Raw genomic sequence first — 72,089 nt, 5'->3', positions numbered from 1 at the left:
CTGATGTCACCACTGAACAAGTGCTTAATGAGAGTAGAATGTATATGAGGGTCTTGGGTTACAAAAGAAAGAAAAGAGATGGCATCCTGTTCTACAAAGACAGAACATAATATACACTGTGTCTGATCACAGAGGGACATAACTCATGATGTTATCCTGGCCAGTCCTTAGAGCCATTCAAATGGTCCACAAAATTCACAATGGCCTGGCACCCACCAGTGCATGCTCACATTGCTACTTTCTGCAAAATTTATGTGTGAAGTCAAAGACAGAGCAGTGATTCCACACAATTTCCTGAACCCCCAATACTCAAATGTCCCCAAGACCCTGTGCCATTAGGCTCCACTTCAGATCTGAAGCGATTCCATTTACAGTAGAGGATCCTATCATGCAAAACTAAAGCTATAAAGCTAAACAAGAAAGCACATTCAGTCCCTGTTCTGCCAATGATGTGCTGGGTCTGGCTTATTCCAGCTTGTCAGAACCAAATGTCAAATTGTCAGAAATTGTGTGAGCCAGTTGACATCACACTGTAGCTTAAAATCAGCCATCTTGGGAATATTTACTTCACAAACATCATCAAATACTACAAATCAGGATCTTTCTTTTTCCAGAGAGCTGGGTTATACCCATTCAGCAGAACACCACTAACCCTGTTCCTGCCCTCCCGCACCAGCTGAATGTCCTTAGTTTTTAATCAGATATTCTTCTGCATCTTGATTGCCAAGTTCCAACTCTCATTGCTTCCCATTTTGGAACCTACCTGTTTATCATCCTCTTTCTGTCACAGAACAACAAAGAAACAAGGGAAATCAGCTGTTCTATCTCCCACCAACAACAACTCTGGTCCATCACTCACGACACTGCTGTTAACACCAACATCATTCTCCAACCCAACCCTACCACCTACAAAGGAAAAAATGCTTCTTAAGAGTTTAAATGTAAAAGTGGGCATTTGAAAATATTTAGTGATAAGAATTTGAATTCCAGACTAAGTCAAAGGGAGCACATTCCCCATCAGAAATACAAAGTAAGGCTCATTCCTCAGACCAGCTGCCTCTGCAAAGTCAGGAACAGCTGTGATTGTTGGCTTCAGTCCAGCTTGATCGGTTAGGGATGGTCTGCTGCAGTTTATGGAAATTTTAATGTTCACAACTCCACTCCTGAAGATCTATAACAGGGATTGTTTATCCCTTGTGGTTTTCAATTGATTCCTCTCCCACAAAAAGGGAAATAAGCCTTTCTAGACTACAATTATAACATAAAAGGATGAATCCTATGTTTTCATTATTTTTTAACTGTACTCTTCTTGCTCCCTCCCCATTTTCTTTTTTGCTTAATGAAATAGATAGAAATGCTGATATAAAAGTGCTGATTTATCAATAGGTTTTTCCTGAAACTTACACATAAATTGCTATTCTGACTAAAAAATCACTCTCATTAAGTTTCTACCTTTAGACATTCATTTCTTTGTTTTAAAAAAAAGTACTGTGTTAAATCATTCACATTTTAATATGAATCAAGTTATCCAAAGTGTTAAAAATTTACATTATTCTTTGCATACTTAGAGCTAATGAGGTCCTAAACTACATTAAAGTAATACATCTATGAAGCTTAGACTTGAACAGGAGAGATATTTATGAAAGATACATGGTTCCTTTGAATTATCACTGAAGATGGTACCAGGACAAATTTATCTCCATATAACAAGGTAAAAGGTTAGGTCATATGCCCAAGATAACACAACTAGTAAATAGTAGAGCTAAGAGTTGAGGCAAGGTCTAATTTAAAACTTAAGTCTTTACCCTATATTGTGTTGCTTAGGGGAATAGAAATGAGGAATTAATCTTTGGTGATATTCAACAATCCCAGGAATGATGGCATATTTTTGTTCTAAATGATAGCTACTCCAGACTATGAAAGTGCTAGCTGGTGTTCTACAAAAATCATTGGGAAGACAAAGCACAATCTAAGGAAACCTATGCATTAGGGATTGACAGGAAGGTGATAATGATAGTTTGCAATTAATAATGCTGGTAGTAGGCCCTGGCCAGGGCGCTCAGTGGTTAGAGCATTGTTCAGTAACCAAATGGTTGTGGGTTTGATTCTTAGGGCACATACATAGGTTGTGGGTTCCCCTATCCTGGTGCCAATCCCTGGCCTGGCTGTTCGGGAAGGCAACCAATTGATGCTTCTCTCTCATTCATGTTTTTCTCTCTCCCTATCTCAAAAAACAAACAAACAAACAAACAAACAAAAACAAATGAAAATATCCTCAGGTGAGGAATAATAATAATAATAATAATAATAATAATAATAATACCAGTATTAGTGTCCCAGGGCTGCTCTAATAGATTATCACAAACAATGTGGCAACAAAAATTTTAAAACAACAAAAATTTATTTCTTCACAGTTCTGAAGACAAAAGTCCAAAACCAAGGTGTCAGCAGGACCATGCTCTCTTTGGAGGTGCTAGAAGAGGATCCTTTCTTTGTCACTTCCAGCTTTTGGTGGCTGTCAGCATTCATTAGCTTGTAGCCTTGTCACTCTCTCCTGTCTTCATATAGCTTTCTCCTCTGTTTCTCTGCAATATCTCTTTTTGCCAATCTCTTATATGGATATTTGTGATTGAATTTAGAATCATCCAGGTAACCCAGGGTAACCTCCTCATTTCAAAATCCTTAATTTAATTGAATCTATATAAGTTACCATTTCCAAATTCCAAGGATTAAGACCCAACATCTTTCAGTGGTCCTTCGTCAATATATAATACTATCGTACTATCTTTGGTGAAATTGACTTTTCATTCAAATACAGAACTACATGTAATGGTAGATTATCAGTCTATTTTTGCTTCCTTGGAAAAAATGGACAGGAGGCAACTTTTAGCCTTTTTCTCTCCATATTCCTACCATCCTGCTTACTCCCTGTTATTTCCCACTCTACCTTCATTCGCTGCTAACTTGGGCCATTTTATGGGAAACTGTTTCTGGAGCACAGCTTAGGCCTAGGCGGTAAGTAAAGCTGTCCTTAGACATGGGCTACTAGTGCACCTGCCATGCGCCCTACACTCTGGCCTTATTACTGCTACACCTTCCCCATAAAACAGAGTCCATGGGTCAGAAGAAGTGCCTACTTAGAGCTCATGCTCTACCATGCCATTCAGAGCACATTCTGAGGACTTGCAATCCTGAAGTTCCCCACCCAAAGAGCCCTCAAGTCTTTCCTCCCAAAGATGGACTGCGTGGCCTGGCCAGTGTAGACACCTCTAGCCCTGAGAGATGCCCAGGATGAGGCTATATAAGGTATAGATTCACTTGGATGAAGAGATTGGGACATCTACCTGCATGCTTTCCAGGTCAGAGCTAGGTATGAAGAGTGGAGGTGGAGGCCTATGGGCTGAGATCTTTTATCCATTCTTTGACTCAGTGCCTTGTAAATGTCAGAGGTGGACCTGGCCCTCAGGACAGGGACTGAGGCAAAACCAGGCATGGCTGTGAGCTGACCTTTGGCTCCTTCATGAGATGGTTGGAGACAAGAGAACACCAGATATTTGGGAATAGCTAAGTAACTACTCTGCTGATTTAATGTCTTAAAAATGCTAAAGAATATAATGCTTGTCTTAATATGTTAGTAGTCATAACTAGGTTTACACTTTTTGATTCAATAATTTTGCTTCCTGGAATTTAGTCTGTGAAAATATTTCAAAACACAGAAAAGGCTTTAGATACAGATTTGCATCACCAAATTGTTTTAAGAAAATAAAACTGAAACATGTCAAACAGCCAGTGATAGGTACATTGCTAAATAAACTGTGGTACATTGAAACCAATATAATGGAGCTTATAACAATAACATATACAAATTTACTTAAAATTTTGAAAAAATCCCTATAATGTTGAATTAAAAAACTAAAATACAAAACTATAACTATAAAATGGTGTCAACTAGTTTCTTAAATAACTTCTATTTTAAAATTTCTAAAATAATTCTAGAAAAAAAATGACTGTAAGGAAATATGTTAATTACCCACAGAAGTAGGATTCTAGATTATCTGTATTACACTTAATTTAATTAACAAATAGTCTACAATAACTACATTATTTTTACAGCCAGATTTTAAAAGGCAACATTATAAAGAAAACACTAAGACCACTTAAACATGGTATTTATTATTTCCCTCCCAAAACCACACTGCATGACAATAGAGAGATTTTTATTTAAGGGCATAAACCCACAAAGAGAACAGGAAAGGTGACAACAGCAAATAGAATTTTGGAAAATAGAAATCTGGTGGATGAAAGGTAATTGATGACATAGAACTGAGAAAGGTGACCTGACTAACCAGCAGCAGAGGGAGCCAGGATGACCCACAGACAAATTCATGATCCTCAAGAATGGAAATGCAAATGGGCTATCAAAACAAGAGGATAGATTGAAAATCTGGAAAAACTGCATATAGAACCCCAGAAGTCTCTCCCAACCCAAGAGAAGACAGAGGTTTACTCTCTAAAAAGAGTGAACCAGAAAGATTCTGAGCTAAAATGCCTAGGCAGAATTAAGAGCTGGCATATTGTATTTAAAATATAGGTGTTAAGTGAATGGTAAAAGCTCTTTCAGCTTCCTCCAGAATGCTGGTAGAAAGGCTTCCATCCTTCAGACAGGAAACTGACCAAAGTGACTAAGAAATAAGCCATTCATTGTTAAGCCCTTTACCTACTTTCCAACCAACATTTTATTGCCTTATTCTTAAATGTAAGTGGAAGCCAAGGATCATGTCATGTGAGGAAATTCTTCAACATAAAAGAGAGAAATGAAGATACCTAAAAAGTAAAACATAATTCAGGAGAAACAGAAATATTGCAGAAAGTTAGAATAAACAATAACTGAAATCCCCGGAGAAGTAAGGTAGGATACTTAATCCACAAAATTGAAACACACGCTTCTAAATCTAAGAACATTGACAAAGAAAGATCTTTGCACTTTCAAAACATTATGATAGCAAAATGAAAATCTCAACGACAGTAAAGATTTGGAAGCAAAGTTAACCATTGCGAGATGACTGGTAGAGTTGATCCTCAAACCTAAAGGAGTTTTCAGTATTCCTCTCCCTGCCTTCCATCAATGCCTGTCCCCAGTGTGTTCTTATGAAAGGTAACTGTGGTTTAAAGAATTCATCCAGGGCATTGTAAATGTCTTTTTAGAACTGTATATAGAAGCACTCTAACTTCAATGAAACTTCACTGCTAGACTCTTCCATTTATCTGGAAATAGAATAGATTTTCACTCCCACCTATTTTCCCCCACATTCTTAAATGCATTCTATGTGATAATTTTATATCAACTGCTCATTGGGGTGTTATACTTTCTTTTTCCAGGCAGCACAAAATTGACTCTACTTTTATAGCCTTTGGAAGTAGCAAGTAGAATTAGAAATATTGGCATGCTCCTAAAGGTCATCCACGGAGCCAGCAGTAACTTTCACTAACACCATCCAGCTCCATCCACAGATGCAGCCCCATGCTGAACCATTTTTTCTCAGCCCTCCAATCTCTCCAAGATCATTAATTACCCACTCCTTCAGCGCATTCGTGCTGTTGCACTTGTAGGTGCTGTCAACACAAGCCTGCCTCCTTTCATGTGGTTATTTGAAACATTCACAGTAGCCAAAGCTCAGACTTAATCATTTAATTCAGATGCACTTTCTCTAACAACTTGTAACAGCATTTAAGTACAGTATGACAGATCTAGGACTACGACTACACTGTTGGTCAGTGTTATTCTCACAGTCAAAGGTCTATCTTTGTGAAAAGTTAAATTCCTGGTTTTATAAAAGCTTTTAGAATTTTAATTTTACTGTGCTGAAAGTTTAACTTGTTTTTATTGTCGCTTGATATCTACTGGAGTTCTAAAAGAACCAAACATACAATGATGAAACTGGTTTCTAGTGGCTTTGAATCAGAAGCATTATATAAGATAAAAGTTCATTAAAATAAATGTGCTTTAAAAAGAAAGCCAAGTGTGTCCTCCAATGAGGAACTTCAACACCTGAAGCCAAAAAACAAATGTGACAGAGGAAGTCATTCACATCACTAAGATGTCTAATCGATTAGGATTTGTGAAAAATAAAATGCTTTAGTTCACCTAAACCACTTCCACATACTTTGCAATTTATTAACTTTATACTTTGGAGCACAAAACTATATACTTTGTAGCTCTTACTTTTACAAGAGCTACAATGTTTATCAGATAGAGGTCCCAAAATAATTTTGTACATGTTATCTCATTTGATCTCATCTACAACCCTGTTAAATGTACAGAGCCGTTCTGAACACTAATTTATAGATGGTGAAATGACTTGTTATAAAGAGTGAAAAAGGCTTCCTTCAAAAAAAATGTTTAAATGTTTTTCCTTTGCCTATAGCAATGTTTCTAGGAGCACCTAAATCTGAAAGGAGCTCAACAAATGTTTATGGGAGGGAAAAACCTATATCTGAAGAAAATATTTACTTTCAAAGTTATATTTTCAGGAATTTAAAAGAGCAATGTTTGCAAGACTAGCACATGGTAAAATGCTGATGCAGCAAGGATTTGATTTTTTAGCTTCCTGGAAGAGACAAAAAGTCTCTTGACTCATTCTCTGAACCTACATCACCCCTTGGGTGAAATGTCCATCTAGCTTACTTTATTCTTTCTAGTATCTCTAGCTCTCAATAGGTATTGTAATCTGAAGTACTGAAAGCTATTAAATTTAGTTCTGCTATTTTTGAATTACACAAAGCAACTCAAACAATGCAGCAATATGACTTTGGTAGAGAAATCAGTAAAATATTATTAGCTCTGTGACTGAGGTGGTCACATTGTTTACTGATCATCTGTTTTCTTGTATAATCTTTTCCACTTCCCATCCCCAGAGTAGGATCTGGATCTTACTCATCTTGGTACTGCCAGAGCCTGTCTGGTCCATGTATTTATTATAGAGACTCAATAAATGTTTCATGAAGAAGTTAATTAATGAAGAAATAAGCTGCTACTGAATGGTTGTTGGATGTATCCTGGCAGAGAGTGTAACACAGGCTGGAGAGTCAGAAAAATTTGGATTCACTTTCCAGCTCAGCCAGGCAGTAGCTTCATGGTCTTAAACTTCTCAGCTTCTCTGAGTCCGCCTAGTCTCACCTGTAAAGGAAGGGCAACAGTGAGTAATAATCCCCGTCATAGAAGGCTGCTTTGACAAGGAAATGAGATGAACATTTTAACTGCTTTCCCTGACACTTTGTATGCACTATAAATTTACTGAACTATGAAATTTTATTTGACCAAACAAGATAAACTTTATCTCTCACAATAGCATAGCCCTGAATAATCAACTCCTGAAAGAGTAGAGGTCAACCAAATTCATTGTCCTTTTTTTCAATACACAAGATAGGAAACTCTTAATTAAAAGCGATGCCAGTGACAATTAATTAAAATTAAAAAATGAATTATGCATATGTTACCATCATTAAAACATCTCCGTGAATGTGGCTTTGATGTCAGTTTGATAGTTCATTTTATTAAATGGATATTCATGGGACTCCTTTAAGATGAATTACTTGGTTCCAGTAATTTGTTGAAATTTGGGTTCTGAGGTGATTTAATGACAGGAATTTCTACATGGGAAAAGTACGGTTCGTGAAATAGCTTGGAAACCAAGTATAAGGCCAAAAATAATTGAAACCTCTGTGGGAATTCCCTATTACCATCATTGCAGAGAATGGCAACCTGGCCTGGTGTGATTTCTAATTCCCTGCGAGTCTTTCTATGGGGAAAATGTCATGCTGAATATCTTGCCAATAGCTTTAGGGAAAGGTAAGCAACTCAGATTACTGGAAAATATTTTGATCTTTAAGTGACCCTTCCATTTTGTGTTTGAAGAAAAAAAAAAAGTCCCAATTAAACACAGAGCTTTCCTCTTATTTGCTCTTCTGACCTGGAAATAAAGACTGTGAAAAGTTGAATGTTACGCCTGCTGTAGGGACACAGCTGAATGCTCTGCGAGAGGAAACCAGATGGCTAACTTGCCTCCCAAGATGAAAGATGATGCAAATTGCTCGTTTTTATGAAGTTTATCACCATTTCCTCTACAGCACTGCTTCCTCCCTCCGGTGGCTGTGGCCCAGCAGAGGTGCTCACTTCAGCTGGTGGTGTGCAGGGAGGAGTCTAACGTTGGAAGGTTCTGCTCCTTGTTTTGCTACTAATTTATTGTGTAACATTGAGTAGGCCTCCTCATCCCTTAGAATCTCTGTTTTCTTAACCATTAAGTGAGGACTTTGTACCAGATAATTTCTGAGGTCCCTTTCAGCTCCACTATTCTGTGCTGTTTGCATTTGTGCTCAGGAATGAAGGAAGGAGAAGGCAGAGCTTGTGAAATGATGTGATGTCCACAATGCAGCCAACTGTCTCTCTGCCTCCAGTGGAAATGCAAGTGTCAGAATAGAATGATCAAAATGAGCCAAGGCTGGGGTGGCAGGCTCCATAGTTATTCAGCTTCAGAGTTCAGAAATTAGACACAGACCTGGGCAGGCTCTGGCAGTGTGGATGGAGCTTGATTTACAGACTCATTTGAAAAATACTGGAAAAAAGGCAATTCTAATTTACCTCTAGTGCTAATTAGAAGTCTTTTCCTTGCAGGTAATAGAAATAACAAAATAGCTTGAGGGAAAAGGCAGAAATGGTTATACAAATATAATCTGGAACTAAGAAGAAACTGGGACTATGAATCGTTCAAGAACTCAGGAAGTGCTCCCTTCCTTATCGTCTCTTGTCTCTCCTTCTTCTGACCTAGCTCCTCTTCATCCACACCCCTTCCATTCTGTCCTCCCAATAGACTTTCTCTACTCTCCATCCACATAAGGAAATATAAACCCACCACTGCTCTTCTTGACTGATGTTACAGTTTTACTCATATCTAGAGAACTGGGCTCTCTGAATCCATTTTCAATTAACCTGAAAAGAGATGCTCAATGGACCAGGTATCTGTGCCTTGTCCAACTGTGGCCAAAAAATGTTGGCAGGGGTGGGTGGGGCTCTACGGGAGCATGTGAATAGACAGTCATTCTGAAACTTCAACTGTAGGATCTAATCTTCTTCAGCTCTTCTCAAATATATCACTGACTTTCACTTGTCCATCCGAATTTGGTTATATAAAGCCTCACTCACTTCCATAATGTAGCTAATGGCCAAAATAATTTTTAAACTGTCGAAGCTGATATACTTCATAGTAGTGCTATGCAATTAAACATAATCACATTTAAAATGAGAAGTCTTTAAATGCCTTTCAAAATCTTACTTGATTTAGTTGCTGCCACTTGGCTGACATAATTCAGAATGCTGGACTCCAGAAATGATTTCCTCTGGAATTTCTTCCTGAAATAATTCACTCTTAATCAATATGAAACATTGTGCTTGAGTTCCCTAATAGGTTATGTTTATAGATTGAATTATATGAAGGTTCCAAATTGATGTCAGGACACTGAGGATAGCTTTAGGAATTAAAAGAGGGAAAGAAATGGCCAGAGATATTTAAACACTTTTTTCTTCAGGCCGCATCAAAGAAATAATTGTTCGTTTCTCTGAAAGATTTATAGAGCCTTTTCTTAGCTACCAAAGCATATCAATTTACTTCTAGTTCGTCATTTACTCATTCAGCAAGGACTTTGTTGAATACTCTGCAAAAATAATAACTAGGTAGATTCTTCACATGAGATTAAATTGGTCATTTGTTACCAAGAGAAGAATGTGCTCTACCCTACTCAATTATGAGTCACTTAAGATTCATTAAACATTTTCAGTTTTATAAATTTGTATTCCTTAATAAAGAAGCATGTATTGTGAAAATTCAAATGATAGAGATATAAATAAAGCAGAAGGTAAAAGTCTTCCCCAATCATATTTTTTTATCTCTTAACAGTTTGCTTATGAATCCTAATAGCTTTTTGCTATGCATATGTAGATGTAGATTACATCTGTATGTACTTCACAAATATAAAACTATATATTATATAAATATACAAATGCACATAAGGCACATATTTTTATAACAGAATCAAAATGTACCTATTATCTTTCAACTAGTTTTCATCACTTACCAATGTATTATAAATATTTGTTCTTGTCTACCTCATTGTTTTTGTAATTTACCTACTTTTTATTGAATGTATCGGTGACACTGGTTAATAAAATTATATAGGTCTCAGGTGTACAATTCTGTAATACATCATCTGTATATTGTATTGTATGTTCACCACCTCAACCACCATTTACCCCCCTTTTCCCTTTTCTACCTCCCCCAACCCCTTTTACTTTGATTGTCTGTGTCTATGAGTTTTTTTATTTGTTTATTTTGGGTTTTGTTTTGTTTGTTTGTTTTTTGCTTAATACCTTCACTTTTTTCCCCAGCCCCCCATCCCTCCCCTATAATGGCTGTCAGTCTGTTTTCAGTATCTGTGAGCGATTTCTATTTTGTTTGTTTGTCTTGTTCACTAGCTTTGACATGTAAGTGAAATCATATGGTATTTGTCTTTCTCTGACTGACTTATTCCACTTAGCAAAATATTCTTCAGGTCCATCCATGCTGTCACAAAAGGTAAAAGTTCCTTCTTTTTATGGCTGAGTAGTATTTCATTGTGTAAATGTATCACAGCTTTTAATCCACTCATCTACTGATGGGCACTTGGGCTGCTTCCAGATCTTGGCTATAGTAAATAACGCTGCAGTGAACATAGGGTGCATATATTCTTTTGAATTAGTTTTTTAGGTTTCTTCAGATATATTTCCAGAAGTGTAATCACTGGGTTACCTCAGTCTTTGAAAAAGCAACATTCTAGTCTATTATTTGAATATAACAGATGCCTTTCAATTTTCTAATTATACCTATTTTAGGTCATTTAAATTTTTTCTGTGCAAACAATGCTATTATGATCACTCTTATATGCATATCTTTGTTCACTTGAGTTAACAATTCTAAAGAATAAAATGGTAGAAATAGATTGCTAAATCAGAGGGTATATACTCTTATGATTTAAGTAATAACTACCAAATTGCTTTACAGAAAACTATTATTAAATTATAACCTCACCTAGAGTTCATGGCAATACCTGTTCCCTACTGTCTGGTCAACATTGAGTGTCTAATAAATCATTGCTACTTGTCAAGATGAAAAAAAGTTACCTCAGAGTTATAATTATGATTTGTACTCATTTGCAACACTGATTTACCTTTTGGGGGGTAGCGGGGGCTTCCTCTGGCACTGCCAACTTATTATTCTTTGCTCACTTTTCATTATTAGTCTTTTTATACTGAACTTAGTATGCTTTATGTATCACTGTTGTTATTCCTTTGCGTCTGGATGTACATTGCCTTTTGTATAACCTTTCTTGTTTTTCAATTTGTCGCTCACCAGGTTTATGATTTGGAACCAATACAAAAAGTTAAAAAACTTTGTGTAATCAAGAACATCCATTTTTCCCTTTGTTTTCTGCTGTCTATCTGTGGACACAAAAGGGGCCCCATACTAAAACTTACCAGCTTAGGGAAGGCCAGCAAAAGGGCCCTACAAACTGGGAGGCCAAATGCAACCACATAGAATGGTCTGAGCATAAAACTTGCTAACAAAAAATGAGCCACGCCAGATAGCCTTGTCCTAGGCCTGTAGCTTCCTTGACAAAGGTCAATCTTTACCTAAGTGAGCCTGTCTCTTGTCCTTTTGCATCTAAGATAACATACTTATGGAATGTCAGAGTGATCTGCATTTCCAGAGCCCTCAGGGCACATTCTCCACACCAGAGCAGGAGAGCACAGAACCCCTCATTGTTATCTGTTTCCTCAGACCAGCTGTCTGTGCTGTAAATGTTAATTACTAAATATCAAAAGAGGAGATAAAAGGAGAGTTACATAAAACCCACTGGTGGTAAATTCAGGAGGTTGGAGAAAGCAAAGTAGGGAAATCTCTGGGATTGGATAGAAAGTAAAATGGAGACACTTCTTTTACATTGGTGGGTACAGAATAGTTAATAATTGACATTTACAGCACATAGAGATAGAATACAGGAAACATATACTGTTAAAGCTTCTACCAAATTATTACCTCACCTAGAGGTCATGGCAATGCCCGTTCCTTATGCTCTGGCCAACACTAGATTTACTACCTGATTTAGTTGCTGTTTCAACCTCTCCTAGAAATATGATTTTTATTTATTTTTTATTTTCTAGAAATATAATTTTAATCAACCAGTCTGGAATTTTCTGGTCAACATTAAGAAGGTAATCTGTCACTTGGGCCCTGTTCATCCCCCATAGAAAGAATAGGCAATCTTCATGATAAATATTCTCACAGTTTCTTTCTCCAAAAAAACATGTCCTAGTCTAAAAAGAATCCTTTTTTTTTCTTTTGTTAATAACTCCTTTGCCCCACCATTCTACTAATAAAAACATTTCATTTTGCATAACCTCTGAGATCTTCCTTCTAGTTGCTAGATGAGGTGTTGCCTAATTCATGAATGGCTTAATAAAGCCAATTAAATGTTCAAATTTACTGGGTTTAATTTTAATTTTTGTTTTTACATTTTAACAGGCTTCAAGAACTAGGATATAGACATTTTTGAGGGGTTGTTATTCTGCCTACCATACTTTCAATCAAAAGATTATAAACATCATTTCCCATATTATCTTCTATATTGTAATTTCAATTTTTATAATTAGAAAAATATCAACTTTATTTCAGTATAGTCTATCATTTATTCAAACCTCATAAAAATACATAAATAAATTTACTCTTTTATATATCTAGTGTTTTTCTTTCCTCATTTCTCCCATTTAAACAATAAGCTTACTGGACTCTCACAAGTTAGATGGGATGGATAGATAGATAATAGATAAATAGATAGATATATAAATAGATAGTTGAAAAGTACACTTGACCTTGTAACTCTCTAAATACAGCCGTCCACACTCCTACCCATTTGCTTTCCAGTTAAGCTCCTCTGGGATCAGTCTGCATTCCTGGTAACACGACCTTATCTTTTACCACTCAGCTGTTGGAATCAAGCTTCTGTCACTGCACATCTTCACTGAATCTCCCAAGTGTCTTTCTGCCTCCAGTGTCCAGTCTCCAGTCTCATTCTCCATCCTAACTGCGGAAGCCAAAATGTTCTTCACAAAATTCTAATGGATCATGTCACTTCTTGGCTTTAAACCCATAAAAATGTCCCCATTGCCTGCAGGAAGCAATGCAAACTCCATGGTGAGGTGGACCTGACCCTGCAGGTTTGAGAGAGTGAGGACCTCTCTAGGTTTTCCTCTGCCTACCCATCCTGTGCTCTAAGCACACTGAGCAGTTTGTAGTAGTTCTGCAGAGTCCCAACGCCTTCCTTTACTTTAGGCTTCTGATCCTTGTTCCCCTAGGAAACCCACCCTTCCTCATATCTGCCAGGCAAAGGGCCACCGTATTCCAAGACTCAGCTCAAGTGTTGTCTCCTTTCTGGGCTCCTTCCTAACTAGTCTCCCTACCTCCCAACCCACATCTAATAGACCAGCCTTATTATTACTTTATCAGTACCTTTTTTATGGTAGTCTCCCTTATCTACAGTTTCACTTTTGACTGTTCTAGTTATCCATGGTCAATTATGGTCCAAAAATATTATATGGAAAATTCCAGAAACAAACAATTCATGTGTTTTTTTTAAAGTATATTTTATTATGTTGTTACAGTAGTCCCTTTTTTTCTCCCTTTGCTCCCCTCCACTCATTACCCCCCTTCCCTCCAGTAATCCCACCCCACTTAGTTCATGTCCATGGGTCGTCCATATAAGTTTTTTTGGTTTTACCCCTCGTATATTATTCTTAACTTTCCCCTGTCTATTTTGTACCAACCAATTATGCTTCTTAGTCCCTGCACCATTTCCCCATTTCTCCTCCTTTCCCTTCCCAGCTGACAACCCTCCAAATAATCCCCATACCTGTGATTTTGTTTCTATTATGGTTTGCTTAGTTGGATTTTGTTTTTATTTTTTTAATTCAGTTGTTGATACTTGTGAGTTTGTTGTCATTTTAATATTAATAGTTTTGATCTTATTTTTCTTAAATAAGTCCTTTAACATTTCATATAATAACGGCTTGGTGATGAGGAACTCCTTTAGCTTTATCTTGCCTGGGAAGCACTTTATCTGCCCTTTCATAAATGATAGCTTTGCTGGAGAGAGTAATCTTGGTTGTAAGTCCTTGCTTCTCATCACTTTGAATACTTCTTGCCAGTCCCTTCTTGCCTGCAAAGTTTCTTTCAAGAAATCAGCTGACAGTCTTATAGGCACCCTTTTGTAGGTAACTCTCTGCTTTTCTCTTGCTGCTTTTAAGATTCTCTCTTTATCTTCAACCTTTGGCATTTTAATTATGATGTTTTCTTGGTGTGGCCCTTTTTTGGTCTAGCTTGTTTGGGACTCTCTGTGCTTCCTGGACTTGTACGTCTATTTCCTTCACCAAATTTGGGGAGTTTTCCTTTATTATTTTTCACATAACTTTCAATTTCTTGCTGTTTCTCGTCTCCTTCTGACACCTCCATGATTCAGATATTGGCACGTTTAAAGTTGTCCCAGAGGTTGCTAAGCCTCTCCTCATTTTTTTCAATTCTTGTTTCCTCATTCTGTACTGGTCGATTATTTTTTTCTTCCTTATTTTCCAAATCATTGATTTGAACTCAGGTGTCCATACCTTCACCATTGGTTTTGTGTCAATTTTCCTTCATTTCATTTAGCATAGCCTTCACTTTTTTCCTTATGCGTTTGCCATATTTACGTATATCTGTCAAGTCTGTGAGCATCTTCATTACCAGTGTTTTGAATTCTATGTCTGTTAGGTTGGCTATCTCCTCCTCGCTTAGTTCCCCCACTGAAACCTTGATCCATTCCCTCTTTTGGGCCATACTTCTCTGTCTCCTCATCTTGACATGCTCCTGTGTTTGTTTGCCTCTGTATCTTATGTAGAGCTGTTGCTTCTGTTATGTTGTAAGAGGCAGAGCCTTAGGTTTTCATCAGTACAGGCAACCCGTTTCACCACGTTGTGTCGCTATATGTGGGGGAGGAGTCTGAGAGGAAACAATGCCACTTGCTTAGCACTCGCCCCTTTTCTAGGCACTTCTCCCACTTCTGTATGGGACTTGTGCCTCTCTAGTTGTTGCCCCAGCCATTGTTTCCAGAGCGGATGGGTTTGCGGATATCCTAGGACCATGGGGGCCCTTTAAACAAGTGGACTCTGCTGAGAGACCAGCAGTTTCTTTCTCCGCCCCAACCCCCACTGGTTTGCACAGTCAGAAGCAATGAGGCTTTATTTTCCCTGGTGCTGGGACCTCGAGCTTTGTGACTTGGTCTGGGGCTGGGAATGCTCCCCAGGTGTCCCTCTCCACTTTTTAAAATGTGTGACTGCTCTTTCTGCTGGCCTGCCATTGCTGCTGCCACCACACTACGTCCTCTCCATTCTGGCTCTGCTTTTCCTACTTGTCTGGATGAGTATTTCTTCTTTATATCTTTGTTTGCGGGACTTCCAGGCAGCTTGATTCTCTGGAATTTCTGGTTGTCTTTAGTTTTGAGGTAGTTGTATTCCTTCTTAGTTGTGGAGGGAGATGCAGCATGTCTGTCTAGGCCTCTATCTTGGCCAGACGTAAACAATTCATGTTTTAAATTGTGCAGAATTCTGAATACTGTGATGAAATATCACACCGTTCCTCTTCGTCCCACTGGGACATGAGTCATCCCTTTGTCCAGTGTCTCCACACTATGTATGTTCCCTGCCTGTAGCCATCTGGTTATCAGATGTTTGTCTCGTTAGTGCAAATAACCCTTATTTTACTTAATAATGGCCCCAAAGACATTCAGGTAACTTTTAGTACAGTATATTGTCATAATTGTTCTATTGTATTATTAGCTATTTTTATTTATGCCTTACTGGGCTTAATTTATAAATTAAACTTTATCATACATATATATCTATAAAAATGTCATGTATATATTTAGGTATACCTTTATATATAGATATTTATTTATGTTTACATAGATATCTATATATAGATGTATCTATACAGATATCTGTACTACTATATTTATACAGATATCTGGTTCATATATAATTCAGTGCTGTCTGTGATTTCAGGCAGCCACTGGGAGTCTTAGATCATAACCTCCACAGATAAGGGAAGACTATTATATTCTCTCTCACTATAGAGATGAGGAAGACAGTACAAAGGATTGTTTGGGAGGGTTTTTATATGTACTCTCTCAAACTTCTTTATGTAAAAACAGGGCATTTTAACCAATGAATAGTTATTAAAAACCAGATATATGCCAGGTTCAGTTCTTGTTTAGTAGGCTAACAAATATAAATGATGTAACCAATTCATTTATTAACTTATCTGATTAAACAAAATACATTCATAGAAATTATTGTAAATGCACTGCACATAGGAACAGAATACCTTTTATGCTTTTAGATCTTATATTACCTAAATAATTATTGATTAAAAACCAGCCAACCTTATGGTAAATGAAAGTTAGAAAAACACAGTTCTTTCTTTATTTTAGTCAGAAAATAATGCTATCATCAAGCTGAAATGTGTTTCATCATTCAATCCAGACATCCTGTTGCACAGCTACCAGAGTTCATTTATAATCTTAAAATTGTCTGGCTTTTATCCTGTATCAAATCACTATTATACTTTTTAATTTAAAAATTAGTTTCAGTTTCAAAATAAGTTTAATTTAGTACTTCAGTCCCATGGCTCACACATTCTGACCTGGGGTGGGTGAGACTCAGTCCAATTAAGTATTAGTTAGAGGAACAAAAGAAAACCTAAACAGGATAGTTTACCTGCTTTGCCAGATATTCTTGCCAATACTCGGTTGAGAAGTTAAAATATACAGGTGACTTAAACCAGGACATAAGAGCAGAAAGAAGAAAAAAAAAATAGACAACCCAAATATTGATGCTATTTGTGTGTAGCAAGCCTTCCATTAAAGCTATTTATTGCCTAAGCCAATCAAAATAAACACACAATTACAAAAACACAAGGTACCTACCATGCAAATGGCATCTCAAGATAACTTCCTTACTACCTCCCCCTTCCAACCAATTTCTCTCCCTAAACAATTTCCTCCCCCGCTCCCATGTATCTGTCAAGCATTTGAACAGGAAATAGATGCTATCTTACATGTATAAATAAAAAAGATTTATTATAAAGATTGAGTGCTTATAAAATTGTTGGAAGGGCTTGAGTATAAAGAGCCAGGGGTGACTTTGGAACTACTAAGTTTAAAAAAACTCCACCAGAGGTGTCAAGAAGACTCTGCCATCAACCCAAGGGCTGCATCCACCAAAACTGTCCTATGACTCCCACAGTGAAGGTGACAGAGAGATTGATTTCAGGTGCTGTAACTGACTCTCAGCATTCATAGCTCTGAGCTTGGCTTATCAGTAGTTGTGTCAGGAGCCTGGCATCTGCCCTCTTCTGCTTCCCAATTCTCATGCAAATGAATCCATTTGGTGCGACCTTCTTTACAGTGAGAACATTAGTCTGGGGAAAATAGACTTTTGCTTTCTAGGCCTTGGCAACACCAGACAAGATATGAAAATGAAAATGGATGGTTAGGGCCAAATGACAATATCATATTGCTCCTCTTACCTAAGAATTTTAATTTTAGAACCACCATTGCTCTGTACACATCTGAGTACTGAGAATACTTTCCTATTATTCTTCAGTGTCTGCCTTCCCTTGCAAGACCCTAAGGGCCTTGAAAATGGGGCTGTTTCATGTTTATCTTTATCTCATAGTGCCTCAAGAATAGCAAGCAATGAACTAAACAGTGAATTCATAAATGTGCACAGAAAATCAGGCAATCTTGTGTACCTATCAATTCTCACCTCTATAAATCCTGTACCACTTACTTTTAAGGTGTATGTACAGAGCGATGAAAGAAATCAACCTAACTCAAGAGCATAGATTTTGGAATTACAAAGGTCTGTCTTCAAGTCTAGATTCTGTGTAATCTTAAGAAATGTATTGTCTCTGAGCCACAGTTTCCTTACCTCTCCTTCTTTAGACAGGCTTATTAGAAATACCAAATGAGGCAATCATGAAAAGCACTAGTTTTTGATTCCACGGGACCTCCATTGAACCCTACCCTTTCTGTGTCTCTTATTCTATCTCCTGAATCTCCAGTATGGAGGATAAGAACTAAAAACCTATAATATGAAATACACCACACAAAAAATTAAACATTTTTTTTTTGCTGTATCTAATTATCTTAATTACTTTGTCCCTTCATGGTCTTTTATGTGACTATTTCAAAGGATTGTACAAGCAAGAATTATGACACGTAATTGATAACTACAGTAGCTGAGGCTTAGAGGCTGAGTGATTTCTCAGTTTTCTGATGATCTTCATAAAACAAGCAGCCTAGTGACTTTTTTCTTTTTAACTTTACACTTGACCTTTATTTTTTTTCTTTTTCTTTCTTATTGAATTTATTGGGGTGACAGTGGTTAACAAAATCATACAGGTTTCAGGTGTACAACTCTATCATACATCATCTGTATTGTATTGTGTGTTCACTACCCCAACTCACTCTCCTTCATCACCATTTATCCCCTTTAGACCCTCTGCTATATCCCTCCGCCTCTTTCCCATGTATACTGTTGTCTGTGACTGTGAGTTTTGCTTTTGTTTTTTGCTCATTCTTTCACCTTTTTCACCAACCCCCCAATCTACCTCCCCTCCAACAGCTGTCAGTCTTTTATGTATCTGTCAGTCTGTCTATTGTGTTTGTTAGTTTATTTTGTTCATTAGATTTCACATATCAGGGAAATCATATTGTACTTGTCTTTCTTTGACTGACTGACTTCACTCAGGATAATGTTCTCCTGGTTCATCTGTGCAGTAGCATAAAGCATGATTTCCTTATTTTTTATGACCAAGTAGTATTCCATTGTGTAAATGTAGCACAGTTGTTTTATTTTGTTTTGTTTAATCCATTCATCTACTGATGGGCACTTGGGCTGCTCCCAAATGTTGGCTATTGTAAATAACACTGCAATGGATATAGTGGTGTATATATTCTTCTGAATTAGTGTTTTGAGTTTTTTTGGATATATTCCCAGAAGTGAAATCATTGGATAATGAGGCACTTCCATTTTCAATTTTTTGAGATCATTCTATGCTGCTTTCCACAGTGGTTGAACCAATCTGCATGCCATGACCCTTTCTTCACGTCCTCACCAACACTGGTTGTTTGCCAATTTACTGATGACGACAGTTCTGACAAAGTGAGGAGGAAGCTCACTGTGGTTTTAACTTGCATTTCTCTGATTATTTCTCTTAGTGACATTGAGAATCTTTTCATATGTCTATTGGCTTTCTGTATGTCCTCTTTGAAGAGGTGTCTGTTTAGATTCTTTGCTCATTTTTAATTGGATTGTTTTGTTGGTGTTGAGTTGTATAATTTCTTTATAAAATTTTGACATTAACTTCTTATTATATGTATCATTGGTGAATATGTTCTCCCATTCAGTGGGTTTTCTTTTCATTTTGTTGATGGTTTCCATTACTGTCCAAAATTTTTTAATTTGATATAGTCTCATTTGTTTGTTTGTTTGTTTCTTTTGGTTCCCTTGTTCGAGGAGATAGATCAGAAGAAGAAAAAATTGCTATGTGAAATATCTGAGATTTTACTGCCTGTGTTTTCTTCTAGGATTTTTATGGCTTTAAATCTAAATTTTAAGTCTTTAATCCATTTCGAGTTTATTCTTGTGTATGGTGTAAGATGGTGGTTTTGATTTATTTTTTGCACATATCTGTCCAATTTCCTCAAAACCATTTAATGTATATACTATATTTACCCCATTGTATATTCTTGCCTCCTTTGTCAAATACTAATTGACCATAAAAATTGACCATACTGAGCTCTCTGTATGGTTCTACTGATTTATATGCCTGTTTTTATGTCAGTAACATGTTCTTTTAATTTCTCTGGTCTTGTGCTATAGTTTGATATCAGGTAGCATGAATCCTCTAACTTTGCTCTTTCTTCTCAAGATTGATGTGGCTATTCTCGGTCTTTTGTTGTTCCATATACAGTTTTGGACTATTCTAGTTATGTGAAAAATGCCATTGAAATCTTATTAGTAATTGCATTGAATCTATACATTGCTTTGGGTAGTAAGGATATTTTAATAGTGTCAATTCTTCCACTCTATGAACACAGTATATGTTTCCGCTTATTTGTATCTTCATTAATTTCTTTCTTCAGTGTCTTATAATTTTCCAAGTACAAGTCTTTTACATCCTTGGTTAAATTTATTCTTAGATATTTTTGATGCAATTGTAAATGGAATTGTTTTTCTTAGTTTCTTTTTCTGATAGTTTGTTATTGGTGTATAAAATACAACTGATTTCTTGATATTAATTTTGTATCCTGCTACATTACTGAATTCATTTCTAGCAGTTTTTGGTGAAAACCTTATGATTCTCTATATGTAGTATCATGCCATCTGCAAATAATGACAGTTTTACTTCTTCCTTTCCAATTTGGATGACATTTATTTCTTTTTCTTGTCTGATTGCTATAAGTAGGACTTTCAGTTCTATGTTGCAAAAGAGTGGTGAAAGGAGACATCCCTGTCTTATTCCTGATCTTAAGGGAAATGCTTGTACTTTTTGCCCATGGAGGCTGATGTTGGTTGTGGGTTTGTCATATATGGCCTTAATTATGTTGTGATATATTCCCTCTATTTTCACTTTGCTGAGAGTTTTTATTATAAATGGGTACTGGATTTTAGCAAATGCTTTTCTCCATCTGCTGATATGATCATGTAGTTTTTATTTTTCCTTTTGCTTACACGGCCTGTCACAATTATTGATGTGGGGGTATTATGCCAGCTTTGCTTCCCAAGAATAACGTCACAACAAATGCTAGGCTAGGTCAACATTTGAAAATTAGTCAATGTACCTACCATATTTTAATACTTTAAATGAAAAACCACATGATCATAACACTTGATGCAGAGAAGACATTTGACAAAATTCAGCATCCTTTCATGATAAAAACTCTAAGCGACTTAGGGACAGAGAAGAACTTCTTCAGCCTGATAAAGGATGTCTACAAGAACCCCCCTGCTAACATCATGCTGAAGGTGAAAAACAAAACACTTCCCTTCTAACATAAGGAACAACGCAGGAGTCCAGTTTACCATGTCTATTCAAAACTGTACTGGAATTCTTAGAGCAATAAGGCAAAAACAAGAACTAAAATGATACATGCTGGAAAGGGAGAAATAAAATCTTTTCTGTTGGTAGATGGCATGATTGTCTACATAGAAAATCCCAAAGAATCTATAATAAATCTCCTAAGGCAAATAAATGAGTTTAACAAGGATATGGGATACAAAGTCAACACATTTATCAATCATACTTATATTAGTAATGAAGAATTAGAAACTGAAACCTTTAAAAATACCATTTATAGGAATATAATATACAGCATAGGGAATATAGTCAATAATATTATAATAACTTTGCATGATGATACATGGTTACTACATTTTTTGTACTGATCGCTTTGTAAGGTACACAAATGTCAAGCATTATGTTGTACACCTGAAATTGATATAATATTGTAAGTCAACCATACTTCAATTAAAAAGAGCTGTACATTCCAGAAAAAAATAAAAATACCATTTATAATAGCTCCAGAAAGGTGAAATATTTAGGTACAAATATAAATAAACATGTGCTGAATTTGTATTCTAAAAGTTATAAAATGCTGAAGAAAGATATCAAAGAAGACCTTCCTAAATATTTGTGGATTTGAAGACACCACATTTTTAAGATTCCAATTCTCCCCAAAACCTGACCAATAGATTTAATGCAATTTAAATCTAAATCTTTTCAGGGTTTTTGATGGATACAGACAAGCTAATTCCAAAATTTATATAAAAGACAAAGGAAATAAAGTAGTCAATGTGATTTTTGAAACTAAGAATAAAGTTGAAGTAATCCCACCACCCAACTTTCAGTCTTACTATATATATAGTATCAAGATAGTGCAATGTTGGGAAAAAGACAGCCACATAGATTAACAGAACAGACTAGAGAGTGCAGAAATAGACTCACACAAACATGGCCAACTCATTTCTGACAGATGCCAAAGCTATTCAATTGAAGAATTATAGTCTTTTCAACAAATGCTCCTAAGAAATAGTCATCCTTCAAAAAAAAAAGAACCTCAACCTTTACCCCTTATGCAAAATTAACTCAAAATAACTTTCAGATCTAAAATAGGTGTAAAACTATACAACTTTCAGACAAAAACAGGAGAAAATTTATGACAAACATTTTCGATGGCAGGATCAAAAAAGAGGCAAAACTTCTTAAATGTAATAGGAAAAATTAATAAATTGGACCAATTCAGGATTAAGAATGTTTGCTCTGTCAAAGATGCTTAAGAGAAGAAAAGAGAAGCTACAACTGGGAGAACTTATTTGCAAATCACATATTCAATGGAGAACTTTCCAAAATACATAAGGCTTCTCAAAACTCAACAGTAAAAAAAAAATAAACAGCCAATTTTTATTTTAAATGAGCAAAAGATTTGATCAATTCACAAAGGATATACTGAAAAAAAAATAAGAACCTGAAAAGATATTCAACATTATTGCCATTAGGAAGTGCAAATTAAAACGATGGCGAGATACTGTAATATCCCTTAGGATATTCAAAACAAAAATTATTGACAATACTAAGGGTCAGCGAGCATTCAGAGCAGCTGGAATTCTCATCCATTACTTGTGGGAATATAGAACAGTACCACCACTCTGGAAAGCAATTTGGCCATTTATTACAGATTTAAACATACATTTATCATATGATTCCACATTCTCACTCTTAGTTATTTCCCTCAAGAAACAAAAATCTATGAACACACACACACACACACACACACACACAATATTATATGAATGGACACAGCATATATCCTTCAACAGGTCAAGAGATAAACTGTTATATCTCAGACTTACAGTCTCCAGAACAGTGAGAAATGAATTTTTGTTTTTTAAACCACCCACTCCATGCTATTTTGTTATAGCAATCTGAGCAGACTTGCATACCACCCCTAGGTCATGACAATAAGAAAATCATTATAAACGTTAAAATGTACTGAGTGCATAAGACTTGGCATATCTCACTCAACCCTCAAAACATCTGTATGAATTAAGTACTATCATCATCCCCATTTCACAAATACTATCAGTGTCACCCAGCTAGTAATTGTACATGTTGGATTTAGAAGCCGGACACTAAAAAGAGCTCTAAGGCATAGTTCTAGTTACCCATAAAAAATTGACATAAGAAGCATTCAAAATCTTTACTATTGACCTTGCATTAAGGTGCCAGTTCTAAATGTGTCAATAACTGGTCTCTGTGGAGATCATATTGATCATCTATAAACTATTCGTATCAACAATAACTTTCTATTATCTGTAGAAGATTTCTCCAAATAATAAAGTATCTAACTAAAGAGTTTAATGGTGGAATACACTATAGTTAAATCTTTCCTCTAGTTGAATAGCTAAACTTTGTTAATGTCCTCCAGCCAAAATCGATGGGGAACCCATCTGTTTTTAAACAACTTAGACTCTTTGATTATTGCAATAAGGGAGAACACACAGCATGGAGGACCATGGGATGTCTCAGTAAGAGAATGCTAGAAAGAACTTTTGCAGGTATCAGGCACGGGCTAGGTGACTTTGGGAAAATTTCAGGGAACAAAACTTTTCTGTGGCTTGAATGCTTTCAGGAAGGAGTAATTCTATAATTCTAGAATTATATCTTATGTAGGAAGGGAATTATAGAGTGGAACTAAAGCTGTAATTAGTAAAGAAGCAGCAGTCACTCATACTAACCAGATTAGGAGACCACTTGGCATTTTATGGTATCTACACTGACCTTCTACTTGTGTGTAGACAAGATTAAACAGTGGTCTTGTTGTGTGTCTCACTTCATCGTGGTCACAGAGCAACCTGGTCAGATGCTGGTGCTCTGTGAGTGTGTTCTCGTTCAACAGGACAACACCAAGGCCTGGCTGTGAGTTTCAGGCCAGCTCCTAGCAGCACCAATGCCCAGCTGACAGTGCCAGGCCAGTTACTACCTGCCAGAGGCTGCTTTTCTTTCTCAACTAAACATTTCCTTCTCATAAAATATAGAACTGGGAGAATGAAGTTTGCAATATACAAACTAGGTAATTGGCATTGAGTTACTCTTCAGATAGCGTGTCTAAGACACTAATTAGTATATAATTTTAAGGGAACAGTGTTGTTCTTTAACAAAAATATCACTCCCTGAGTCAACAAGCTCTCTATATTATGTAGCAGGAGGTTTCATTTCAAAAACAGTAAAATTCCTTTTAGCATTCTCCTTTGGCTTTGGGGTTACAAATCACTTTTCATTTTATTCAAATGAAAATGAATCTAAATGTTTCTTAGTGTCCACTAATTATTTCCAAGGCAAAAAAGGAAAAAATTCATGGAGTCTAAGGGAACATTTCAGTCTTTGTAGAGGGGCTTTCGAGTGGTCAATATAAGTAGTTTCATCCAGTGGAAAGAGTGTGAGTTTTGGAGTTAGATTATCTTTGTCCAAGCAGCAGCTCTACCGCATCGCATGATGTTGAACTTATTGCTTAAACTTTCTATATAATAGACATAATAATTATACTTGCCTCAGCCCTGGCTGGTTTGGCTCAGTGGATTGAGCGTCGGCCTGCGAGCTAAGTGTCGCTGGTTCGATCTTCCAGTCAGGGCACATCAGAGAAGGAAAACTCTGACTCCAAAAAACCTCCGCTGCCTTGCGGCATACCTCTTCAGGGGAAAGGCTAAGGGAGTAAACCCCGACAGAAAATCCGGAGCCGGAGTCCCTAAGGCGGTTTGACGTTGTAGTCAACACCGGCAACTCCTGCGGCGCACCTGAAGCCAAGCTGTATTGACTCCGTCTTTCCCTTGGACCCTTCAGCTGCGAAGAGAGGGGGGGTCTGCTGCATGGGCAACAGCAGACCCTCCATATCACCCTGCCCAGGCTCTGTAGCTTCAGCTTCACTGGAGAGGACACTCCAGCGTCATCGCAAGATGTCGATTCAACACGGGAGGAGACAGATACCGTGTCACTCCCGAGTCGGACTGCACAGCCATTCTCGGTGGTGCAGATAGACTCTTAAGGAGCTACACCATCGTCTCTCAAGACGGACGGCTGCCGACGATGACAAATTATACTTGCCTTTACATAAAGATAATTGAGATAAAAATGAGACAACACGTTGCAATCTCCAAAAACATCTTAAATACTAGTAATTTTTGTTATTACACATTTAAAATATTGTGCTATGGATTTAAATTGCATTGATAATGTCTTAGAAATAAGGATTAATTGTGTAAGAAATGAAGTGATCATATTAGGAAATTTCTTTAAATACGACACAGATTTTTTTTTTTTTTGATTTCTAAACATCTTCTAAAATTCAAAGCAAGTTTATATAATATGTTTTCCTTGGGAAAGTTAAAAGATTCTCCAAGAGTCATCTCATCTACTGTCTAGCTGGCTCAAAGCCATTAATGTAAAATAAATGACCCATGGTATCACATTGATTTATTACTTCATCTTATAAAAAAATATTTCAGTCCTCCGGGCTCTGAGGCCATTTTCAAAGAAAAATAAATAGTGAGACTAACTTGAAATTAAAGGCACAGAAAATGGCTACATTCTGTGAAAGAGGGTTAAACAGTTCAATCAAAATGCATATATAAACAGAAAGCTGGAAGCAGGAGACTTTCCTTGACTCTTAAGATATAAAACTTTCAAGGAAGGAAAGAATCAACTCAAGGAATAAATAATAGATTTGGAGGAACATGTGATGAGCAAGGTCTAAGCTTCATCGAGTTGTGTTGATGAGGCAAAAATAGAACAAGAGATTGGTGGAGCTTAGGATAAGAAGCCCACTGGGAAGAGGCTGGGCAGATTGAAGCTGACTCAGGCTATAGAGATGGCCCAGTTTCCACAGTGGTCCAGGCCATTGTTAACACCCAGAAGCAACGCGGGTTCAGAGTCAGAGACCATAAGCCACCTGCTCTCCACTCATATGAGTGGTGCCTGCACTAAAGGGCTACACCAGCCTTCTTCCCTATTGAACTTCAGCAAGGAGTTAAAACACCCTTTCTTGACCCTGTAGGAAAGTGAAAACAGGCATTCTCTGGAAACAAGGAGTAAGATGTAATCATGGACCCGGGAAATTAGAAGCCCAGCTAAGGTGTTCTTTTAGGAGCAATGATCAGGTTAGCCAGAGCAGGAAAACCTGAATGCTGTATATGCTGGCTGTAATTTTATGCTTATAACTTTTGTATTTTATATCTTTTTTTACCTTTAGTACTTAAAAAAGTCTTTTGAAAGCTCTACTCTATCTCTGCAGTTGTATGAAAAAACAAAACTCCTTTTAAGGGATTGAGTGTCTCTCTAACGGTGATAAAACTTAAATGAAAGCACTCTAAGATAAAGGAGAAAAATTAGGGTCCTGGAGACTGACTCCTCCCTCCCCCTTGGATATTCCCTTCCAGGGCTAGTCCCAAGAGATCCTTGGTTTTACTTCTCTGATGAACATCATACCCCTTGCATCATGGTGACCATGTAATTGTATTAGATTATAAATAGACCAAACTCAGCATCTAGATGACCTGAGCAATCACATTGGAGACATGCATGGTCCCTGTGTGGGGTCCTCTTGCCTCAGGAAGGCCCAGGTTAACAGAGTCGCTGTACAGGGTTTTCATTAAAGCCTCAGGCACCATCAGCACCCAGTCTGCAGTGTGGGCCAACGTTCCTCCCTGTGGCACATGCAGCTTGAAAACTGAAGCTTCTCTGAATTGGTACCAGCACACCACTTTCTAGGCATTAAGACCCCGCCCATCAGCCTCAGAGCACCTAGCAGCTTCTCATTTCAACAGAAAATCAATATATGGAAAATAATTCATGTATCAGCACAATCAGTAGTGCACAAAAGCTGAGACTAGTAAAGTAAGCATTTTGTTTTACTATTTGGAGTAAAAAATATAAGTTACAGCAATTTTTTTTTCCTCCCAACCAATTGCTCAGCAAAAAATAAAAATAAAAAATACAGCTTCACTTTGTCCACTTTCACTGGCTGATTGTAGATCTATTTGATCTTTATCACCTTTCTTGAAGCAACTGTAATCTGTTATATGAGTGTACCAGCCTTACTTAATAAAAAAAAAGTTTGAGAACCATTTCATTTAGAGCACAACAAAGTTCTTGAAAGAAAACAAACCTAAGAAACAAAATACCATACAAATTCCTAACAACATAATTAATGATTTTTCGTTTGGATGGGTTTTTCTGCATGTCTCTGAGCAATTGCACACATTAGCAGTTGCTCCTTGAGCAATTTTAATTCAGAGTGACAGAATTATTTCTGAGTTCTAAAAAAATGTTCTTAAACATTAGTTTACTGTCTTGCTTTTGCAATTTATTTAAATCCCAAATATGTGCTTTATGTGTGCTTTTAAAAAATATGCTATGCTATAAAATAGTCAATCTTTTCCCTCAAGTTTTAGTCTAGGTTACATTTTTTTGTTGTTGTGTTTTAAGTTAGAAATCACTCAAGAAAGATACAGCAGCATGCTCCTTCGAACGTCTCAGTCATGTACTGTATTTGAACATTATCAATATAAGAAAATGTTTTTGAGTTCTTTAAAAAATAGCCAAGTCCAAAATATCAGAAAGAAATCTTTTAGCTATATATCACATGCCAATCCTTTGTTTAAAAATGGAAAGCTAATCTCTGGAGCAGGAATTTGTGGCAACTCTGGATCTATGCTTCTGGTTATTGTTATTTTCATTATTGCCCAGGAATCCGGTTCATAGGGCTATAAAGCACAGGACACCGTGAGACCCACTTTCATTACAACAAGCACTTACAGGGTTTTACCATCACCCCCCTGCAATAGCCTTCCTGTGCAATGAGAAATCTATTTCTACCCACCATGCTGAATTTGATGCCAGTAGGACTGCACTCAGGACACACACAAAAAAAAACCTGAAAGCAGTAGACCACACCATCTATGGTTGAGAAGGCAAAGCACAAAAAGAGTTGAGAATCTGACAGAGATCAGTTAATTTGGACAAGGCGCACCTTTTGATCCTAAAGTGCGTATAGGTTTCTTAGTGCTAAAATTAATCATACAATTATCAGCTATTTGTTTGCGATTATAGGCAGTACAGTTTGTATAAGGTGCAAATGGTTGTGATTCACATACCTGGTTTTTTCTCATTTATTAATGTTGCAAAGATGGTCTGTGAATAGTGGATGTTGTAGCTTAGTTCCCTAAGACTTCTAAGACCATTATATGACAGCTAACAAATCCAGCCACCAGAGTCATTGGTCACATCTCTTTCCCTGAGAAAGGTACAGACTTGACGTGTGCATCCACACATCTATTTATTCTTCCCACAAACGTGTAATGAGGCCCTGTGAGTAAGGCACTGTGCTAGGAACTAAGGGCAATCGCAGGAAGAGGCAGACACAGGAAGAGATGATGGCAAGGAAGACGGAAAATTTTAAAACAGTGCCTAACACTCGACAAGGACTATTCTAAAAACCTTGCATGGCCCTGGCTGGTATGGTTCAGTGTATGGCATGCCGGCCTGCAAACCAAAGGGTCGCTAGTTCGATCCCTAGTCAGGGCACATGCCTGGGTTGTGGGCCAGGTCTCCCATTGTGGGTGTGTGAGAGGCAACCACATATTGATGTTTATCACCCTCTCTTTCTTCCTGCCTTCCCCTCTCTCTAAAAACATATAAATAGGATCTTTAAAAAAAGAAAAATAAAAACCTTGCATACATGTCTCATGTGGGACTCAAAATAATCTTATCAGGTAAGTACTATGACTACTCTCAAGTTACAGATGAGAAATTTGAAACAGAGACGTTAAATAATTTCTCCAAGATTCACAGCTAGTGCAAATGGTAAAGCCAAGATTCACACCCCAGCAGCCTGACTTCAGAGTCTTCTACTAACCACTATCCTATACAGTCTCATTCAGCTCTTTGGTCACCTTACTGATTTGAACTTTGCATTATGACATTTAGCAAATGTATAATATTATTTAGTGTTTTCCTGAGAAACAGAACATATGTTTCTCTCTGTCTCTCTGTCTCTCTCTGTCTCTCTCTCTGTCTCTCTCTCTCTCTCTCTCTCTCTCTCTCTCTCTCTCTCTCTCTCTCTCTATATATATATATATATATATATATATATATATAACTTATCATGAAGTCCCATGATCTGCAAGCTAGAGGCCCGGGGAAGTCAGTGGTATAGCTGCAGTCCAAACCCGGAGGCCTGAGAACCAGAAGCACCACTGTCTAAGAGCTGGCGAAGATGGATATCCCAGTTTAAGCAGAGAGCAAATTCACCCTTTCTCTTCATTTTTGTTTTACTAGGGCACTCAGTCTACCAATTAAAATGCTAATGTAGTCCTGAAACACTCTCACAGGCACATCCAGAAATGTTTTAACCCTTCCTTGCAGGAGATTTGATCCTGTCCAAGATGTCCACAGGGACATTTATTTGGTCAGTGCCAAATGGTCCTTGATATTTGGTCCTATCAAAAATATGCACTCTTAGAAAATGTCCCTGGGTTCCAATAGCCCATAACATTTATTTATATTTTGGGTTTATAGGATTAATACATACAAAATACTATCATGTTCTACTGGTCCAATAATTATGTGTGGCTGTACTGTCAATAATAAACCTCTTTGCCTTGGTAACCTAACTGGTCATGGCACGTGGGGTTAGGTAGGTTGGTTGGAGTTCGAATTTTCCAGAAGGGTGGAATCTAAATATCAGGGACCTTTTAGTGTAGACTGAATATCTTCGTGGATGTTTTGGGAAGGCCCATGGTCTGCAAATCATTTTTACCAGCCATCTGCATTTACCTCTTAACCCAGTTAAGTTGGCACATAAAATTAATCACCACAGCCAAGATTCTGAAAGCTCTTTGTGTGTGTAAGTCCACTCTCTGCATCAATGAGAATGCCTATTTTTATGCTGGGATCTTCGTGACGGTGCAACACAAAGGGTAAACTAAAAATAAGACCAAGGGATTCTGTGTCCTAATATTTTTAGGAGAATATCTGAAGAGAGTGCAATATGTGCTGGCACACAGGTGAGGCATTTGAAAGGTCTTTGCAACAAAGAGACAATTGCTTACCTTTGAGAAGAGCTGTTAGAGTACAGTAAAGAGTGCTTTTCTGAGATAAGGTCAGCCACGGATACGTAATAAAACAGGGCTCCTGAATCCATCTACATGGTTATAAATGGCACGGACACACTACCGCCTACCAATTTCTGACAGTAAGTGCTGCTTGGTTTGTATTTGACATTAGAGGCCAAACCGCAGCAGGAATTACTAAGAAGCAGGAATTTGGGGAAGCGGGCATGGGCCAGAGGGACAGGGGCCATGTGAAATTTTCTTGGCTACAAAACAGGGGCAGTTGAGGACCAGCTTCTGGTGTGAGAACTGAACCTTTTGTTTCTTATTATGGTAGTTCTCAGGGGGCCTGCCTGAGTTAAAAGTAAAATGAATTCCTCACCCTGGAGATGAATACGTCCTTTATAATTTCTGGCTTTAGCTTGGGGCAACTTATGTCTTATTATTAATGTTCCTCTTTACCTTTTATAGTAAGTTCAACTGGCAGAGATAAGACATTAGCTCCCCTGCTAAGGAGGACTGGGGAGTGAAAGATGGAAATCAAAAAGCAGGAGAGGCCTTTTACAGACTGAGGTTGTCTTTTAATTTTCATTAGTGTTATGACTGTGGAAAAGGGTAGAACTGAGGCAATGAAGGAGGAGGCTGGTACTTTCAAAATGACTTCCACACCCATTAAAACATCAAAGCCGAAATAGTCCCCCAGGAACGAACTTCAGATGACAGTTTAAAGAAGATATATTAAAGAATGTTGTACTTCATAATCACAAAACCTAAGCTTCTCATCTCCACAGTATTCTATGTTTGTATGTGTTTTAGTAGCTTCTAATGATACCAAATTAAAAAGTAATAATATATACATATATAATATACACATGCATATAAAATCTAAAAGTTTTTTTTTAATTATTCATTGTCACTCTAATGTTATCGAGCATAAACAGGATAAAAGTTGAAGTTGTCATGCAAATTAAAGTAGAGAAAGAATACCCTGGTCAGGTGGCTCAGTTGGTTGGAGTATTGTCCCACAAACCAAAAAGTCACCAGTTCGATTCCCAGCCAGGCACATGCCTAGGTTTTGGGTTTGGTCCCCGGGTAGGTTGTGTACAAGAGGCAACCAATTGGTGTTTTTTCTCATGTTGATGTCTCTCTCTCCTTCTTCCTCCTTTCCCTTCTCTCTAAAATCAATAAGCATATCCTTGGGAGGGGATAATAAATAAATAAATACATACATACATACATACATACATAAATAAATAAATTTTCTTTTTAAAAAAAATAGAGAAAGAGCACTTTTTCTTCATGAAAATTTTTTGGTTGTCACAAAAATGTTTCCAACCACTGGAACACAAAAAGGCACACAGATATGCTAAAGCATAGAAGGGATTGAGAATCTATAGTTAATAGGAAATCTCGTGGTAGAAAGACACTCAGCTCTGTTTAAGTGTATATATAGCTCTGCATGTATCTTTTTCAGAGAGCAAGAGCACACTGATACAGCGAGGATCAAGCCTGCTTTTAATCCTTTTAATGCATAGTAACATCACTAGCCTATGCACTTTTAAGCTCTTATAACTTCACTGAGGCTTTCCTGAAGTTTTTATGTCAGAAAAGCCAGTTCTATCAAACATCTGAGCTTTGGTGAGAGTTTTTTCTCTTCGGAGCCTGCTGCTTTCACAGAAATAGGGGAATAAATAACTCCTGGAGAGCAAGGGTGGGAGGGTTTAGTCCTCCCCAAGGACGGATCTGTGCCCTCTGCAGCCAGCAGTGGGAGTATCCACACAGGTTCCTTATTCTAAGGCCCGTGTGAGACTAGAAATCATACCAGCCACGTTGTCAGGAATATTCTTGATCTAATATATTCAGTGTTATTGTTTCCAAATGCACACACACTCTGGTCAGACCATGTGTACTGGTTTTTCATGCAGGAAATATGGTCACCATATGTTCCGATTTCTATGTTTTACTAGTTCTATTTCCTCCCCACCCCCTTTTTAGCAGTTTATGGTTTCTTTTCACTGACAAATTGCCAACTCTTAATTTATAAAACAGACTAAGTGTAAAGTAACCATAATAAGAAAATCAAAACAAAGAAAAAATAAAGCAGAAATAAATACTATACCAAGATATGTCTCATCACAGAAGTATGATCTGTTTTCAACCTTAGATTCCTAAAACACTCAAGAGGAGTGATAATCGCTCAGAGGTGAGCAAACTATGATGTTCTATTCTTGGTTGGGCTGGAGTAGGAGATACATGGGCAATTTACAAATAAGCCAACCAACTGAAGTACAAAGGAACTGATAAGTTATTGAGAAATATTAGAAAACACATTTTCTTACTCTAGTTTTATCAAAATTAAAAAGAATACATCTTGAATTTTTAAAAAAACAGGAAACTTCTAAACCTGCCCTAGCATCTAAATGTCTAAACAGGATCTCACAAAGGTAGTAAGCAAGTACCTTTCACTTGAGGTTCTTTCCCCCTCTTCAACTCTCCAGATACTTATGGCTTGTCCCTAAAATGCCCTTCCATTAAGCCAGATATCAGCTAGGCCACAACCCCCCAGCCAAAGCCACTGCCCTGATTGAGGATTACAGATTCTTTGTTCAAGATAAAGCACTTGCCTATTCTGACTTGTAAAAAATTTTATTTGTTTAAATTCCACTCCCTCACCAAATTTAGGAGAGATCTTATATTACCATAAAAAAGAAATAAAGTGCTTCCCCTCTCCTAAGGAATTGTCTCCTTCCCTCTGGCTTTCCAATGATACTAATTTACATAACAATGTGTGCTTGAAAAGAGATGGCCAGAATAAGGATATGGAATCAAATCTACAGAAGTCACCTTAGGCAGGTGTGTCTGGCATCGTGCAGGAGAGGTGTGTGCTGGTCACCAGACCCAGCTCTCAGGGTAGAGGGATGGAGGGGAAACCATCCTTCCGGCTCTTCCAGGCCACTTTCTACCCTTACTGTCCCAGGTACTTTGATGACTGTATTGGCTTCCCAAATGGCTTAATGCCTATTTGACTATTTCACATTAGAAGTGTTTTAGGTCTTTATTTGGAAGTTTGGAGGGTTTTTTTGGACCAGAAATATGCCATAGGAACTTAACTCTTATTTCTATAATTAGCCTGTGGTGATATTGGTTTTATTATACATTGTTTTGCATCGAGTCACAATTTCCGAGAACGTATCACAACGTTAAGTGAGGACTTACTGTTTTGTTAATGCCAAGGTCCTGGAGCTGTAGGAATGAAGACCAGATCTGACTTCAATATCTTTACCAAGGCTGGGGTACCCTAAAGAAGAAAAGCATATTGATGAAGAGCCAGCCACCCTTCCGGTCTCTTCTTTCCTTGCTTCCCTCTTTATTCCTTTAACCCTCTAGGCTACTCACCATTCCCCTAACATTCCAAGAACATACATATTTCTATCTTTTCCTTAAGTTGTTCTTTTTGTCTAAAATTCCTTAATACTGACTATATCTAAGAAGTAAGGGGAAGAGAACTTTTGACAATAACTTCGATGGTGCTTGGTCCAGATGAATGAAAAAAAAATAGTGCTGCTAAGTGAACAGAGACAAAGACACAGAGTGAGGGTTAAATTTGGGAGGGAAGAAAATACTAGAGATAATACATTTGGGGGCCTGTTGTTTCTAAAGTACCTATGAAACATTTGAGAGGAGAGCAATATGTAGCAAATAATTCAGGCAGAGGTTGGGAATGGGATAGATACATGGGAATCATTAAAACAAAGCAATTGAAGAGATTTCCAAAGGAATAATAGTAGAGTAAGAAAATAAAAAAAGAGAATGAAGACAGTGCCTTGGTAAATATATAAAATTAGGGCACAAAAGATGCAAGCAGTAAATAAAATCCACAAAAGAAAAGAAAACAGACAAGGAGGAGAACCAGATGACTTCATAGTCATAGAGTCAAGGGAGAATCAACAGTGTCAAGTAATATCAAGATACTAAGCAATAGGACAACTGGAAAAACATTAGATATGATAATTACAAAATCAAGTAAACCTTCAGTGACAGGCAGCCTAGTTAACTCCAGAGTGGGACTGCCTGGGTTTGCACCCTAGCTGAAACTCTTGCTACCTCTGTGACTGGGGCAAATTATTTATCCTCTTTCTGTCTCAGCATGTGCATCCATAAAATCAACATAATAGTCACACCTGTCTTAGAGAGTTGACATGAGAATCACATGAGTGAACATGTTTAAAGTTCTGATATCACTGCTTAACACAAACTCTATGAGAATGTTTGTTGCTTTATTAATTACTGTATTATGAGATTTTAAGGAACTGGAGAGCAATACCTGCACAGTAAAATATATTAATCTTTGAAGAAGTGTGGCATTATATTGAAAGGGAGAAATAGGGCACTACCTTATGTAGGATAAAGAGTAGTCATCTTTCCTTTTGACTTTTCCCTACAACAATAAGTAGGAGAAAAGAATATCAAATTCATGATAGTTCCAACATAAATACAAGCGGCATAGAAACCAAAGTTCTTCAAAGTTCTTCCCAAATACAGCATGTCCTCAAATAACATTAGTTCAGTAGGTGTCATTTCATTAGAGTGTTGATAAGATGTCGTAGAAATTCAACTCTTGTTTTTATAAATTAGCCTATGGTAAAATTGGTTTCGAGCCCTGGCTGGTTTGGCTCAGTGGATTGAGCATCGGCCTGCGAGCTAAGTGTCGCTGGTTCGATCTTCCAGTCAGGGCACATCAGAGAAGGAAAACTCTGACTCCAAAAAACCTCCGCTGCCTTGCGGCATACCTCTTCAGGGGAAAGGCTAAGGGAGTAAACCCCGACAGAAAATCCGGAGCCGGAGTCCCTAAGGCGGTTTGACGTTGTAGTCAACACCGGCAACTCCTGCGGCGCACCTGAAGCCAAGCTGTATTGACTCCGTCTTTCCCTTGGACCCTTCAGCTGCGAAGAGAGGGGGGGTCTGCTGCATGGGCAACAGCAGACCCTCCATATCACCCTGCCCAGGCTCTGTAGCTTCAGCTTCACTGGAGAGGACACTCCAGCGTCATCACAAGATGTCGATTCAACACGGGAGGAGACAGATACCATGTCACTCCCGAGTCGGACTGCACAGCCATTCTCGGCGGTGCAGATAGACTCTTAAGAAGCTACACCATCGTCTCTCGAGACGGACGGCTGCCGACGACGACGAAAATTGGTTTCAGTAGTTGTTTCACTTAAAGTTATAGAACCTACCAACATCCTTAAGTGAGGACTTACTGTTCTGGAAAACCACCAGAGTCATTATGGGTACCCCTAATCTGACTTTTCTAACACAGAGTCAACATTTATCAGTATGATTAGCTTAAGGTATATTTATATTTCTGCCAACTCTGTGATTATATAATTTGGTAAATAAAGTGTCTACCCAGTTTAATCCTTAGCCTAATTGTCTCTACTATGGTTTCAAAAAGTAAATGTTGCATTAAAATACATTTATAAATAAAGCAATTCATGCTTTCTGAAGAAACATTAGAGAATAACTAATCTAAACAACACATGTGACTGCCATAAGTAAGACCAAATTATGCTTCCCCAAATAATTTTGCCTTAATTCTGGCCATCAATCATCTCCTAATTAGTAAAAACAACAACAACAACAACAAAAAAAAAAAACCCACGGTTCTTCTCTTTAATAATGTAAATTCTTACAACTATGAGTAAAAAATGGGGAATAAAGTAAGAATTTATTATAAGGAATGTAAGGTACTTTTTTTTTTTTTTTTTTTTAAAGTATATTTTATTGATTATATTGTTACAATAGTTCCAATTTTTTTTTTCCCCTTTGCTCCCCTCCGCCCAGCACCCCCCTTCCCCAACAATCCCCTCTCCAAGTCCATGCCCATGGGTCGTACATACAAGCTCTCCCGCCTCACCCTTTCATATATTCTTCTTCTTCTTTTTTTAAAATTAATTAATTAATTAGTTAAATATTTTAACAATAAAAAATAACAGTTCCTCCCTCTCAGACTTAAGACCCTTTACAATCTTATAAAGGACAATGGATGAAGGTCTCGAGCTCCTCTAGCTGCTTCAAGCTGGACATGGTCGTCGTCCTACCTACCCGTGGGTCAAGAAATCCCTAATAAGAGTGGGGATGTGGAGGGGAGGGTGGCCTTCCCACAAGGGGAAGGATCGTGCAGACTCCAGGTTGGTTGGCTGTCTCTGGACAACGGCATGCTTGGTTTGACAGGCTGGCATCCTTGTTGTATTCTGGGGGCAACAGGGTTAAAGGACATCATTTAATCCGTAACCACTAGATGACAAAAGACAGGTATTAATTTTTCAATGTCCCACATTAGGGAAAAGAAGGGCTTCTTTGGAGGAAGGTGTGCCAGGTACATCTCACCTGTCGAAAACCCTTTTGCCCATTATACTTATTTTGGACTGAGGGAAATATTTTAGGTTTCCCCCATCTCAGGCCTCTGGGCTTTTTCTGTCCAAGCCATTAGGATAGAAAAGAGAAACCAGTTTTAAAGTGAAGCCCACAGACCACCCCGTTCTTCACCAACCCAGCCACTTAGTTCAGCCAAACCATTGAGTCTCAGGAGGCAGCAATGCAGACAGGATTAAGTGAGGCCTATGCATACAGATAATCACTCAGGTAATGAGATTGTAGGCTTATGCCCTTTGAAAACAGAAAACACATGTTAATTAATGTAACATAACCCACATACAAGTCTCTAAATCTATAGGACTGTCTTATCGGAAGGAAAATCCTTGTCCTTCTAATATTCACTGAACTTGCATTTCTATTCTTTATATTTTTATTCCCCCCCCCACTAAAAAATTTTCTGTTTGTTTGTTTTTCCACTACAGTTGTCTCATTTTTTTTCCCCTCTTGCTTCCCTGCACCCTGCCCCCCCCCCACAGTCAGTCCCCACCCAGTTGTCCATGTCCATGGGTCATTCATACATGTTCTTTGACTAGACCCTTCCCCTTCTTACCCCTTCTCTCCCTCCCATCTCCCCCTTTGTTACTGTTAGTTTATTCCTTGTTTACATACCTCTGGTTCAATTTTGCTCATTTGTTTGTGTTGTTCATTAGTTTCCTGTAACAGGTGACAGCATAAGGTAATTTTCTTTTGTTGCCTGGCTTATTTCGCTAAGCATAATTCTCTCTAGTTCCAATCATGTTGTTGCAAATGGTAGAAGTTCCTTCTTTCTTTCAGTACTTATTCATTGTCATTTTCCCCCTTTGTACTCGTGTTCCTCTCTGTCTCTCTGTTTCTTCATCTTCTTAAAGCAGACCCTTTAGCATCTCTTGCAATGCTAGTTTGGTGGAGATGTATTCTTTTAGCCTTCTTTTGTCTTGGAAACTCCTTATTTCACCTTCCATTTTGAATGAAAGCCTTGCTGGGTAGAGTATTCTTGGTTGTAGGCCTTTGTTTTTTATTGCTTGGAATATTTTTTGCCATTCCCTTCTGGCTTGTAGTGTTTCTGCTGAGAAATCTGATGATAGCCTTATTGGAGCTCCCTTGTATGTTATTAGTTGTTTCTCTCTTGCTGCTTTTAGGATTCTCTCTTTGTCTTTGAATGTTGGCATTTTAATTATGATGTGTCTTGAAGTGGGCCTGTTGGGGTTCATCTTCATTGGGACCCTCTGTGCTTCCTGGACTTGCGTGACTCTTTCTCTCGTCATGTTAGGAAAGTTTTCTGTCATTAGTTTTTCAAAGAGGTTTTCTATCCCTTGCTCTTCTTCTTCTCCTTCTGGAATTCCTATGATACGGATATTATTACGTTTCATGTTGTCCTGCAGCTGTCTTAGAACCTCTTCAGTCTTGTTCAGTCTTTTTTCATTTTGTTGCATTGTCTGGGAGTTTTTGTGTAGGTTGTCCTCCAGCTTGCTGATCCGATCTTCTGCTTCCTCTAGCCTGCTTTTAATTCCTTCTACTGTGTTCTTCAATTCAGAGATCGTATTTTTCATTTCCTCCTGGCTCTTATTGATAGCTTCTATGTCCTTTTTCATGCTCACGTAATTTTCTGTGAGTTCCTTGTAGTTTTTCTGGAGTTCTTTGAAGTTTCCGCTGAGCTCATTCAGCTTCTCCATAATCCATGTTTTGAATTCCATATCTGATAGTTCGCTCCCCTCTATTTCATTTAGCACTCTTTCTGGGAATTCTACCTTTCCTTTTGATGGGAGGTTGTTTCTCTGTCTCCCCATTTTTTTGACTCCTATTGTTTGTTGGTGCTTCTTGGAATGATCTGCACTTCCTGGATCTGCCTCTGGTGGCGTCAGATCATGTACCAGTCTGGCCCTAGGCAGCCTGTTGGAGACTTCCAGGGATCTACTGCTGTTGTCTGTCTTCTTTGATTGTTAATCTATTCAATCTGTGATTAGCTGTCGGGCTTAAGGACTGTGGGTGTGGCAGCTTAATTCCTGTAGGCAGGGCTTTTGCTTCCCCTCAGGCTGACGCCACTTGGAGGGGAATGGTCTACCCGCAGTACTGGGGATGAGTCAGCACTGGGACCCAGTCAGCTGCTCCTCCAGTTCTCCCCTCAAAGCCACCGTGCCAAATTCTCCCCAAGTGTCTCCAGTCCTCTCTGCCTTCCCTCTGCTTGAGCCCAGGGTAAGTGGTGGCCAAAATATTTTCGTATGTGATCCACTTAAGAGCTCTTTTTCTCCTGCTGTTTCTCTCCGGCTAGCAAGAAAGCCTGTGGCTTTTCGCTCTTCACAGCTGATACTATTTTACTTTCCACTCTGTCGCTGTAGGCTGGGAAGCCCAGCTGGGGGTTTAGACCCTGCCCTTCTCAGGGGGAATCCCCGGCTGCTGAGCTGTTTCTCAGCCCCTTCAGCTGCCACCCGTGGGAGCCCAGCCAGCCCTTCCACGTCTCCGCACTCCCTACCGGTCACGTTGTGATGTAGCGGCCTTTTCTGTCTCTCCGTGGTTATAAGACTTCTCTCCAGCTGGTGTTCAGTTCGTTATTCCAGATGATTTCTCCAAAATTACATTGTAAATCCAGACTAGTTCTAGGAGGAAGTTAGTGTAGCTTCCACTTACTCCTCCGCCATCTTGTTTCTCCTCTACTTTTTTAAATTAAAAAAAAATGACTATAGTGTTTAGCTTTCCCAGCATTTGGTATTATTCTGATGATATAGTATTCCATTGTATTCTTATTCCTTACCCTTACAAAGCTTCCATTCACATCAGAAGTATGTTCAAGACCCTGATCTTGACCATGAAAACTCTCTTTGTCTTTATTATCACAGCTGGTAAACCCTAACTGGCCACCTGTTATCAATTATTTTATTTGGTTTCATAGAACATTTGGCCTGCTTCAGTAAGGTCTGGTTGGAATTTTTGTTTTGTTTCTTTTTTTTTCCTCCCCCATTTTGAAACAAGAGAAACTTCTATGATAATAGGAAACAATTTTTAATTTCCAAGTCAGTTAATGGGTATAATTTGAAAACAAAACAACCAAAATTTTCATAAGCAAGTTACCAGCTGACCATCTAGTTACCAGCATAGGCCTGATAGGTGTGCTACAGGCTATAAGCCATGGTCTGCCAATTTCTTTATGTCATGTTTCACCCATCATTCTATTGGAGAATCTTAGTCCCATGGTGAGCCCTCTTATTTAGAGGACATTTTTCACATTTCCAAGAATTTTCAAGAACACAAGTTTAACTTGGTAAGCAAAACTGATAAATATGGAATGATTAAATATTGGCAAAACATTAAGATGTTGAAAACTGTCCATAAGTGCAATCAGAGTGGGAAAAAAAGACATTAACCATGAGGAGCAGAAGTGAACATTCTTTTGACTGGGGAGGTATTGAGGATGAGAAGAAGAGCTTCCTGTGGAAAGAAAACTACATGTGAGGAAAATCGCAGCCATCAACTCTTCCCAAGGAGAACAAAAGCAGGAGTCCCAAAAGATCCCCAGAAACTAGCCCAACCATAAAACTTCCTTTAGATGGATCACTTTCAGCCCATATATTTCTCTTTTTATCTAGAACAGTAGAGTGTATTTATAACTTGACATTTTACATCATTTTTAACTCTACTAAATTTGTAAAATTAGAGATTTCTCATGTAGGCAACCTAATTACTAGACTAAAAAAAAGAAAATTTAAAAACTTGTGTCCTCCTTAGAAAGAAATGATTTTTCTTCTATGCTTCGTTATGTACAGTTACAGACTATTTTCCAAAAATGTTTATGCTTTAGGTTTTATTTCCCCAGTACTGTGCTGCATGTGACATCAAGCCCCATGTGGTCTCAAGAAAAGCTGCCCCTCAGTTTCACCTGATGAGGGCCAACCATAGCTGCTGCACATATGGCTGGGCTGGGGAGCAGACCTGATTTCTGCTGTATGTATGTATGGGCCTTAGACCCGAAAGGGACATCCACCTTCTAAGAAACTGTTGTTGCTCCCTGTAAGATGTTTAATTCCAAGAAATTCTTTTAAAATTGCATTGGTTTAGGTTAGATTGAGTATCAATAGAAGAAAACCTGCTGCCCAGCAATACCCGCAAATTTGCCAATTGATGTAGTTTTGTTTTAGGGTTGGGGGTAGTCAACCTGATTGCTGCTAACCAGTTGTCTGAACCACTGGCTTGACTGTACAGAATCTCCTCGATGCTCCTCAAGCCCGTGACTCCTAACTTCACAGCTGAACACACCAAGGACCTTGAAGGACACTTCATAAACTAATGCTATTCTCCATTAGTACCAGGGTTGATCCAAGCTGTTCCTCTTTGGTTATTGCTTATTGCAGTTTTCTATTTATTTGAGAAATCTCTCAAATGAATATTTTACACTTTGAATGTATGTTGCCAAATTCAGAGAAAAATAGTGAATTGCTTAAAGTGTCCTAGAGTGGGCCACAGCACAAGAATAGTCATTTTTTAAAAGTAAGAAAAAAAAAGAGGCCATTGATTGAAATTCTGTTCCTTGATGCAGAACAGACCCTAATAACTTACCAGAAAAGCATTCAGTTCTTGTGCAGTTAACTCAAATTAAAAAAAAAAAAAAAAAAAGTCATGTCAACCATGTTATTTTTTTATCTTAACAATGGTATTCACAAAATAACCTTTCTAATAATCAAGGAACATGGACAATCTTCAGTATGGCAATTAACTCTAGATTTCTGACTAAATTTATTTACAGGACTCATTACTAGACTACAGCAAATAATAATATGTTTTACATTAGTTGACTTACTAAGAAAACATTTTAAATGTACATTATTGTGGTGCACTATATTCATCAGTAAGTATTGTGTCAAAATGCCTCATAGTCAATATATAATGTAACAAAACTTTCCATCACATTGACAAACCTCTAGAAGTTAACCTTTCTAGTTCAATAATGCCTGTGTTCTCAGTGAAAATGAATCTGATAAAATTGACTGATATATAATATTTTAGGTATTCCTCCCATCTTTTAAAGAAATATATATTGGCTAATGTCATCCTTCTGTCAAAATCATTACCTATACAGAATTTTACCATAGGATTGGTACCCATTTTACTTACCAAGAAGCTAAAATTTGGACAATATCTACATGAAATCAATAAAGGGACCAGTAACTTATTAACTGATGTTAATCCTCAGTGCAGAAATAAAGGTAGCCATAATTATTATGATTATTAAGTAGCCATGTAAGATAGGACTAAGTACTTACCAGGGAGCTTCCTCATCAATGACATCAATATGTTACTTATTATAGGACCATGCATCTGTAGAAGAAACAATAATAGGTCCTTGACCCTTGAGGGACTAATACTCAAATAAGAATTCAAAAGAATTATGGCATCACTATACAAGAAAAATAACAGAAGACAAGGAGCTTTATTTCATACAATTCTAGCCTTGGCTCTTCCTGTGCATGATTTCAGCTTAATACTTCAAGGGGAAATAAGAATAGATACTTGCTTAGATCTCTCATTGCTCTAAAATGTCTATGAATTTTTTTTTAAACCATAAAAATCTAGGCAAGGTAATTTATGTTAAGACTGAGTAGCTCGTCGGTAGCCGTCTGTCTCGAGAGATGATGGCGTAGCTTCTTGAGAGTCTATCTGCACGGCCGAGAATGGCTGTGCAGTCCGATTCGGGAGTGACAATCCCTGCCGCACTTGTTACAGGTGAAGGCAGATGGCCGTTGTTGCTGCTGTTGACGCTGCTTCCGCCTCGATCTTTTCTGGACCGCCTCCTCGTTGCGCGCAGCCTCTGCACGTGACGTACCTTGCCTGACCGCGAGCCTCCAGGCTAGGCGGTCGTCTGCTTGAACTTCCCATGTGTTGAGATTGATGGAGCATTGTGTCATGTCCTTTTTGCAGATGTCTTTGAACCGCAGTTTTGGGCGCCCTGTCATCCTCCGGCCTTCTGCTAGCTCTCCGTAGAGGAGGTCTTTGGGAATACGGCCTGCATCCAGCTACAGATACTAAATACCATGGAGTTTCGGAGTAGAAATCAGTCACTGTAGCCTGGCCATGGGAAGACACCTAGAAGGATTAAGAAACGGGCCAGGTTTGAATGATGGCGGCTGAATGCGATGGCTCCGAGCAGATCCTGGGGTCCAGTTGAGCAGACACAGTGACTTGACGCTGAGCCAGCAGCCCTTAAACCTAACTTGGCTGTGGTCAAGCTACATCCAGGTGCTGAGACCAGGCTTCCTGTGTTAAGGGGACCAGTGACTCCAGACAAAGGGAAAAAAGAATTAAGAAGCTGAGACCAAGCAGTTGTTAAGAAGTTGTTTTCTTCACATTATTTTGACCACATAAATTACAGGTACATTAATTTTAAACTGAATATAACTAAATAGTCAAGTTCTATTCCACAATGAGGCATATAACCTTCACTTTCTAATGAAACAGTTACTCACACTGGATTCTTCTTATTAAGTAAAGGAAAAAACTACCTCTCCAAGAAAATAGTGATTTAAAAATTAGGTAAAGGATCTGAGGAAACAGGCACGTAAATATATATTTATTTTTCAAACTCCTTATAGCCTCCAAAAAGCTAAGAATATGAATATCCATTTCAATTCAAGGATTCTGCACTGGCAGGAGATGTCATCCAGGATTTCCAGGTTTCAAATCATATTAGATCAGCTTGCACATGTCCAACCTCCTGCCCAAGGGTAAAGTTTGAACATTTCTATGCTGCTTGCTAACCCTAGCCAGTCCTTCAGTTAATAAGCAAGCCCTGCCATGTATAGGGGCTCTCATCCCACTTTTAATCTGTCTCAAGTGTTCCCTTGAGGATGTGTTTGTCTTCAAACTGTCCGCTTATGTCTGAGTCCTACTACGTGCATCCCACTCTTGTGGTAGGGCTTCTTCTCCTGTTCTTAATTGCTACCCAAGTTCCTCCACTAATCTTAAATTTTGTTCTTGACTCCAGCCTCCTTGTCTGGGACTATACTTACCTCATCTGTGGCAATCCCCTATCCCTAAGAGCAATAATATTAAAGACTAGATGTTTCCAATTAAAGTAGTCTCTATTGCACCCGATGACAGCTCCTGTCAGTATGTGTATTCTGACACTCCCTGGAAGAAGTCTTTCGCAGAGCTCAATGGTGCTTGGTGTCCATTAATAGCACAATGAATTCTTGAATTGTCCCTTAGCTCCAAGCAGCTTCCAGAATCAGTTTCTCCAATTAATTATAGTCTACGCCAAAAATCTGATTATGTCAGCAGCTCTTATAGAGCAGAGGAACTTAAATGTCATTTAAGAATGGTGCTGGACCCCAGTGTGGCTCTCTTCACATCAACTCAAGGGAGGAGCTCACAGCACTCTATATAATACCTTGCCATAGTATCATACATTTAATGACTTAAAACAACATTCATTTATCTCACAGTTCTGTAGATCAGAAATCCAGGTGGACTCAGCCAGATTCTTTGTATGGGGCCAAAATCAAGATATTGAATGAGATGAACTCATATCTGAAAGCTCAGGGAAGAAACCACTTTCAAAATCATTCAGGTTGTTGGCAGAACACTCATTTCTTTATAGCTCTAGGTCTGAGATCCCCTTCCTTGCTGGCTCCAATCAGAGTCCTTCCTTGAATCCTAGAGGGTGCACACATTTCTTGATTCATGGCCCTCTCCATCTTGCAGCCAGCAATGGCACATTAAATCCCACTCCTGCCTCGGATCTCTCTAACTTCCTCTTCTGCCACAGGTCAGAGGATGTTCTCTTGCTTAAAGGCTCATGTGATTATGTTAGGCCCACCTAGATAATCTCTTTTCTAAGGTCAATGATGCCTTATGTTATGAGTTCAGTTGTGTCCCCCCGCAAAAAAAGAAAAGATATGTTCAAGTCCTATTCCACCCCAATTTCCTACAATGTGATTTTATTTAGAAATAGAATCATTAAAAAGGTAATTGATTTAAAATAAAGTCATCAAGGTGGACCCTAGTCCAATATAACTGGTGTTCTTATAGAAGGGAAATTTGAGCATGGTCTATCCAGAAGGTATCCAGCCATATAATATGAAAAATGGAGACATTTATTGAAGAGATACAACATACAAGAAATATTGCACAAAGCCCTAGTTGCTGTGGCTCAGTGGATTGAGCGTCGGCCTGCGAAACAAGTGTCACTGGTTCGATTCCCAGTCAGGGCACATGACTAGGTTACACGTCAGGTCCCTAGTTGGGGGCATGAGTGAGAGGCACCCACACAGTGATGTTTCCCTCCCTCTCTTTCTCCTTTTCCCTCTCTCTAAAAATAAATAAATAAACAAACAAATAAATAAATAAATAATTTTTTTAAATTAAAAAAAATAATAATAAAGAACTATTGCACAGAGGACAATGATGCCTCAGTCCCCTTCAAGGTAGGCACCTTGGGATCTCAGTTCTCCCAATCACCATCAGCTGCCTCTTTGTATTTTCCTGAATCTCATCAATGGTCTGAAACCTCTTCCCTTTCAAAGGTGATTTTAGTTTTGGAAAAAGCCAGAGTTGCAGGGCGCCAAATCTGGGCTGTAGTGGGGCTGAGTAATCTGGGTGATTTGATGTTTCATCAAAAATCTCTGCACAAGATGACATGATGCATGAGCAGGCACATTGTCATGATGAAGCTGCCAATCACCAGCAGCCCATAGCTGTGACTTTCTGAATCATCTGAATAATTTCTGTGGAAGACTGTTCAAGCTTAACACAAAATTGGATGCAAATTTGTTGCTCTACTCACTCAGTCATTTTGAATGCAATGGCCACAAAGTACACATGCTCACTCAATGGTATCTGCCACCCCCCATTGTCCCACTGACTAGTACAGTAAAGTTGTCATTGCTTACACATGCGCACTTCAGTCCACTCTCCTTGGCTGCCAGCTTACATCGATGTTGTGCAAACCGTTCTCTTTATATTAATAATGGCTGGACTTTTTCTGGACAGACCTTGTATATATAACCATAACTCGTTCTCTTAATAGAAGCACGACTTTGATTTTATGTGTAAAAGTCAAATTACCTCCGAGTAAGTTCAAAGTATTTAACCCAAACTATCTTCCTAATAACTTCCAGATATTTAGAAAATGTATATGACCAAAAGTTCTGGCAGTCACTTTTTTCTCAAACATTTTTCATCAGGAACATAATACACTAACAGAAAACTGTGCCCCAACAAATACCACAAAGTGAACACCTCCATAACCACTATAAAAGTCAAGAAATAGAACATAGTCCTCATGTCCTCCCACAATAACTACTTCCTTTCTTTTCCCTAAAGATAACTGTTATCTGTAACCTAATACTATTCCATAGTTTTCCTTCTTTTTCTGTTCTTGCTCAATATACTGATTGTGACATTAATCTGTTATGTGCATATTTTTATTGTTGCATATTATTCCGTTGTGTTTATTTACTCTGTTGTAAAGGTTCATTTTGTTTTGACTATTACAAATAATATAGAAAGGTCCTAGTGTCAGCTCCTACATGTTAAAAGCTTGGAAGTGGTCACTCCCATTCTTACATAAGAAAAAGCTGGGCAAACCAAAAATCAACACCTTTTCTTAAAGCCATCCAAAAACTGAGCTTGCAGAGCAAAACACCACCCTAAAATCTGAAGAGACAAGAACACCCAGAAAGTCACAACCAATATACTTATCTGGAACAGAATCTCCTACTACCAATAACTGGTAGAAGCATTTAAATAGTAATGTTGACAAGTTGGTGGAAACTGAGTATGAATTAGCCTGAGAGTAAGAAACTTCTTTTCCCCTCTCTGCCATGTTTCTCCAGGAATCTCACCAACATCACCAGTATTTCATGGTGAAGATCCAAGAAAGATCATCTGATAGTTCTGACAGGGAGTAGGGAAGGGGCAATCATTGTGAAATATACCCAAAGCCTCTTCATGACAAAGGCATTCTCTCCTGGGAAAGGACATTACCAGAGCCTTCTCTGGGCTAGGGGAAGGGAATTCCCACACATCCCAGCCCCTTACAGCTTTCCTATCTTATCTTACTGAGAAAAAAACAGTCAACATAAATCAGAGCTTCATAGATTTGGGGTGCTGCAGCAGACAGGAAAAGGAGTGGGTGGCTGAGGAGAAAAAATGTTATACCACTGTAGAAACACTTGTGAGATCATGGTCCCAAATCACAGGTTCACTAGAAAACTGAGACATATTCATAAGATGATGAAACATCTTACTACGACATCAAAAGGCTTTAGAATAATAATGGTAGATTACGGTTGAATGATTTGCAAGACATAGACTCTTTTTAAGACAGAGTTATTAGGGAAACCCGAAGTCAAGGGAAGAGAAAAAAATCAAGGACATTGAAAGAAAGTGAAGCCTCAATCACCTATCGCTGAAGCAGACATTAAACACTAACATTAAACATTAATCTGGCCTAGCCAGATTAACATAAATTTTTACACTAAGACCCATTTAACACAATTTCTATTAGCCAATACATGTCTAGCTTTCTACAAAAAATTACAAGGCATATCAAAAGGCAATAAAAAAATACAATCTGATCATGTAAAGTAATCAACAGAAGCCCACTTAGGTGTGACTTAGATGTTGGAAATTATCAGATAGGGAATTTAAAATAGCTGTATGTTAGGGCCTCTAATAGAAGAAGTAGACAACATGCAAAAAGAAGTGGTAATGTTAGTAGAAGTGTTGAAACTCTAAAAGGATGATAAAAAATGCTATAAGTCAACACCACTGCAACAAAAGTAAAGGATCCTTCCCTGAGCTCATAGACAGTGAAAGAATTGATGAGCTTTAACATAGTTCAAAATTTGTTTTTCAACTGAAATCTGAAAGGGGGAAAAATTTAAACAAAAGAACAGAGCATGCAGAAACTGTGGGACAATATAAAAAGTATAACATTGGTGTACTAGAAGGAGAAGAAAGAAAGGAGCAGAAGAAACATCAGAAATAAAGAATATCGGTTATTCTTGCATGTGTCTCTTGATACACAGACCCATGAATTTCTTTTTGAAGTTGCATAACTTTAACTTTGGAAGATTGTGCCAAACTGTGTCCCAAAGTGTATTGTATCAATTCACAGCCTCATCAAACATATGGAAGTTTCAATTGCTCCACATCCTCACCAACTCCTGTTTGTTCAGTCTTCTGAATCATATCATTTTCAGTGGTTGTATAGTGGTACTCATTGTGATTTCACTTTCCATTGGTCTCATTGCCAATGAAGTTGAACACTGTCTGTGTATAGGTCATGTGACATCCTTTTTGTGAACAGCTTGTTTAAGCCTTTTCTACTTTATTGTCTGCCTTTAGCTTATTAATTTGTAGGAGTTCTTTATATAGTCTGAATATAAATACATTTTCAGTCTACTTCGGTTGACCCTGGCTTTGGATTCCAGTTTTGTCCCATTGTCTCTCTGCAAGAGACACAGAGAGAGGGGACTTCCGGCCAAGATGGAGGCTTAGACGGACACGCTAGGTCTCCCTCTACAACTATAGAGGAATACAACTACTTCGAAACAAAGGATAACTAGAAATTCCAGAAAATAAAACTACACGGAAGTCCAACATATGAAGTTATAAACCAGCGGTGCCATTTGGGCAGGTAAGAGTTAAAGAGGGCAGTGCTGTTTGCGGTCGCACCCGGAGCTGCGGGCGGCGAGGAGTCCCGGCTACGCAAGCCCCTGGCGGTGCGCAACCCCGGCGAGGAGTCCGGGCGGCCAAGCCCCTGGCGGTGCGCGACTCTGGAGCTGGGGAGAGCGGCCGCCGCATCGCCTTGAACAGTGAGGCCTAGGGGGGCGGGAGCACCACAGGGCTGCAAAATAGGTCGCGGACAGGCAGGCGCCGGTCGCTAATTTGTGACGCGTACACAGGCACTGCCCCCGACAGCCAGCCCAAGAAAACAAAATGCATCTGTCAAAATGAGGCAGGCAACTATAGAAATACTGGTAACACAACTCACCAGGCAGCAGATAGAGAACCTGACAGATGAATAGATAAGAAACCTGTCAGAGGCTCAGTTCTGGGCCATTGTTATCAGGTGGCTTACAGAATTCACAAAAGAGCAGGAAAAAGATATGAAAGAAGCGAAAAACTTTCATAACGAAAGGAACAAAACCGCATACGAGACAGAAGGAAAGGAAATAAAATCCAGAGTTCATTTCAACAAACTGGAATATGGAGAAGGAACAAGCAGTCAACCAATGCAGCGAGAGGAAATGGGAAGCAACAATGAAAGGATCAGAAACCTCTGGGACAGCTATAAAAGGCCCAACATAAGAATCATTGGTTTGCCAGAGAATGAGGAAGATGAACTAGAACTTGAAAAATTGAGTGAAAATATAATAAAGGAGAACTTCCCAGACTTGGGGAAGGAAATAGACCTGCAGGTCCAGGAAGCAAGGAGAGTTCCCAAGAGACTGGACCCAGGGAGAACCACTCCAAGACACATTATAATCAAAATGTCAAAAATTAAAGATAAAGAGAGAATCTTAAAAGCAGCAAGAGAGAAGAAAAGAATTATGTACAAAGGGGTCCCAATTAGACTATCAGCTGACTTCTCAAGGGAAACCCTACAGGCAAGAAGAGACTGGCAAGAAATATTCAAAGTAATGAAAATCCAAAACCTACAACCACGAATACTCTATCCAGTGAAATTGTCATTCAGAATAGAAGGACAGAGGAAGTGTTTCCAGGACAAAATAAAACTGAAAGAGTTCATTAGATCCAAACCACTGTTATATGAGATGTTAAAGGGACTGGTTTAAAAAAAAAACAGAAGCTAGGGAGATGAAACAAAGGCAAACTAAATAGGCAACGAGAGTGGAAGAGGAACTGTGGGTACGGGAAGCATATTGGGGGGAGGTCAACAGGGAGGGGGAATGGGGAAAGGGAGGGAGATGATATAGGAATTGGGGATCAAGGTAGGAGGGAATGGAATAGACGGAGAGAGGTTGGGAGGAACTGTATGCACAACTAATGGACATAATCTAAAAGGGGGGGACAACTGGAGGGAGGGGGGCCACCGGGTGGAGGGGAGCAGAGGGAGGGGAAATTGGCACAAATGTAATAATTTAATCAATAAAACACATTAAATCTGAAAAAAAAAAAAAAAAGAGAGACACAGAGAGAAAATTGCTGTAACCAAGACCTTAAAAAGTTAAGAAAAATTGAGTCATAGCACACAAAAAATTACGGATTTGACTGACCCTTGATAGGTGCAGGGATGCTCCATCCACAATGAAAGAGGGCAAGTCAGATAATTGACTACAGTAGTATGAAGGTTGGTAGTTTGGGATCTTGGAGAGTTTCTATTTAATTATTTTTTTAATAGTGAAATATGAGACAAGGTAATTAGCTAATAGTGAGGGAGAAGGGTTCAAGAGAAGGTTTTAAATTGTTCTGAAAAATGAAAACTACAATATGCAAACGATGTATAGTAGGGTTGCCCTACAGAAAGGGAGTCAAGGAGACATATGAACAGGTTGAAAACAGGTGCCAACCTTACCAAAGAAGCTGCAATTTCAACTATTTTGGGTTGTAGCATCCTATACCCAGAAATCCAAACTCCAGGAGGCCCCTAGGAACATTGAATTTGAAGGCTTCTGATCTAAAAGATGAGTAGCTACAAGGATATAAACACTTTTTCTCTCTCATAGACAATCCTGCTTGTTAAACTGGCAGGACCAGTGACAACTCAGTAAATCAGCCTACATAAAATTTGCTCCAAAAGAGACCTAAAATACAAGATTAAAATTTATAGTAGATGTGAGGGTTATTGGCTCTAAGGAAATGAACTTCTCTTGAACCAAGAGAAGACTATTGAAATATTTTTCAGAAACCAGAAAAATAAGTTTTCTTCTGCAGTTTCAAAGAACATATTGCAAAATATTCTCATCTGGGACTCAGTAATGTGACAAAATCACTTTTGTTTTATCTTGATAGACAATAAATACAATGGCAATGATTTAAAATAACTATGAATTACTTTCTCCTTTGCTGACACATGCATCATTTGTCATCTATCACAATGGCTAATATTATAATTGTACTGGTTTTATATACTTTATAATGATTCATTTCACATAATTTATGTGATGTAACCATGCAGAAAAAGAATTTGACATAGAACAAATAACCACATATAATTTTCTACTGTAAGAATCCATTTGGATATTGAAATTTCCAATAAAGAACTTTAATCAATTTATAATCGTGAGATATTGGAACTATGAAGGATCTCAGGGACCATCTTGACCAATGTCCTCATCTTAAAAATGGGGTAACTGAATCCCAGAAAGGTTAAGTGTTTTTTTACTGGGTCACAAAACTAGTTAGTAGCAAAACAGGGACAAAAATCCAGGTCTTCTGATTCCAAAGAGTGCTCAAAACAGTGGTCTGGTAGTCAATTTGAAGTAAACCATCCTAAGAAAGAAGAGATCCGCTGAAAAACATCTTCATGTAAAGTATAAGGCAAGTCTATAAATAGTCAGAATCTTAATGACATTAGAAGGAGATTAATAAAATTTAAGAAGCCAGACTAATAAAGACAGGCAGAAATTATTAAATAAATAGTTGATATATGTTAATCCTGTTCTCCCACTTACTTTGTGTTGGCTTATTGGGGAATTTAACAATGTATGAGAGCTGTATTCAGGTGTCATATCTTTCATTTTGGATCTTAGAGGATCTGGAAAGGAACCAAAAATGTTAAGAAGAAAGTGAAGCAAAAGTAAACATTAATGATCAACATTAATTTGAGAAAATTTAGGCAAGAGTCCATGCATCAAAAATGGTTCTTAGAACTAGGTGATCTACAGACAGAGAGAATTTAGGTATCAAAATCCAATTTCACAATCCACTTTGTGCAAACCAAAGGAAATTATGTGCAAGGCAGTTTGCAGTAAGGTTGTGTGTTGTTGCCAAAAACACTTTTATATGGGTACAAGTTTCACAGGCAAAATTATGCCAAGAATCACCATCTTTTAGGATAGTGATGTGAAAGGATATAACTGTAAAGTAAATGCTTTCAGCACAATAAAAATTCTGTTTAACTTAAATATGAAGAAACACTATCAGATGTGAATTCTAGTTTCCAAATTAAAAAATCCAATGGCAAAAAGCTGCAATAAAAAAAATTAAGCTATGACCCAATGTAGTCAGGCATAAAATCCTACCAGCAGAGCAAGCCAACCTACAGGTTTCAGTCTCTGAGTGGCCAATAAGAATATCTATGGCTGAATTGATTGTGGAATGAGTGACATATACTCCTCAGAGGTCCAACAAGACTATTTGGGCATTGTCTTGATCTGCATACATTTTACTCTCAGAGTCATAACCAACAAAACTAAGACCTATACTGATATCTAAGATTTTAAAACTACTTATACTTTATCTCAAGAAAGGAAACCATAAGATTCTATTTAATTTGTGTTAATCTCAAAAAACAACATTTTTTCTGTGACTATTAGTTTCCATATTCAGAAATAATCATTTTCTTTGTTTTTATGGTTTCTTAGATAAGAAATAATGTGTTTATAATAGAAAATTAGAACATATTTACATGAAAAAAAGACAATGAAAATCAATTACAAGTGATACACAGTGAGAACAGGACAAGGCTATCGGCTCTCTCTCTACGCAGTTTGGCTATAAGTCAAGAAAAAGAAAAGGCATTACAATTAGAAAGAAAGAAGTAAAACTTTTCTTATTCATTGATGGCATAATTTTGTACATAGAAAATCCTAAGTAATTACAAAATAAGTTATAGGAATTAATAAGTGAATATAATACAGTCACAGGATACAAAGTTAATGTAAAAAATCAACCACATCTCTGTAGACTACTACCAACAATGTTATGTTCCAATAAACAACTGAAAACTTAAAAAACTAAATACCATTTAAAAATAATATTAAAAGGTGAAATAATGAGGATAAACATCAAATATATGTACAAGACCTTTACACTGAAAACCACAAAATATTGCTGAGAAAACAAAGAACTAAATAAGTGGAAACATATACCATGTCATGAAATGATTGATTTAAGGTTAAGATGTTAATTCTCCCCTAATTGGTCTATAGATCAATGTAATTTCAATAAAAATGCCATAAGACTTTTTTGAATTGACTAACTGATCCTAAAAATTATGTGAAAATATAAGGAAACTAAAATAACTGAAACAATTTTGAACTTGAAGAACAAAGTTTGAAGGTGTAAATTTTCTGATTTTAAGACATTTTATAAAGCTATAGTTGTCAAGATAGTGTGATAGCCTAAAAACAGACATATAAAAGTGTAACAAAATAAACAATCCAATATAGACCCACATGTACCTGCTAACTCTGGGGTTTGTGGGAGCTTTTCTTTTGGGGGTGAGTTTTTGTTATTTTAACAAAGTCACCAGAGTAATTTGGGGAGAAAAAATGTCTTTCACCTTTATCCATGTGGTTGGGTGTCATCCCATAAAGAAGAAGTTCACAGCTTCCATTCCTGGTGAAGGCACAGGCCTGGGTTGTGGGTTGGGTCTCCAGTCAGGGTGGGAATGAGTGGCAGCAGATCAAAGTTTCTCTTTCACTTCAATGTTTCTCACCTTCTCTTTCTCCCTCTATTCCCCTTTCTCTAAAAATAAACAAATAAATGAAATCTTTTAAAAAATTGTCTTTTCAATGAATGATATTGAACAACTGGATATTAGTATGAAAAAAAATTAACTGATTTTTCACATTAAATACAAAAGTCAACTTCAAATGGACTATCAACCTAAATATAAATTTTAAAACCATTAAACTTCTAGGAAAAAAAAAACCTAAAAGCTATCCTTTGGAACCCTGAGAGAGGCAAAGATTCCAAAAATAGAACACACAATAATGACACATTTCTAAGGGTTTAACTGCACTTTTAAAAAATTTTTAAATGTTTGCTTCTCAAAACCACCACTAAGAAAGTGGAAAAACCATGCCAAGAATGAGTACATTTTTTTTTACAATATATAAAAATACTTGTGTCCATAGTATATTTAAAAACCCTTGCAACTCAATAAAAGGAAGATAAACAACCCAATTAAAAAACAAGGTGAGCAAATGATTTGAACAGACACTTCACAAAACAGACATATGTATGGCTATTAAGTACACAGAAGGATGCTCAATATCATTAGTCGTTGTGGGAATGCTAATTAAAACAACAAGGAGCTACTACTACAAGCCCACCACAACTGTTAACATTAAAAAGACTGACAGTACCAATTGTTGACATGAATATGCAGAGCAATTGGAACTCTTACATATTACTCTTGGTAGTTAACAATGGTACAATCACGTTGGAGAATATTTTGACCCAGAAGTTGTACTCTTAGATATTTACCAAAAGAAGTGAAAATTGTTTATAAAAATCTTCAACATAAATATTCTGAGACATTTTATTAGTAATAGCCAAAAGGTAGAACAATCCAAATGTCCATCAAAAGACAAAAGGATAACCAAACTGGTATATCTATAATGTGGCGTACTATTCAGCAATAAAACAGAATATATTACTAATACATGCACAAGATGGACAAATCTCAATATTATTTTGCTAAATGAGCCAGAGTCAGAGTACTTACTGAAGGAGTCTAATCATATAAAATTGCAAAACTAACCTATAGTGACAGGAAAACAAACAGTGGTTGCATGGGAGCAAGGAGTGTGGAGCTGGACTGTAAAAGAGTGTGAGCAAATTTTCTGGGGTGATGGAAATGTTCTATATTTTCATTGTGGCGTTAGCTAAATGGGTTTATACATATGCAAACACTTAAAAATATAGTCAAACTTCCAAACTGACAAGCAAATAAAGAGTAAAGAAATTTTTAACAAGTGAACAGAAGTAGGGAAAAGGTGAAAATAAATAACAAATGTCATAATAAGAAGATATAAAATCAAGTATGTCACATGACCTGACATATTTTTAAAAGATATAGTGGCTTCTCTTTTGAGAAGAGAATAAAAAGATAAAAGCAAGTTCTCTTCTAAATGTTTTCTCTATAAATAGTCTTCCCTGGCTCACTATCTGTCACACATGTTGCATTTATAATGATATGATTGTTCAATTTTTAAATGAACAGAAAAATTATTATAGTTATGTGATATAAGCAAGAGCTCTCAACATAAAAATCAAAATACAATAATCAATTTTGTTTCTATATAAAAGATAAATATTTGTAACTATTTTAACTTGTATTTACATAGCATCAAAACATTAAATACCTAGCAATCAATAAATTATGAAACATTAATGTGAAAAATTAAATAGGAAATTAAATAGAGGCATATGTTAATTTTCATGAATTGGAAAATATGTTATAAATATGTCAATTCTTCCAAAATTTATCCATGGATTTGAAACTTTCTATGGATGTAAATTCTACAGCTTTTAAAGGTAAAAGATCACAATCTAAACTGCATCTTAAAATGCAAAAGATCAAAAATAACCAATGTGAAGAACAAGGTGAAAGAACTTACTCAACTAGATATACAATTGCAGTACTTAAAACAGTATGATACTGCCTCAAGGATAAACAAGTAGACCAATACAACTAATTAAAGAGTCCAGAAAGAAACTTACACTTATTTCATGATTTATGATAAACACTGCAGAACACTAGGGGAAGATGAGACTCTTTCAATAAATGATACTGAGGCAATTAGATATCCAATTTTTAAATAAATGAAACTAAATCTCTACTTCATATCATATAGAGAAATTAATTTTAGGTGGATTGAAGAGTTAAATGCCAAAGTGTTTAGATGAAAATGTTTGCATATATCTTTAGAATCTTGAAGTAATTTCAACTGAGTATAAAAAATCCTGATATAGAAAAGGTGATTGATAAATTACATTACAGTTAAATTAAAAAACTCCACTGAAAAATTCCAATACAAAAAAAAGTAAATAAGCAAATTACAGAATTAGGAAAGGTATTTGAATTACTTATAACCAACAAAAGGCTCGTTCGCAGACTAAAGTGCTATACAAATCATTAGAGACAACCCCATAGACTTAATTAGGCATTTCATAAATAGTTAAATAGTCAATAAAGTTGTAAAAACTGTCAAACCTCAACAGTAATCAAGAAAATACAAACCAAGATCTAAGTCAACATCACTTTAAACCCACCAGAATGACAGAAATTTAAAAGATTGATAATATCATTGTAATAATTCACTGACTTGTGTATTTATGATTTGTATGTAAAGTGTCCTTCGCAATAAAAATTACTACTAGTTAAAAAATAAATGGGGGAAGGATTAATATTATAAAGTTATTTAAGAGAGCAAACAAAAATATTCTACTGAATGCACAAATATCCAAATACTATTTATAAAAAGTTGAAGATTTTGCTAAAAATTATGTCAACCAATATTAATTTAGTAATTAAATGCAATTTCAATCAGTTTCTAATTTTGATGATTCTGTTGCTTTTTCAGAGAAATAATGAACAGAATTGTTTAAAGTTTTGTAGGAAAAAGAAGTATCTGTGACAGAAAAGATATGAACAAAGAAAAACATTAGGAGGAATATATAATTTACCAAATATTTAAACTTACTATAAAGTCATTGTAATCTCTGGCAGTGACACGGAAATAGAGTTGTATGCACAAGGAACAAAATAGAAAGTCCAGATAAATTCAGAAAAGTGACATTTTAATTCAGGGGAAATAATTGATTTATTAATAAGTGATCTTGGCATAATTGGCTATTTGACTAGAAGAAAACAAGCTAGATCATCCACCTCATACCATATGCCAAAAATAAATTCCAGATGGATAAAATATAAATGAAAAATATTTCCGAAGGTTTTAAAAACTAGGAAATTAAGATAATTTTTACATAGTTGACATAGAATAATTTCTTAGGCAAAACACATAATTTTATGAAGCTATAAATAAAAGACATATTTGACTTCATAAAATTAAAACATATTATATGACAAATCCACCCAAAACAAAGTCAAAATAAATATAATGAACTAGGAAAATGTGCAGTTCATGAAACAAATGGCTACTGCATCCAACACGCAAAAAAGAATGCCTCTAATTTGAACAAAAGGAAAAGAAAAAAATGGGCAAAAACAATAAACGGGCAACTCATAGAAGATGAAACCCAGATGGCAAAAAAACGTGGAAAGATGCTTAGCTTTGCTAGTATCTAGAAGAGTGGAAACTAAAAAATCAATTAAGTGTCATTTTTCACTCATATCAACAAAGTAAGATTTATGGTTTTGGTGCTGATGAAGATATGAAAAAAATGAGCACTTTCCTATTTTATTGCTGGAGCTATGAGTTGTTCAATCACCTCATAATAAGCTAATGTTGAGAGGACTGACAACGCTATACACATTCCATGTATAAATATAAATGTGTGTGTGTGTGTGTGTGTGTGTGTGTGTTTATAAAACTTTTGACCAACCAGTTTCACTTTGGAATATCTATCCCACAGAAACAAAAGCACCAGTGCATGATAATAATACAAGAATGATTATTGACAATTATTTGTGGCAATAAAAAGAATAAAACGAGAAGTATTTCTGTGAACAAATGTCATCAATACAGAAATAGTAAAATAGATTATGGAATATCCATTCTGCATATGTGGCTCTTGAAAAAGAAAAGAAACAAAGAGAAAAATAGAGAGTTGCTAATTAATGGGTATAAAGTTGTACTAATGCAAGATGAAGTTCTACAAGAGTTCTGATCAAGATGGCAAGAGTAACAGATGCTATGTTCACTTCCTCCTGTGACCACATAAAAATTACAAAAAATTATAGAACAATCAACCTGAACAACCACCTGAAGACTAGTTGAATAGAGTCCTATAACTAAGGACATAAAGAAGCCATATCAAGACTAGAAGGAGGCGCAAAAACAAGAAATGATCTGGCCCTGCACTCACATGTGGCTGTAGAGAATCCAGAAGGAGAGTCAGCTGCAGATGTCCCCTTGTGGAGTAAGGAGTCTCAGCCCCATGCTGGGCTCCCCAGCCCGTAAAGGGAGTGCTGGGAAGAGGAGCCCATATAACATCTGGGCTATGATGATCGGAGGGAATTTCATCCATCCAGTTAGGAAAGAAGGCTGCTGGAAACCCATTGTCGTAAAAGGCCAGCCCACAAACTCTTGCTTACAGGCACACATCTAGGGTTCCAGAGCATAGACAGTGGCTCAAGGAGTGCAGAGATGTATAAGGAGAAACAGTTGTATGGCTTTGATGCCATGGCTAAAGGGACAGCCACCATTTTCCCTGTGATGAGCCCTGCTCTGGCATAGCTGACAAGCACCACCTTTTCTGTATTTAGCTTCACACCCAAAGGGATAAATCTGAATCTGCATTAGCTGGTGAATTCCATTAGCTCTACCCTGATGACTCCCTGAGACCCCACCCCACTACAAAGGTCAGCAGGCCCCAGGTAGGTGGTGGTTTGCCTTGGTTTGTCCTGAGACATTTGCTGAGTGGTCTCAAGCTCAGCACTCGCACCAAATCTGAATCTGCATTAACCTCATGACACCACTCACCCAACCCTGGTGATCTCCTGATACCTTGCTTTACACAACTCACCTGGCCTGACACTTTTTCGGTGCCTAAGTCTTATGAGTAGCCAGCAGACTACAGCAGGTAGTCTTAAGCTTTTGCTGACCTGCCCCAGGCCCAGTACTGGTGGCATCTGGCCTCGGTTCACAGTGTGGCTTTTCCCACGCAATTTCAGGCATAGCATTAGCAGCTACCAACCATGGATTATTTTGTAGCTCCTAACAGGTAGCCCAGGACAGATCACAAGCAGTGCCTGACATTGACCTGCTCTGAAGACCCTTCCAAGAGACCCCAGAACCAACATAACTGGTGGCCATCTTTAGATTACTACAGAGTACCACCCAGTTGGCCTTACAGCGACACAACAAAAGGAAAGTCTCAGCAGGCATGATGTCTCACTGGGACAAATCCTCTTTTACAAGGTCAACCCCCACACGACAGTGTGTGCACTGTAATCATGGCCAATCCACAAGCCAGCCATCCTGAGGGTTAGTCAACCCACTGGCATGCCAACAGCCATAAAGGCTCAACTACAACAGGAGGGCAAACACAACCCACACAAGGAACACCCCTGGAGCATCTGGCTCAGATGATGAGGGGACTCCGCCACAGGGCCACACAGGATACCTACTACATACAGCCAATTTATCAAGACTGGGAGACATAGCGGATCTACCAAATACACAGAAACAAACACAGAGAGGCAACCAAATTTGGGGGGCAAAAATATGTCCCAAATAAGAGAATGAGAAAAATCTTCAGGAAAAAAAAAAATCCTAAATGAAATGGAGGCAATCAATCTACCAGAAAAAGTTCAAGAATGCACAAGGAACTCAGTGAGAACTTCAACAAAAAGATAGCAAGCATAAAAAAGTATAATAACTGAAATGAAGAACACTCTAGAAGGAATCAACAGCAGATTAAAGAAAGCAGAGGATCAAATCAGTGATTTGAAAGAACAGGTTACAAAAAACACCCAATTAGAACAGCCAAGATGGAAAAAAAGAATTAAAAAAAATGAAAATTGTTTAAGGAACCTCGGAGACAACATTAAGCATAAAATATTAGCATCATATGGGCACCAGAAGGAAAAGTGAGAGAGCAAGAGATTGAGAACCTTAACTTCTCTATCACTCTACCTAGATTTCCTTTTGACCTCTTTCTATCCTTACTCTATCTCCACTGTTAGCACCTTTTATTCACTAATTCTTAGAATAAATAATTTCTGCTAATTTCTTTTCATAGCCCTTCCTTTCCCATGTGTTGACGGTCTCTAATTCACTTCACTTCTTATAGTATTGAACCACCCCCCCTACAAATTCAGAGAAAAATGTAGGAGAGAGATATGGAAATTAAAGAATTTAAATAGGGTGAGATAATCTTTTAATGTAACATACATTGAATTCCTGGAGGGAAGTAGGTTTTACAAAAGCACATTTTGAAACACTGAAAAGTAACCAGCCACCTGGGGCTGAGTATTCGGAACAGAGCCCTGGAGAGAGAGAAGTGGCTTTCCCAGGTGAACAAAGAGGAGAGAGCCAGACCTTCAAACACTGCAAACAGTGGTTTTAGGATGCCATTCATTTATTCTCTCCTTTTTTCTAGCAACATTCACTTTTTGTATAACTCGCATGAAGATTGTCTGTTGGACTAAAATCGTGCTAAAAATAAAATTCTGTTCCTGAAAAAGGTAGACAAGATGTTACCTAGCTAGTAAAATGGTCAATAAAGAAAAAAGTGTTAGTGTCCATTTCAAATTGAAGAGGAGAAACATGAGCATCAGGTAACTGCCACCCTGTTCTCCACTGTTTCTGGCATCTGTATTTTTACTCATTCTACAAGATGAGTACCACCCTGGGCCTCACAGAGCCATCCAGAAATGCCGAGTGTGAAAATAACAGGACAACACAGTGCTGTGATAGTGCATACACTTGCCATTCTTTCGTTTGATTATTTATAACGTATTTTGTTATACATGTTGATCCATGATTTGTTGGGGGTGGTCCTTCTTTTATGAGAAGTGAAGATGGAGTGGAAAGGGGCATTGAAAGAGGATTGCTACTTACCTGGGCTCTGCTGCAACAAAAGAATCTGGAAGAAGAACTTAGGATAGCTTTACTCAGAGCTGTGGGGGCTCCAGAGACAGGAACCAAAGAAACAGGAGCATGTGTTAGAATCAGGAAGAGAAGCCTCTTCTGCTCTTTGGCTAGGTCATCTGCTAGTACACAAAAATACATTTGCATAATGACACAAAAGCAAATGTTATTGTTTAGGAAACTTGTATGTAGCAGAAAAATAGACTTACGGAGTATATAACTGAAGGCTATCTTAGAGTTATCTTTCTCAGTTCTTTTCTTTTATAGATTAGATCAGAGCAGCACAGTTAAAAAAGACACTCAAGATCTCACAGCTACTAATTGATCTTTCCTCCCCATAATTCTACCTTCCTATTAATACAAGTTCATTGAATAAGAAGCAAACACATATTTGTAGACTTTCTGCATGCCTGAATTGAAATCCTTCTGAAAATTTGTACAGCCAGAATCCTACATTAAGGACACAAATGAAATTTGTGTATTATTTGCTATTAAAAGAAACTCTAAAATAAAGTCTTTTTAATACAAATAAATATTCTTTCATCAACATTATGTTTAGATTTTTAAATACTATTGTATTTTTCTGAGAGAAGGAAATACTAAATTATAGTCTTAAACTGTGACAATGAAAGATCAATGTTTTTGTCACAATAGCAAAAGTAATAACAGCTATGTTCCTATCAACATTATTAGATAGTTACTGAGAAATGCATAATGTCTCTAATCCACTAGGTAATGTGCCCAAATATTTTTACAATAAAGGAAATCTCAAGATTGTTCAATTAGAATAATATTGGCACATTTAAGTTAATTTAACTCTCCCTGGAAGTTTTGTTGATCTCAACTTGCCTTTTACTTCTCTGCCCCCTGTAGACTGTTTTTTTTCCCTTAGAATTTTCTTTTTTTTTTATTACATTTTTTTGTCACCTACAGGGTACTATGTGTTTCTAAAATTTTGGCATTCACATTTGAAAAGTTGTTATATAAATACTTTAGGACTTTCCTTTAAAGCCCTTATCAATCTCTCTCAACTACATTTCAATATTCAGTGATTAGATTTCCAAGCTAACCTTAAATAAAATAAGAATATTCAGTTATGCTTTAAGAAAAGGCATAAGGTTTGTAAAGGAGATGAAATTATGTCATATTTCGGAGAAGACATGAAATGTCACAGCATTTTCTCCGTCCTTCCTATTTTTATCCAGGGTCTTGGATTTCCTCGATTATAGTTCAGTTTCAGGTATATGCTCACACCAATGCAACATTTTATTTCAATAAATATTTCAATGCACGGTTTGTTACAGGCACTGGAACAGCATAGGCAAATGAGACATGATTCATCCCTTCTAAGCGCACAATCCTACATGGGAGAGAAACAGCCCAGTTACTAAATTACGGGGTGGTTAGTGCTATGTAATAGCAGTATTATCGCGTGGTGGAAACTTTTGTTTCTGTTAAAATGAACATAGGGAATAAAATAAATGAATCATGTATAGATGAAAAATTAGAATCCAAGAGGAGCGATAACTCGCAGAAAGAAAACTTGGCTTGGAAGACTCTGGTTCCGGCTATCTTTGGCCACTGAGAAACAGACTACTCTTGGGTTAGGTCTTCCCTCCTTGAATAATACCCCCAGGTCTTTGGATTCCCTTTCTAATTCCAACCCACTTCTAGCCCTTCCACTAGCCTCAGCCACCTCACCTAGGGAGTTCTTGGAAATACATATGCCAGCACTCAATTCAGTCTCCAGCTTCTTTGCCTGTCCCAAGGCCTCTTCTCCCTGGCTGTTCCTACAAAGGGTTTCTCCAGTTCTTACAGACTGTAATTCTTTATTCTCATCTCTAAACATCCATCTGCTGGCTGGAATTACCTTCAGCTTCTGGAATTAGAATCAGTCACTGCTTTGCGGGAGTCTTCAGGCACTTTTTGCCTCCCTCACAAACAACTGATGTCAACATAAGAAATCTCAAACTCAGGGATATGAAACCTGCCCACAAAATGGAAATGAAAGAGACAGTAACAAGAGTCAAAACCTATCAAGTGAGGGCGGAATTCAACGTTTCACTGGGAATGTTTTCACAAGGCTCTCCAAGGTCAGCAGGGTGATTTTTAGCTTTTCTCCTGATTCACGGTTACTGTTGGGGGTTTGTTTTGTTTTGTTTCGAATGCCTCCAGGAGCTTCTTCCCACATCTTAATCATCCAAAAGGAAAAACGATAGTTTTCTCATCATCCAGATGCTACATTTAGCCACTTCAATCCACACTCAGGGTAACAGGAATTCTGTCTGGAGAACTGAGTGGGGAGCAGAAGGTAAGGGCTCTGGTTCCATCTGGGTTCAATCAGTCCCAACCTTCCAGTGGGCACTTGAAAGAAGGAGGCTTTTCAACCTCACAATACTTTGAAGAAAGGCCTGTAGCTTCAAAGGAATGTCAGTGGAGAACTCCGCTCAACATATTTGGGAAGCTGAAGCTCCGAGGTGGAACCTGGTGCCTGCAGGCTTCCTACTTCAACCCGACCCATGAAACACGCAACCTGGGTTCTTTCTGTGGATGGAGCGGATTCTTTCCTATTTGTCTCAGGCTTTTGTATGGTTGCCTCATGCCTTTTATGAAACTATAAATATCTTTGGGCAAGGAATTTCTGCACATTTTCCAAGTAAGGGTTTAAGGTTAGATATTATCTATAAGCAAGTTCTCCAGGCTTGCTTCTCACGCAAGATGTAGTGTTTCCAAACATCATCAGGTCTATTATCTTATAATATGCTTCCCAACTGAAACTTTATTTAGTAATTGTTCATCATTATAATAATGATGCAAATGTGTGCCATGAAAAGATTATCTCATGAATATTAAATAGTGGATGTGGAAAGATAAAATTATTCAGCCTTTCCTCAGGAAACCTTATCTTGAATAATCTCAACATATCTATAATCTGAAAATGCTTGAGTCCTATGCACTTCAGACAAAATATAGATCAGTCTTGGTCCAAAAGTTTATTGTAAGTTATTTAAGATTCAGTGAATTTCTTCATAGAGACAACGATTTAAGTGATAGTACCAATCCTCATTAGCACATTTGACGCTAATGGTACCACTTTCATTGTAGTAAACTTCCATGCACACTCAAAAAACCAGAATATATCGCCTAAATCACCATACTGCCTCTTCACACACACCCTTTCTCATCTCATCCCCAGGACTGCATAAAGGAGGAGTAGACAATCGAGGTTTATTTAGCAACTATTAGTTCTACTGATGTTAAATCCTACTTAACTTCCTATCAACAAAACATTCGAAAATCTAGTTATTGAAAGTCTGATAGAGCCTAGAATTATATAATCAGACGTTTATATAGCAATCTCTCCAGGTATTGCAGACCTAGAACATTCCTGTATGTACCAGGAAGCAATGCTTGGGGATAGATATAATGATGAATAAGACGGTGTTTCTACTCTCATTGGAGCTCAAAGCAAAATGAATAAAGGAAATACCCAAAAGCCATGTGTGCCTTCAGCCTAAAACTCCTCATAGCAATATTGCATTCATCCTGCATCGTCATAAGTAGCATGGGTCTAATAATACTGACCAAGAGGTTTGGAGTCAGATCCAGCTGCGTAATACATTATGAAACCAAACTTCCACAACTGTCATGGGGTTTCCTGAGAGAACACATAAAAATCACAACTTTCCGTACCCTGTGTGAACTGAGAACTTTAAAACAAGGCTTGCTCTCTTTCCTTCCCTCCCTTACATTTCACAATGGGTGTGGAATTTTAAAACACTTTTGTAAAAGATGAAATTCCAGATTTCTAAATCACAAAGGAAAATGTCCTCAGCTGGAAGCATAACAGCTACTCCATTGGGCAGCCTGCACAGTAATTGTCTCTTACTGGCTTCTCCTTCCTTCCAGAGTAAACAGTTTTTTCTATCCAGAGAGCAGTGGGAATGTGGGTCATCGATACAGAACAGATCTCTTGTTATCACTGAATGTTGACCATAACTTGCTTTGGAGAGGAATCCTACATATAGTTGCAAAGCCGGCATGGCTGCAAAGGGACCCATGTCCAAGCTGATCCAATATCATTACTTAGAAATAACCTGTTATTTTCCTTTATTTTCTTGTTTAGCAAGTCTCCTTTTATGGAGAGTGACCTGGCAAAGTGTGGCTACTGGAAACTTGCAGCATCTTTGTCAAAGTCCATTCAGAAGTCTCAGTTGAGAGAGGGAAGAATTGAAAAACCTAAGAATGCTTGAGGAAATGCCAGGAGCTTGTTCAGAACTTATGAAACCTCAGCCCTCGTTAGCAACAAGTTCTTCTCTCTAAGATGCCTTCTGGCTCTAAATTTCTATGATTTAAAGCAACAATTTTCAGCCTTTTTCATCTCATGGCACTTATAAACTAATTATTAAAAATCTGTGACATTCCAAAAATATATATCTTTTGCTTATCTGACAAAAAAACAGGTATAATTTGATTCATTCACACCAGATGGCTATTGTTATGTTGCCTGTTGTCATTTTTTATTTCACAATCTGAGGGAAAATAGGTCAGTGTCCCCAACTAAATAGGCAGGTATTGCATATTTTTTTAAATTCTTGTGGCATACCGGTTGAAAATTGATGATTTTAAGTGAATGAGGTTTCTTTAAAAAGCAAGCTTTTTAATGATATGAGCTGTGGATCTGAACCCTAAAGCTCTTCTTCAGAAATTCATTCCAAGGGACTGATTTCAGCTTTCAGTATTCATCAAAGACCAAGCTTGTAGTTACTGCTTGGAGACAAACTTCTCTAGAGGAGCGCGCCTTTACATGATGTGCACCACCAAAGCAGCACTCATTTTTAACCCAGTTCACAATATCAGGGTTAAGTTGACAGGAAATGTTTTAAGTTGATCAAGCATTCTCTGAACTCCTTGCTCCAGCCTGGGGCAAAAAAAGAAATACAATGTTCTATAAATTTTAGTTGTCATTTTCATTAAAGTTCTTATTTGTTCTCAGTCTTAATTCTTGACCTAGATTCATGTTAAATTCTTTCCAACTCAGACCCCCCTGGGCTGCTTAGGATAACCGGATACACACAAAAATGACCATTCAAGTTTGGACAGTGTTCTTCAAGAATCCCCATTAAGATGAAGAAGATGAGCTAAGAGGGTCTAAGAAGAAGAGCTAACATGCCCAGCATTCATTTAAGGGTCTTGCATAAACTCATCTAATCTTTATAATTACTCAATGATGTAGGGAGAATTAATATCATCATATTATAGCTGGATTAAATTGAGGCATTTTAAGTTTCCCAAAATTAGAGAGAAATTAAGTGATAGAGACAGGTTACAAACCTGGAGGAGGGGGTGGGCAAACGCTGCCTCACGAGGGCCTTGTGTGAGACAGATGTCCTTGGAGTGATCCTTAGAGATTCTGATTCATTTATCATGAGGTTGGGTGGGATGAAGGAGGAGGCAGTGAATGCTGAAGCCACTTCATGCTGGCTCATGAACCAGTCACTCTGGCATAATACCTGGGTTCTGGTAATTCTGGTGTAATTTTAGCAAGCCCTAATAAGTCTATTGCCCTCCAGTAACTGCTGACACCGCTGAAGGCCTGTGTCCTTCAGAGATATCTTTGCCTGCTGGCAAGAATTTAGTAACTTCTCTGTTTTAGTAAACTTCTCTGTTCTCAGACCCAACGCCCCCGAAGCCATCTGCAGAAGGTCCCTTCAACTCCCTTCCCCCACCCCCTTTAACAGCCCCTGCCTTACTTTTGTTTGCTGCTGAAACCTTAGGGTCTCAGTCCACCTGTTGCGGCAAATCTTTTAAACTCATGGCCTGTTCTCCTGTCATTTCTCCTCTCCCTCTCGCCGGACCGACAGTCACCACCCCCAACCCCCACAGAGCAGGTGGTTAAACACAGCAGCACACCACTGCGTGGAGACCAGGTATCAGTATTTTTTAAAACTCCTCTGATAGTTTTAACATGCAGATGGGGTTGAAAACTACTCCTGGTAGACAGTTAATTCTGCTTTTTTCAAGGAGTGGAAAGGAGGGTTCTTCACTTTTTACTATACCATGTGTTTGATATAAGTATGCATTTTACAAAATAATGTGCCAAATTTAAAGACACCAATGAAGAAATATCTTTTGAGGTTGACTCTGTCTTTTACTTAGTGCAATAGCAGTTGATGTCATGCTTCAGGCATGACAATGAGGTAAAGATAGCAGGTAATGAGGAGAGGTTATCATCACTATCTATAGGAAAAATCAAGAGCAGCAAAGAGTCAGTGCTGTAAATAACCAAGAGTAAATGCAAAGCAGATGGAGCACAGTTCCAGGGAGGAGACTTTGGGTGGCTCTGGTACCAGTAGGATAGTGAAGATAGAGGAAATTAGGTACAGAGGTCTGACACCAAAGAACTCGAGTTCAGTCCTTATGCCTGAGCTTAGAGATAAGAGTTTAGAACTAAGAGGAATGGCAAGAACCAGGGGAAACTTTGATCATGAGGAAATTAGAGTCTTGGGCAAAATGCTTAAATGTGAAAAGAATAGGGAAAAGTAACACCGAGGCCCAGTTCCTAAAAGAGCAATTAATTAGGTCAAGGTTCTGAGAGGGCCAGCAACAGAGCTGGTCTGACTGTGAGCCTCTGCCTGCGCTTGCTAAATGCCTGGGCCTTGGCCATGTGCCTGTCATGTCCAGAGAGACAAAGATGATCTGACTCCCGGAACTGAAATTCTGCAGGGGAAGTGGGCAACAAAGCTTGATACATAGTGTCGCTTCATCAATCGTGACATTCTATGAATTATAGTTTCCCTTCTTATGCAACTTAAGTTATATAGACCAAAAATAAAGAAATAAAATAAAATCAGATGACATTATAATTAATTGACACAATGAGGTCACGCCATCATCATTACAAAATTTCTCATGTAACACAATTTTTTGATCTAGCTTCATGACTGTTAGCACAAACCAAGTAGTGTAGTAACAATGACTAAGTTAATAAGTAGAAAGAGTAGGTGTTGACAGAACAGCATGGACATGAACTATAAGGGATATGTATAATATAAAAGCCAGACTATAGAAGAGAGGACACGGACCCATTATGGTCATATAATGATTAAGTTATCCTTAAATTTCCAATCAACACAACTTTTGAGAATAAAAATTCCTAATGCTGATCCCTAAGAAATCATGTGAATAAACAAATCTATTATATTGGCAAAATGTTTTCAGTAGCCTAGTTCAGAGGTATCCTTTCAAAACAGTCTTATCCTTTCAATCTGATGCATTTGCTTATAACTGATGATAAAAGTTTAAATAAAATTACTGTCCATAAGAACCTCAAATTCATGGGATTCCTTGGGGACAGAAACTTCAGGAGTGTCTAAGATATAGTAAATATTCAGTGAATATTTATTTAATTAAGAGAATGGTGTACAATAATCTCAATACTGCATGTGACTAAGGCAGATCTGACATTGTAAGGGTAAATGTTTCAGAAAAATTTAGGTGATCCACCAAAATGCATTCTTGATAAATCCCTTTTAGTCAATTACTAGAATAAAATAAGGGTCTTTGGTGAGCTACATTTAGCAGGATTATATGTGTTACAGACATTTACAGTCTTTTACACATGAGAATTACTTTATGTCACACTTGGAATATGTGGACTCATTTCCTTAGATACCTAAAATCCACTTATATCAAAAAGTATTTGGTTTATGTAAAATCAGTGTAACTCTTCCTGAAATGTTTTTATGCCTTTAGTTTTCTATTTTGACAAGCTGAGCACTTCAAAATATCTTAGCCAACTTGAAGATACTTCTGTCTTAGTTTCTTATTTTTAAAAGGAGTTCAACAAATTAACAGTATTTCATATACGCTAGCACGTTCTCAGCCTCTTTGACACTTTTGTCATCCTTTGAAATTTATTTATTTCTCCCTGTTTCATTTATATTCAGGAGTTATTTTTATCCAATTTATCTAAGACAACTTTTATTTTATTTAAATTTTTTTTCTGAATATTTAGTTCTGTGGCTGTGCCAGTTCATCACAACTTTAGAGGTTTTGAGGCTACAAAGCCAAAAAGACATGAATCACTTGTTTTTGCCTAATAATCTCAAGTTAGTTGGCAGGTATATTTCACTTGAGTGAATGCATTGACAAGGAAAGCAAGGTGTTAGACAGTGAAGCAAAAACAGAGAATAGATATCCAGGATACCCTGCCTCAGGCTCTGCATTCATCCAGGGGTCCACTCTAAAGAGAATTTCAGTTTAAGTGGGAGTCGTAAATTCTTTAGGAAACCAGAGCCAACTCAGAGCTCTTTTAAGGACTTCAGCATGTGTATTAGTTTTCTATGACTATTGTCACAAAGGATCACAAATTTGGTGGCCTAAAACACCACATTCATTCTCACAATTCTGGAGACCGGAAGTCAGAAACTTGGATCTACATTAAGAAAGGTGGAGTGTCAGAGAAGGAATAAATGAAGTAGTCATGACTGTCAGTTTTATGTGTCAATGTGCCTGAGCTACCATCTTTAGTTGTTCAATCAAACACCAATCTGGATATTGCTGTGATGGTATCTTGTAGTTGTGATTTTGAAGTCCATGATCAGTTGACTTTAAGTAAGGGAAATTATTTTAGATAATTCCTAAAGAAGAAATTTCATATGAGGAAAATAGCCTAAGCTTCAGCAGTCCAATAGTTTCAGCCTCTCCATCCTTACAGTCTGCCCTGCGGATTTGGAACTTGCCTATTCAGGCTTCAAAATTGCATTAGCCAGTTCCTTACAATAAATATCAATATATGTCTCCTACTGGCTCTGTTTTTTTGTTTGTTTGTTTGTTTGAATCCTGACCGAGTTAAAATATTTTTAAGTTTTTCTTATCCTTAACTAATCTAAAAATAACTGTTTGTTAAACAAGATAGTAACAATGTATTGGATGGTTCTAGCATATGGGTAAGCCAAAGGAATGGCAGCAATGTCACAAGATATGTGAGGGGGGATTGGGAATACTCATAAGTTACCTGCACTATTTGTTATGCAGTAGTTATTCAAAAGGAGACTTATAATTCATTAAACATGTATATTTTAAACTCCAGAACAATCACTAGACATTTTTAGGGTTATAATTAACACATTTAAAAAAGCTAAAAGGGAATAATCTCAAATGCTCAGTTAAAAGGGAAAAAAAGAACAAATATAATTAATAGAAAACAGTAACAAATATTATAGATATTATTCCAACTATATCAAAGTATATTATATACATTAAGCATGGGGGAGTTTTGCAGTGGTGAATCTATTTCTTACAATAGCATAATGGTAGATACATTACACTATACATTTGTCAAAACTTATAGAGTTTTCAGCACAGGAGTAAACATTACGATATACAAATAAAAAATTTTTTAATAGGTCAGGGAATCCCAAGATAAAATGCAGCATGTGACAAAAGAATCTAACTGCATTACAAATATATGAAACAACCTTACTTTACAAACACTATGTCATCCACATAATCAAGATTAATATCAACAAAATTATGTTGATAAGTATTATGAAAAATTATGTTGATAATATATACCTCTGATATGATGAGGATGGCACTTTATTTCTGTCTTCTTCCCCAAAACTGATAACCTCAGTCTACTAATGAGGATAAGAACAGTCCTTATTGAGAGACATTCTGCAAAATATCTGAACAGTACTACTCAAAATTTTTAAGGACATCAAAAACAAGAAAGCATGATAAATTATCATAACCAAGAGGAAAACATAAGCCATAGAAATTAAATTTAATGTGGTATCCTAGGTGGGTACATATATTATATGTATATAATATAATATAATATAATATATATTCTAAAGATTGCAAAGTCATATAGATTAAGAAGAAATGTATGCCGTATAAAAATATTATTCCCCAGCAAAATGGCCAAACAAGAGGTTTCTCATACATATCCCCCTTGCAACAATAATTTGGCATCCCTTCAAGGACAAAAGTGCCTTGTGAGAGCTTTGATCCAGATAGGAAACTGTAAAACCCTGGCACTTTCCAAGACAGAGGAGAGCCCCTTTTAGAAAATAGGATCAAACCAGGTGGCTAACTCACTAACTGTGGTCCCAGCTATAGAAATGGAAACATCTCCATACCCCTGAAGACTTGGCTACAGCCCCATGTAGCTTAGGATCTGTCACCAGCACCATACTCCAAGGGACAGGAGGAGTCACACCCACCCATGCATTGAGTAATAGACATATAGACTTCCATCTGGTCTATGGACCCTGAAGTGGCCCATAAACTAGCACCAGCTCCCCTTGGCCATTATTGTTGCTTCACAAAGTGGCACCGAAATTTGGAAAGCAAGAAGAGCCTAAAGAAAGAGGCAGATCTCTCTAGATTGGTAGGTGACAGGCTTTACAAGGCTTGTCTTGGGGCATTGAAATATGAGTTAATCTCTGCCCCTGCCTGCCGGAATCTTAAAAGTTTATACAGAGGCCTTAAGAATGTTCAGTCAATGTATTCAGTCCAGAGGTCTCTACAAAACACACAAATAGCTCTGTCAAGGCTATGTGTTTGAAATGGCTCTTGGTATGGGAATAGTGGGCAGAGTCCACAGTCCAAGGACAGGGGTGAGGAGCCTCTGATTGTCCAGGTCCAGCTTGAGGTCAGATTCTCTCGATGACCTCCTACCACAATTATCAAAAAGAACAGACAAGTGATGGTGAGAATGTGGAGAAAGAGAACTCTGTTGCGTAGTTGGTGGAAATGTAAATTGGTACAGCTATTATGGAAAACAGTATGGAGATTCCTAAAAAATTCAGCAATCCCACTCTGGGTACATATTTAAAGGCAATCAAATCAGGATCTCAAAGGGGTATCTGCACTCCCATGTTATTGTGGCACTAGTCACAGTTCTCAAGACATGGACCCACCTAAGTCTCCATGGACAGATGAACGGATAACAAAAATTTTCTATATACATAAAACCATCACACTGTACAACTAAAATGTACACATAATGTTATATGTCAATTATATCCCCATAATGCTGAAAATTTTTAATTAAAAAATATCCTATACAATCTTAGCTTTCAGTAGGAACTCAAAGAATGTGGAAAGTTTCTAACATGTTGTACCAAAAAATCATAGTTCTACCATTAACTTAGATAAGTCACTTTTCTCCTACGAGTCTCAGCTCCTCTGCTGTAAAATAAGGGGACTGGTCCTATTATTAGAAAACCCTAGTGTTGAATAACTTGCTGCTGGTCCTACAACTCCAAATCAAGCACACTTACATGGTTTTTTTCTGAGAAAAGGACATATTTCTTTGGAATGGTTCAATTGCAGAACAACAGGAAGAGAGAAGTTACTTAAAATCTCAGTTTATACAGAAATAGAAGAGCCTCTGAAAACACTAAAACTTAATAAGGTATTTTAAATGCCTAAGTGAAAATATTATGTGTATGTTAAAAACTCTCAAAGCAAAGAATAAACTTCCTTTGATATCTGGCAGCCCCAGATAATAGATTATGCATTTGCTTGTTTGGAATTCCATTTATATTCTATTCAGTGCTTATAAGATATAAAATTTCATGAAAATGTTGCAGCTCTTAGGAAAAAAAATACAAAGAAAAGAGATAATA

Source organism: Furipterus horrens, unplaced genomic scaffold, assembly GCF_987537825.1.
Source record: "Furipterus horrens unplaced genomic scaffold, mFurHor1.1.pri manual_scaffold_12, whole genome shotgun sequence".
Lineage (NCBI taxonomy): Eukaryota > Metazoa > Chordata > Mammalia > Chiroptera > Furipteridae > Furipterus > Furipterus horrens.
This window is presented reverse-complemented; position numbering follows the sequence as displayed.